This window comes from Oncorhynchus kisutch, unplaced genomic scaffold, assembly GCF_002021735.2.
Source record: "Oncorhynchus kisutch isolate 150728-3 unplaced genomic scaffold, Okis_V2 scaffold3826, whole genome shotgun sequence".
NCBI lineage: Eukaryota > Metazoa > Chordata > Actinopteri > Salmoniformes > Salmonidae > Oncorhynchus > Oncorhynchus kisutch.
In genome coordinates, this window is record NW_022265771.1 from 129092 (window position 1) to 190039 (window position 60948).

A 60948-nucleotide genomic window follows, 5' to 3' on the forward strand; every position below is an offset into this window, starting at 1 on the left:
AACTACATCTTTAATAATAAGAGCTTTGCAATAGCCTTTGACTTTCAATGATGCGCCTTCTCTAATGAACCATCAAAGTCACAACAGAAAAGTACAAAGAACTTTTATAGCCAAGATACACCCCTCTCAATTTACATGACGAACCACAGATCTTATGAACAGTTCACAAAGAGAGACTTTTACTTGAGAGAGAGGAGTATCCCATAGACAGATAGCATTCATTATTAATTATCGTTCAGTTTGGTCCCTAAGATGAGGTTCTAATCTCGTTCCTGGTACTTCATAGCACAAAAACATTACCTCATGTTATCTGTAATGCTCTTTAGGTTTTAACACCCAAAGACATTGTAAATCTCCTCTGTCAGTGCTCTATCATAGAGGCCCATCCTCAGTGGAACACACACAATAGTTAACAGAATACTCTATTCTGTCGAATAAAACAACCATTATAGTGCAATACAAGCATTATAACAATCTTGCAATTTTCCACAACAGTTTGTCTGAGGAAATTATGTACATCCATTCAATCAATTTATTTGAGATATCTGAGCAGGTACTTTGTCTAATTGCAATGAATTCATGTTTTGTTCTAAATGCTTATCTACCAGATCTATTGCAATGAGATCAGTGTTTGACTTGGACAGAATATTAACAGTATTGTGGAGCTCCTGCACCTAAAAATGATTACCAGCACCTATTTCAGTCCAAGTCCAGCACTGAAATAGATCATTTAACAAGAATAAATATTTTTTTTTTGAATAAAGTGCCAGAACTGTCAAGACAACTTTCTCTGTTTCTCAATGTTACTACAGGACAACTGGAATTAAGTCTGAGGCCGGTAACATCAATAGTGAGGACAAACCCAGCCTGCCTCTCTCCTTCCACACTGAGTCCAGACCTACAGTCACTGGGTCCTAAATGTGACAGTGGACCCCAGTTTGCACTGCAGGATCCAGAGATGACATCAGTGAAGCTGGAAGATTGCAGTCAAACAATGGAGCTGAATGTCAGCATTAAAGATGAAGAAGATAAGATTGAGAAATCTCTTTCTCAAGGTAAGAGAATACCAATATTGTGCAATGCTGTCATCAAGGCAAAGGGTGGCTATTTGAAGAATCTCAGTTATAATGTCTTTTTGTTTACTACATGATTCCATGTGTGTTATTTCATAGTTTTGAAGTCTTCACTATTATACAATGTAGAAAATAGTCAAAATAAAGAAAAACCATTGAATGAGTATGTGTTCTGAAACTTTTGACCTGTAGTGTATATCACACAACTGACTGGTTCTTCTGATGTTGTTCTCACAGGAGACCATGTTGAGACATTCTCTACATCCAGAGAGAAACAGCAGGAAGATCACAGAGCTAAGAGGTCTCACCACTGTCCACATTGTGAGGAGAATTTTTCAATTCTATCAAAGCTAAAATTACATGTAAAAATACACACAGGAGAGAATCTGTTTTCCTGTACTGACTGTGGGAAGAGATTCACAACCTCAAAGGCTCTGACAGTTCATCAGAGAGTGCACCGAGGAGAGAAGTCATACCCCTGCTCTGACTGTGGGGCGAGTTTCTCTCAACTGTGCACCTTAAAAAGACATGAACATATACATACAGGAGAGAAGCCTTACTCCTGCTCTGACTGTGGGGCGAGTTTCTCTCAACTGTACAACTTAAAAAGACATGAACGCATACATACAGGAGAGAAGACTTACTCCTGCTCTGACTGTGACAAATGCTTCAAAAGATCAACTGCTCTAAAGGTTCATCAGAGAACACACACAGGAGAAAAGCCTTACTCCTGCTCTGACTGTGAAAAATGCTTCAAAAGATCAACTGCTCTAAAGGTTCATCAGAGAACACACACAGGAGAAAAGCCTTACTCCTGCTCTGACTGTGGGAGGAGTTTCTCTAAACTGTACAACTTAAAAACACATGAACGTGTACATACAGGAGAGAAGCCTTACTCCTGCTTTTACTGTGAAAAAATCTTCAGAACATCATCTGATCAAAAAGTTCATCAGAGAACACACACAGGAGAGAAGCCTTACTCCTGTTCTGACTGTGGAAAGCGATACTCTCAACTGGGCCACTTAAAAACACATGAACATATACATACAGGAGAGAAGCCTTACTCCTGCTCTGACTGTGAAAAATGCTTAAAAACATCAGCTGAGCAAAAAGTTCATCAGAGAACACACACAGGAGAGAAGCCTTACTCCTGCTCTGACTGTGACAAATGCTTCAAAACATCAACAGATCGAAAAGTTCATCAGAGAACACACACAGGAGAGAAGCCTTACTCCTGCTCTGACTGTGAAAAATGCTTCAAAACATCAACAGATCGAAAAGTTCATCAGAGAACACACACAGGAGAGAAGCCTTACTCCTGCTCTGACTGTGAAAAATGCTTCAAAAGATCAACTGCTCTAAAAGTTCACCAGAGAAATCACACAGGAGATAAGCCTTACACCTGCTCTGACTGTGGAAAGAGTTTCTCTCAACTGGGCGACTTAAAAACACATGAACGTATACACACAGGAGAGAAGCCTTTCTCCTGCTCTGACTGTGAAAAATGCTTCAAAACATCAACTGAGCAAAAAGTTCATCAGAGAACACACACAGGAGAGAAGCCTTACTCCTGCTCTGGCTGTGGAAAGAGATTCTCTCAACTGGGCCACTTAAGAAGACATGAACTTATACATACAGGAGTGAAGCCTTACACCTGCTCTGACTGTGGAAAGAGTTTCTCTCAACTGGGTGACTTAAAAACACATGAACGTGTACATACAGGAGAGAAGCCTTACTCCTGCTTTTACTGTGAAAAAATCTTCAGAACATCAACTGAGCAAAACGTTCATCAGAGAACACACACAGGAGAGAAGCCTTACTCCTGCTCTGACTGTGGAAAGAGTTTCTCTAAACTGGGGGACTTAAAAACACATGAACGTATACATACAGGAGAGAAGCCTTACTCCTGCTCTGACTGTGGAAAGAGTTTCTCTAAACTGTACAACTTAAAAAGACATGAACGTATGCATACAGGAGTGAAGCTTTAATCCTGCTCTGATTGTGTAAAATGTTTCACAACATCAACTGACCTAAAAGTTTGTCAGAATTCACACTGGAGAGAAGCCTTACTCCTGCTCTTAATGTGGCAAGAGTTTCTCCCGATTGGAAAATACATAGTTGACCGAAGCCTTATCAAAGCACTGACTGTGAGAAGATATTCTACAGATTGGGCCATTTAAAAAGACACCAATGTGTACATAAAGGAGAGAAGCCTCATCAGTTCTCTCAGACCAGCTAAGATTAGACACTCCACTTCATTCTCATGTCATTAAATAATTGGCAACATTGAATTGGATCAAATGAAGCGTAGATCTCACTATTGTAAAAAAAAAACATTTAAGGACACCTGCTTTTTCCATGACAGACCAGGTTGGCTAAGGAATGTGAACACTGGAAAATTGGAAACATGCTGCCTGGTCTGATGAATCCCTGTTCCTGCTGTTTCATGCTGATGGGAGGACTGGGGTATGGAGGAAACCACGAGTACATACATCCAGTGGTGGAAAATGTACCTAACTGTCATACTGAGTGAAAGTAATGAAACCTTAATAGAAAATTACTCAAGTAAAAGTGAGTCACCCAGTAAAATACTACCTCAGTAAAAGTCTAAAAGCTTTTGGTTGTAAATATACTTAAGAATCAAAAGTATGAATAAATATAATAATTAAAATATACATTTATGTATTAAAATGTAATTGCTAAAATATACTCCATCAAAAGTAAAAGTATGAATAATTTCAAATTCCTTAAATTAAGCAAACCAGACTGTACAACTGTGTTGTGTTTTTTAATATTACAGATATCCAGGGGCTCACTCCAACACTCAGACATCACTTACGAACGAGACTTTTTTTTAAAACTGGTGCATTAAATATTTTTAAAGACTTTTGGAAGTGTGATACATAGAATAATGTCAAAAGTCTGGGTGTGAGAATGCTTTATAAAATCAAATAAACATTTTAAAAGCTGAAAAAATAGTGAGGTTATTTAGTGTCACGCCCTGGTCTTAGTATTTTGTGTTTATATATTTATTTGGTCAGGCCAGGGTGTGACATGGGTTTATTTTGTGTTGTGTTTTTGTATTGGGGTTGTGGCTGAGTAGGGGTGTCTAGCATAGTCTATGGCTGCCTGAGGCGGTTCTCAATCAGAGTCAGGTGATTCTCGTTGTCTCTGATTGGGAACCATATTTAGGTAGCCTGGGTTTCACTGTGTGTTTTGTGGGTGATTGTTCATGTCTCTGTGTGTGTTACCACAAGACAGACTGTATAGGTTTTCACGGTCCGTTTCTTGTTTTTGTATTTGTCGTGTTTATTCATTCATTAAACATGTATCGAACTAACCACGCTGCATTTTGGTCCGACTCTCCTTCGACGGAAGAATACCGTTACATTTTGTATCTACTTCATGGATGTGAAATAAACATATCTAAATTAAAGTCTTCAAGACTATTTACATAATCAACTGGGCATTACAACAGCCTGACCCTCTATATAGTCTACAAGACTATTTACATAATCAACTGGGCATTACAACAGCCTGACCCTCATTATAGTCTTGGGTATATATTGAGCTCTAACAAATGGTGTGTGGAAAAGGTCTGTTGAAATGAATACTGTAGTGATGTGAGAAAGGTAACACAAGCTTCCTCTCTGGTTCTATTCTCCAATAGTAACTGGGTCATGGGTAATGCTGTTTCTGGGCTTTGGTACCTTTTATAAAGCACTTATTTAATAAGAAAACACATGCACTTTATACTGATTAACATCTATTTGTATGCACTGTAGACATTACTGGTGCCTAACGAATGGGCTTGTCACCATGGTGATGTGTAGAGATGTAGTGACATGTTTTGAGTAGATAAATTCTTTAGAATTCCATGAATTAAACAAAGACATTCAGTAGATCAATACAGCTGCAGTAGTGTATCTGGTCTCAAAGCTGATGCTGAAAAACCATGTCAGTGCTGAGGTCAAATGTAATGCTCATTTACATTTCCTGTTTGTTTCAGCTTCATACAAACAGGAATTATTTCGCTTAAAACAGTTTTTAGTATTTAATGATAGAGAAGAGATTGAGAAGCACAAATTCATTCAAGTCTAACTTTATTTTATATTGTCAGATCAATTAAGTTCAATTGAGTAATTCAATCACATTCATAATAAAATACAATTGAATAAACATGTAGTCATTTCATAGCCTGTGCATCAATAGTAAAATGGTGTAGTAAAATGTATCTACGCAAACTAGTGGTGAAAACTGATCATCACACCATCTCTGATACATGTAGTGTCTATCAGCTCATTCTCACAGAAAGCTGAAAACAGCATTTCCTATCCACCCTCCATGCTAGAGAAACATGCTAGATAAACATGCTAGAAACCTGAGGGACAGTCTAGTAGGAGCAGATAAACATGCTACAAACCTGAGGGACAGTCTAGTAGGAGCAGATAAACATGCTAGAAACCTGAGGGACAGTCTAGTAGGAGCAGATAAACATGCTAGAAACCTGAGGGACAGTCTGGTAGGAACAGATAAACATGCTACTAACCTGAGGGACAGTCTAGTAGGAGCAGATAAACATGCTACTAACCTGAGGGACAGTCTAGTAGGAACAGATAAACATGCTACTAACCTGAGGGACAGTCTAGTAGGAACAGATAAACATGCTACTAACCTGAGGGACAGTCTAGTAGGAACAGATGAATATGTTCCTCCTCCACATTTCCTTTCCACCCTCCCCCCCAGATCATTGTGACAACTGTAATAGAATGACCGAGGGGGATTTCTTCCTTCAACCTCATACCGGAAAGAACATGTATGTCAGGGGTTGAATTTCCTGTAAAACAACATTTGTGGTATATTTCCTGGCCATGTGGTTATTATTTTGGAAGGTATAATACTCTGAATAGCTCCTCCCACAGATGAACAACTGGATTGAGATCTGGTGACTTGTCAGGCCACTGCAGTAAACTGAATTCACTGTCATGTTCTTGGAACCATTCCTGGACCAGCCTTGTGGTATAATTCTGCAAAAAAAAATCTATTTGCAGATGGATACACTGCTGCCATGAAGGAATGTACCTGATTGGCATTGATTCTTTAGATATCCTGTTGTATTCAAACATTGCTCCACTTTTATCAAGGGACCAAATATGTGCCATGAAAACACCCCACACCATCACCACCAGCCTGTAATGATGACACACAGCATGGATACATGTACTCATGGTTTCCTCCATACCCCAGTCCTCCATCAGCATGAAACAGCAGGAACAGGGATTCATCAGACCAGGCAATGTTGTTCATATTCATTCTCCAGCGTCCAGTCTTTTCATTCCTTAGCCCACTGCAACTGCAGTCTTGTTTTCTGCTGAAAGCTAATGGGGATCCATAATGATTCCATAATAAAAACTACATTAAGGATTATAGCTTTCACCTGGGTTCACCTGGTCAGTCTATGTCATGGAAAGAGCAGGCATCCTACCAGCTCATTCCCACAGGAAACTGCAGAGGGAAGCAGTACCACCCAGTCAACCATCAGACTCTATTGTGAGATGCCTCACAGAGGATATTCAATCCTAAGGGCAAATCCAAGGTCATCTCAATATCTTTACAGTAGAAACTAACGCACACTGATCAGTAAAGAGAGGCTAACATTCTATAACGCTCCCTTTCCTCTGTACAGTTCTCTCACAGTGAGAAACAATTGGATTACAATAGTGTTCTACACTTTCTTCATTTGATCCAATTCAACGTTGCCAATTATTTTATGAGATAATGAAGTGGAGTGTCCTATCTTAGCTGATTTGAGAGAACTGATGAGGCTTCTCTCCTTTATGTATACATTGGTGTCTTTTTAAATGGCCCAATCTGTAGAATCTCTTCTCACAGTCAGTGCAGTGATGAGGCTTCTCTCCTGTGTGTATACATTCATGTCGTTTTAAGTGGCACAGTAGAGAGCAACTTGATGCACAGTCAGAGCTGATGTAAGGATTCTCTCCTATGTGTGTTGTCATGACGTTGCCCTCTTTGGGTACAGCAAGCCCCATCCCCCTCTCCCTGTCTCCTACACCTTGGCTGCTGTGGTCAGAGAGAGGTCATAAATTCCTGGATGAGATTATCTCCTCATGGCCACAGTATAGAGAGAGAGGGAGTTTTCATAGAAGAGAACAAAGGAATTCTTCCACCTTACAGAACTTGAGGTCCGAAGAACATATATGTTCTGGAGAAGGTATAAAAGATCGGTGAAGAATCCAGCTACGAACTGGTCCGTTTTGTACAATTTGGTGAAACTCATGGGAGACAATATGGCCACATTACCATAACTCTGTTTATATAATAGCCTCAGATATGAGGTTTACATCTAATTGTTGTATAAGATGAATGAGTGAGGATGACACTGTTTGTAAAATTGTGTAATGTGATTTTGGACTGTTTAATGAAGGAAACTCCAATTCCCTTTTGAGTTTAACTAAATCAGAGGACTGCCCATGAGCACAGTTTTGACCTGGCGTCATGAGACAGCCTTTTTCTGCTCCCCCGAATAAAAACCCCACTTTGAGAATTTCTCAACAGACCATGTTTCCCTCAATTATGGGAGGACAAAGGTTGCAGACCAGCTTACCTCGATAAGAGGGCCAAGGTTTGAGTAGATGGCTGAATCTTTTAACCATACCACGTGGTTAAACTCTTAGACTATCGATACCGACAGAATAAGAACAAGTCTTTGATATTAATTACTAGTCTGCAGCTAGGAATTCAGTATCATTGAACGAGAAGACCGACAACCGCCGAAACATCTATCCATAACGACATGAATGAATGTCACTCTGAACTATCCATTCTAACCACGACAGAGAGGGCGGACAGACTCTCCAACATAAACAAACTTTTCAACAGAGATCCCAACAACACACTGAGTGTAAATATGTATATTGATTGCAATTGTTCCCGAATTAGTAAGCGTTCATGTGCAAAGGATTAGCATTTCAATTGTTATAATTATCAACTGTGTGTTGTCTTATCTCAGTCGAACCCACTTCCCTTTTGTACACCAAGCAGCGATAATGGTTTATCCCACTAGGGAAACTCCGTTTAATTTCCTTGTAACTATCAACTGTTTGTTTATGCATTTCTCTGAATTACTTAATTAGTAAATAAATGATTTAAGACAGTTGATGTCTGGATGACTCATAGTGAAGACTGGGTTTGTGCAGATAACCAACAATTTACGACGTTTGGAATGAGACTAATGTGAGGTAAAGTAAATAATTCAGTAATTCGAAGACTAATTGATCAAACATAAAATATCTGAAAATTATATTAGGAAAATTATAACTTTGTAATCTGAATATTTTCCTAGGTGCCCCGACTTCCTAGTTAATTACAGCTACATGATTAATCAGAGAATCTTTGATGAAAACTAAAAGTCCTCATTTAATGATAGTAAAGACACGACAACAGCTACAGCACTCACCAGTTTTCTTCCCAGAAGTCCATAGGTCATCCCTGTAGACTGCCCAAAACTAGTGCCTTACAGCTGTAGACTTATCATATAGTTATCAACTTAGGATAGTGCCTAAGCAACACACCAAGTAGGAAAGCCCTAGATATAACATTAGACAATGCCATGATAGGGTCATTTGGCCAAGACCTTGGACGTATATAGAATACAGTCCAATTAGATGATTAAGATGGCATAACTATATATTTTTTTGTTTATGCTTTCATTCATTTTGTTTCATTTTCTTCGGCACTTGGAAAGTGATAGAGCCATAAACAACTCCCCCATACAACCATCAGTTAGTGCCACAACGCCGCTCGTTTGGGAGGAAATGTAATTATATATTTCATGAGTGTGCGTGCGTGCGTGCATTGTTAACATTTGCCTAAGTTACTTCCCAGATCTTCCAGTCTGGACGACCAGACGACCGGTCCAGAACGGCGATCCCAATCCGGACATCCGCTGCCCAGCCATGAAGCGGACTTCTTCATTCGCAGAAACCCTACCCGGGTCGACCACCAGAGGGAGACCACAACCAGGACAACCCACGGTCATTTTTATGTTGGTTTGCAACGTGCAGGTTAATCGCAACATTGATCCCAACATGGGAGGACTGTCATGACGTTGGCCTGTGGTTAAGATTTATGACCCCCCCCCCCCCACCCCCAATAAATACCTTTCTCTCTTGACTCTACCGAAGGACTCTTGAAAAGCCTTTGTTCAACATAGAGAGTCGGGAACATCAAAAGGTGGGGGGAAAGGAACCATATTTCAGTAATCCAACCAGTTAAAAATATGCGTTGGTACTTCTTATGGCTGCAATCCCGTTAACGAAATCGATATGATAACAGCCAGTGAAAGTGCAGGGTGCCAAATTCAAAACAACAAATCTCATAATTAAAATTCCTCAAACATACATGTATTTTATACCGTTTTAAAGGTAATCTTGTTGTTAATCCCACCACAGTGTCCGATTTTCAAATATGCTTTACAGCGAAAGCACAACAAACGATTATGTTAGGTCACCACCAAGCCACAGAATAAGCACAGCCATTTTTCCAGCCAAAGATAGCAGTCACAAAAAGCAGAAATATAAAAAGCAGATCAAATGAAATCACTAACCTTTGATGATCTTCATCAGATGACACTCATATGATTTCATGTTACACAATACATGGATGTTTTGTTTGATAAAGTTCATAGTTATATCAAAAAACCTGAGTTTACATTGGCGCGTTACGTTCACTAGTTCCAAAAACATCCAGTGATTTTGCATAGCCACATAGATTCAACAGAAATACTCATAAATGTAGATGATAATACAAGTTATACACATGGAATTATAGATATACCTCTCCTTAATGCAACCAATGTGTCAGATTTTTTAAAAACTTTATGGAAAAAGCAAACCATGCTATAGTTTGATTTGTTCGATAATGTCCGTTATTTATGTCCAAATAGATCCTTTTGTTAGCTCGTTTGGTATACATATCCAAACGCTCCTTCAGGTCGAGGATTACTTCGGACAAAAACTTCCAAAAGTTCTATTACAGGTCGAAGAAACATTTCAAATTAAGTATAGAATCAATCATTATGATGTTTTATCATAAATCTTCAATAAAGTTCCAACCAGAGAATTCCTTTCTGTCTAGAGGACTAATGGAAGGTGGATATCATGTGAAATGCATGTGACCAGGAAATGGCTCTCTGCCAGTAACCTGACTCATTCCCCTCTTAATCAGTCCCACACCACAGTAGAAGCCTCATTCAACTTTCTAAAGACGGGTGACATCTAGTGGAAGCCCTAGGAAGTGCAACCTCATCCATATCTCACTGTGAATTCAATAGGGCCTGGGTTTAAAATCCCCCAACCTCAGATTTCTCACTTCCTGTTTGGATTTCTTCTCAGGTTTTTGCCTGTCATATGAGTTCTGTTATAAATCATAGACATCATTCAAACAGTTTTAGAAACTTCAGAGTGTTTTCTATCCAATACTAATAATAATATGCATATATTAGCAGCTGAGACTGAGGAGCAGGCTGTTTACTCTGGACACCTTTCATCCAAGCTACTCAATACTGCCCCTACAGCCATAAGAAGATAACCTCTATGGGAATGCTGTCCCTAAACTGGGACGGTTGTTGCTAACGTGTCCTAATGTGACTAGAATGACTGTATACAACAGCCAACTTTACGGGACAGACATGTCTTTATGTGGGCAAAAAGCTTAAATTCTTGTTAATCTAACTACAGTGTCCAATTTTCAGTTGCTATTACAGTACAAAAATACCATGCTATTGTTTGAGGAGAGTGCATAACAACAAATAATTATCACGGCAACTTGTTTAATAAATTCCTCTCTGAAGGTAAATAATGTACTTACATTCAGAATCTCGCTCTGATTCGTCGTCCTGATGGCCTCAGAAATAAAATGTAGCATAGTTTTGTTTGATCAAATCATTTTTAAATTAAAATGTAGGAACTGGGTTCTACAGTTTGAACCCCTGACGTCTCTGGCCCCACACCCGCCCCACCCAGCCATCTAGATGTGTGAAGGTTAGTGTATTTTCTGTAGGGATGCTAATTATCCATCGTCTGACATTCCTGGGAGTGTGTAAACGTAACATTTCTTTATTGCCATAGCATTTCTGTATGTTTTCTATAGTTATGTACTTGAAAATGTATCAATTGACCAATCTGGCACATTTGGGCGAAACTCCTGGCAGACTTGATACAAAATATTGTGTAGTAATGTAATTCTTCACTGGATCAGTCTGAAACTTTGCAAACACACTGCTACCATCTGGTGGTCAATCTAAATTCCACGTAGAATCCATCACTGGCCTTTCTCTTGCATTTCAAAGATAATGGAACAAAAAATGAATAGAAAAAGCATGTTTTTTTGTTTTGTATTATCTTTCACCAGATTTAATGTGTTATTCTCCTACATTAATTTCGCATTTCCAAAACCTTCAAAGTGTTTTCTTTCAAATGGTATCAATAATATGTATATCCTTGATTCAGGTCCTGAGCTAAAGGCAGTTATATTTGGGTATGTCATTTTAGGGGGGGGGGGGGGGGGTAAGTATGATCCTTGAGAGGTTTTAAGGGAAGTGTGAGCTGAGACAAAGACAACATCTTTTTAAAAAGATAAAGATAAAGCTTTAAAAAAATAATTCAAATCAAAAGCCTTTTCATGTGCAAAAGCTGAATCCTACTCATGACTCCAAGTGTTTTGTTTGGAGCTGACTTAGCTGTGGGTTTTGAATGTGGCACCTGGCCAAAAATAAAACGAATGCCATCAAAACACGCCTATCCGGGAGCCCAGGTAAGATGAATCAAATCCCCTCAATGCCGCTGCGCATACTGTCACAGACACTATAATGACACAGATACAAAGATGGCCGTGTACCATTGTTCAGAATCTGTGCTGTGAAGACAATGCTTTTTGTCTCCGTTTCTATTTATTACTACAGGTAGGTAATAGCACGTTTAAACTATTTAAAATCAAAAGAACATGTCATGATAGGTTACAAATCCGTCAAGGGATTGCCAGGTTTTTTATGTTCAATGTGTGAAAGAGCGGGAAGACTGAGGAACAAAGGGAGAAGCTATGCTATCGTAAATACAGTATCTTATGCATTCTAAATTACCGCCCATTTGAAAAAGGAGAATGCAATAAATATTTACTCTGAGCTGTGCTTCGGTAGGTTGGTCGTAGATCCTGGCCGTGTTGCCCAACAGAGATCTTCCTTGTCCACTGAAGGATGTCTCTGGTGGTGTTGTTTGTTATTTCAGATCCTTTGTCTGTCCTTTCCTAGCCCACGTTTACAGCAGCTTGGAGGTATCACTTCTGGAGAGAATAAGAGTTCAAAGTTCATACCAAGTTGCCATGCTATAAGCTCATGCTATATTCTGGCTGGTATTGTCAAAATTGAGCCTCCCGGGTGGCGCAGTGGTCTAAGGTGTGCCACCTGAGATTCTAGGTTCGAGCCCAGGCTCTGTTGCAGCTGGCCGCGACCAGGAGGCCCATGGGGCGGCGCACAATTGGCCCAGCATGGTCTGGGTTAGCCCGGCAGGGATATCCTTGTCTCATCATGCATCCCTGTATCGGGTTGGGTTGCAGTGCACGCTGATCAGGTCACCGGGTGTACGGTGTTTCCTCCGACACATTGCTTGGATGTGCGTTGTCAAATAAGTAGTGCGGCTAGGTTGGGTTGCGTTTCGGAGGACGCATGGCGTTCGACCTTTGCCTCTCCCGAGTCTGTACGGGAGTTGCAGCGATGAGACAAGACTAACTACTACCAATTGGATACCATGAAATTGAACTCGATGCCAATTGTGTTAGGTTCTTGCTGTTCAACTCAGGTCTTTAGGTGATCTGAACCCCTTTGACATCAGGAAGTTACATTATATAGTGGTAGCAGAGAGGGCATGTTTTATAGTTTACAACCAATGTCTCTTCACATGGGTGGGCCACTGAGTGGGCAGGGCTTTAACCTTATGAAAACCAAATTCTCTCATTTGGAAGCTAAAATTACATTGAATATTTTCAAAAATAATTTCTTATTTCAACATTTAAATTGCACAACAATTCCATGTGAATCTGATAACTATAATGTGTAGACTTTCCAAGATACAGTTTGTCATCCTATCATTAATAAGAATGTCTCAGATGACAACCGAACTGAGATCATATTCATTATGAACCCATTTTGAGATGCATTATTTTATTCTAGAATATAACACAAGAGCTTTGTGTGTGCAATAGTTTGAAGAGAAATAAATGGATTCATAAATACAATTTCGCGATCTAAATTACACTGATAAAAAAGGACGCTTAGATTATAACGGTATAATTCTTATTTTATTATAATTTTCATACTGATGTAAACCACACATACACTATATACACTTTATTTAGTTGTATAACACAGCACCAAATTAAAAATGAATTAAAATAACTCCATATTCATTGTATTATACAGTAAACTAGTGTTTTTCCAATGTCGTAGCTGGCGTAATATGTGCATGTTAGTCTTTGCCATGTTAATGACAATGGATTAGAGATCTACTAGTAGAATACATCTGAAAAGAAGTCTACCAGACATTTTTACAGACAATTTATATGTTAAATGCTTTGACATAGCGGTTATCAAAGTTTACTGTAATGTCACTAATTTATAAAAAATTTAAAAAACGATAAAGAACGTGGAGATAGACCATGTTGTTATTTAACACTTATGTACAATCTCTCTTTAATCAAATACAACAAAAAAACATTGTGCGTGTGTGTACTGTGCTTGCATGTCGTGACATTAAACACATTGTTTTAACTCAACACTGGCTAAACAGCCTCACTCTACCCATGATGTAGCTATCACCCCCATCTGTCCTCTGCAGCCTCACTCTACCCATGATGTAGCTATCACCCCCATCTGTCCTCTGCAGCCTCACTCTACCCATGATGTAGCTATCACCTCCATCTGTCCTCCGCAGCCTCACTCTACCCATGATGTAGCTATCACCTCCATCTGTCCTCCGCAGCCTCACTCTACCCATGATGTAGCTATCACCTCCATCTGTGCTCCATCTGTCCTCTGCAGCCTCACTCTACCCATGATGTAGCTATCACCTCCATCTGTCCTCCATAGCCTCACTCTACCCATGATGTAGCTATCACCTCCATCTGTCCTCTGCAGCCTCACTCTACCCATGATGTAGCTATCACCTCCATCTGTCCTCCATAGCCTCACTCTACCCATGATGTAGCTATCACCTCCACCTGTCCTCTGCAGCCTCACTCTACCCATGATGTTGCTATGGAGTCAGTAGAACCCATATTTGTTAAGCAAGTCAGCCATATCAGCTATGCTTTCTTTAAAAGGCAGTAGATGTGGCTGAATTAACTGTTTCAAGGTGCCGGTGGCATATGTGTAGCGTGTTAAAGATTCCCTCCATGGTGCTGAAAGAAACGCTCAAGCTTTACGCTGGACTAACTATTAATATAGATTTAGACTGTCTGCCTCTTCAGATCTAAATAGGGGTACAAGCTATACCGTGTGCCAATGAATGACCACTGAAACCATTGTAAAACATACTTTTTGTTAGCCAGGTCGGAAGAGTTTGTGCATATATTATATTTGTAACGTTTTTATTTCCCAGCTTTTTATTTTATTTTTTGAAACCTTTTTTCTCCCCAATTTCGTGGTATCCAATTATTGTAGTAGCTACTATCTTGTCGCATCGCTACAACTCCAGTACGGGCTCGGGAGTGACGAAGGTTGAAAGTCATGCGTCCTCTGATACACAACCCAACCAGCTGCACTGCTTCTTAACACAGCATTCCGGCATCCAACCCGGAAGCCAGCCGCACCAATGTGTCGGAGGATACACCGTGCACCTGGCAACCTTGGTTAGCGCGCACTGCGCCCGGCCCGCCACAGGAGTCGCTGGTGCGCGATGAGACAAGGACATCCCTACCGACCAAGCCCTCCCTAACCCGGACGACGCTAGGCCAATTGTGCGTCGCCCCACGGACCTCCCGGTCGCGGCCGGTTACGACAGAGCCTGGGCGCGAACCCAGGGACTCTGATGGCACAGCTGGCGCTGCAGTACAGCGCCCTTAACCACTGCGCCACCCGCGAGGCATTTCCCAGCAACGACGAAAGATCTCCTTGGCAAAACGTCAACATTAATGACAGATTTGTTTCCTTATCTTACTATTTTGTTTATCTGGATATTCTGGATAGGATCCCAGTCCTTAATAGAAGTGTGGGATCAACGTTCTGTGCATGTCACACCCCCTCCCATTGTACCCTATGTATGAATGCTGTGGCGCTTACTAACACAATAGGAAAGGTTCTGGTAGACGTGGGCCATCACAGGAGAGTTCACAGCTCTTTCACTCTGAACATTCATATCAATGACTCACCCTCAAATGGACCATCAATACCACAGTTCTACAATAATATTTACATAATCAACTCGGCATTACAACAGCGTGACCCTCATTATAGTCTTGGGTATATATTGAGCTCAAACACAGGGGTGTGGAAAAGGTCTGTTGAAATGAATACTGTAGTGGTGTGTGATCACTTTTTTTCTCCAAGGTGGCATAGCAGTTCAGACGTCTTTTGTCCTCGTCTTGTCGTGTCCTGTATATATATATATATATTTACAACTTTTTCACATACATTTTATTTTTATTTTCCATCAACTCATCTTCAAAACACTCTCCTGCAACCCGCCTCACCAATGTATATTTATAAAAAAGTATTATTTACCTCAGATCTGTAATCCTCCAAGAAGCTAGCCAGAAACTCCAGGAGGCTGGCCTGAAACTAGCCAGAAGCTAATCCAGAAGCTAGTTCAGAAGCTAGTTGGCTCCTTTACTGGCAAGTCGTTGGTGTTCAGCTAACCACGGTTTGTGGTCATCGGCTATCCTTTGGCTCGAAAGTCTATCGCCAGTTCTGTACGGCGCAGCGCGGCTCGGAGCGGAGCATACCGGACCAATTTTTCTCTCCATGTCCCTGGATTTCGACTGCTCTCTGGACATTCATGCCCGGATCTCACAGCTAGCTAGCTGCTATCCGTGTGACTATCGGCCTTCGTCGATTCCGGAGCAAACATCAATTGTTCCGGAGCTAGCAAGCTCCGTCAATCACTCCTGAGTTCCATCAATCGCACCTGGGCTGCAGTCGCCTATCCGGACCCGGTTTGCTGCCTTCGCGGAGCCCCACCGGGCCTTCACAACTGGACTGCCGACGTTATCTACCCGAAGGAGTTATTCGGCTGGCTCCTCCGTCGCGACGTTACCTGAACGCCCATCTGCGGCCTGCTAACCGTTAGCTGTCTTACCGGCTGCTATCTGAATAGACAATCGGACAATTTTATATATAGTTTTTTTTTATATATATTTTTTTATTTTAATTATTATTATTTTTTATTTATTATTATTATTATGTTTTCTTCTTGGGCCTCTATAACTATATCTATTGTTTTTATTTTTGTTGTTGTGTGTTTGGATTGATCCCCTCTACCACACGGAACCCCACTAATCTACTGACGGAGCGCAGGAGGTGGCTAACAACAGACCTCCATCCTATGCTAGCTTGCTACCGATGCCCTGGCTAGCTGTCTAAATCACCAACCAACCTCTCCACTCACCGGACCCTTTTGATCACTCGACTAAGCATGCCTCTCCTTAATGTCAATATGTCTTGTCCATTTCTGTTCTGGTTAGTGTTTATTGGCTTATTTCACTGTAGAGCCTCTAGTCCTGCTCACTATACCTTATCCAACCTATTAGTTCCACCACCCACACATGCAATGACATCTCCTGGTTTCAACGATGTTTCTAGAGACAATATCTCTCTCTTCATCACTCAATACCTAGGTTTACCTCCACTGTATTCACATCCTACCATACATTTGTCTGTACATTATACCTTGATGCTATTTTATCGCCCCCAGAAACCTCCTTTTACTCTATGTTCCAGACGTTCTAGACGACCAATTCTCATAGCTTTTAGCCGTACCCTTATTCTACTCCTCCTATGTTCCTCTGGCGATGTAGAGGTGAATCCAGGCCCTGCAGTGCCTAGCTCCACTCCTGTTCCCCAGGCGCTCTCTTTTGACGACTTCTGTAACCGTAATAGCCTTGGTTTCATGCATGTTAACATTAGAAGCCTCCTCCCTACGTTTGTTCTATTCACTGCTTTAGCACACTCTGCCAACCCGGATGTTCTAGCTGTGTCTGAATCCTGGCTTAGGAAGACCACCAAAAACTCAGACATTTTAATTCCAAACTACAACATTTTCAGACAAGATAGAACTGCCAAAGGGGGCGGTGTTGCAATCTACTGCAAAGATAGCCTGCAGAGTTCTGTCCTACTATCCAGGTCTGTACCCAAACAATTTGAACTTCTACTTTTAAAAATCCACCTCTCTAAAAACAAGTCTCTCACCGTTGCCGCCTGCTATAGACCACCCTCTGCCCCCAGCTGTGCTCTGGACACCATATGTGAACTGATTGCCCCCCATCTATCTTCAGAGTTCGTGCTGCTAGGCGACCTAAACTGGAACATGCTTAACACCCCAGCCATCCTACAATCTAAACTTGATGCCCTCAATCTCACACAAATAATCAATGAACCTACCAGGTACCTCCCCAAAACCTTAAACACGGGCACCCTCATAGATATCATCCTAACCAACTTCCCCTCTAAATACACCTCTGCTGTCTTCAACCAAGATCTCAGCGATCACTGCCTCATTGCCTGCATCCGTAATGGGTCAGCGGTCAAACGACCTCCACTCATCACTGTAAAACGCTCCCTGAAACACTTCTGCGAGCAGGCCTTTCTAATCGACCTGGCCGGGGTATCCTGGAAGGATATTGATCTCATCCCGTCAGTAGAGGATGCCTGGATATTTTAAAAAAATGCCTTCCTAACCATCTTAAATAAACATGCCCCATTTAAGAAATTTAGAACCAGGAACAGATATAGCCCTTGGTTCTCCCCAGACCTGACTGCCCTTAACCAACACAAAAACATCCTATGGCGTTCTGCATTAGCATCGAACAGCCCCCGTGATATGCAGCTGTTCAGGGAAGCTAGAAATCATTATACACAGGCAGTTAGAAAAGCCAAGGCTAGCTTTTTCAAGCAGAAATTTGCTTCCTGCAACACTAACTCAAAAAAGTTCTGGGACACTGTAAAGTCCATGGAGAATAAGAACACCTCCTCCCAGCTGCCCACTGCACTGAAGATAGGAAACACTGTCACCACTGATAAATCCACCATAATTGAGAATTTCAATAAGCATTTTTCTACGGCTGGCCATGCTTTCCACCTGGCTACTCCTACCCCGGACAACAGCACTGCACCCCCAACAGCAACTCGCCCAAGCCTTCCCCATTTCTCCTTCTCCCAAATCCATTCAGCTGATGTTCTGAAAGAGCTGCAAAATCTGGACCCCTACAAATCAGCCGGGCTAGACAATCTGGACCCTTTCTTTCTAAAATTATCTGTCGAAATTGTTGCCACCCCTATTACTAGCCTGTTCAACCTCTCTTTCGTGTCGTCTGAGATTCCCAAAGATTGGAAAGCAGCTGCGGTCATCCCCCTCTTCAAAGGGGGGGACACTCTTGACCCAAACTGCTACAGACCTATATCTATCCTACCGTGCCTTTCTAAGGTCTTCGAAAGCCAAGTCAACAAACAGATTACCGACCATTTCGAATCTCACCATACCTTCTCTGCTATGCAATCCGGTTTCAGAGCTGGTCATGGGTGCACCTCAGCCACGCTCAAGGTCCTAAACGATATCTTAACCGCCATCGATAAGAAACATTACTGTGCAGCCGTATTCATTGATCTGGCCAAAGCTTTCGACTCTGTCAATCACCATATCCTCATCTGCAGACTCGACAGCCTTGGTTTCTCAAATGATTGCCTCGCCTGGTTCACCAACTACTTCTCTGATAGAGTTCAGTGTGTCAAATCGGAGGGTCTGCTGTCCGGACCTCTGGCAGTCTCTATGGGGGTGCCACAGGGTTCAATTCTTGGACCGACTCTCTTCTCTGTATACATCAATGAGGTCGCTCTTGCTGCTGGTGAGTCCCTGATCCACCTCTACGCAGACGACACCATTCTGTATACTTCCGGCCCTTCTTTGGACACTGTGTTAACAACCCTCAGGGCAAGCTTCAATGCCATACAACTCTCCTTCCGTGGCCTCCAATTGCTCTTAAATACAAGTAAAACTAAATGCATGCTCTTCAACCGATCGCTACCTGCACCTACCCGCCTGTCCAACATCACTACTCTGGACGGCTCTGACTTAGAATACGTGGACAACTACAAATACTTAGGTGTCTGGTTAGACTGTAAACCCTCCTTCCAGACCCATATCAAACATCTCCAATCCAAAGTTAAATCTAGAATTGGCTTCCTATTTCGCAACAAAGCATCCTTCACTCATGCTGCCAAACATACCCTTGTAAAACTGACCATCCTACCAATCCTCGACTTTGGCGATGTCATTTACAAAATAGCCTCCAATACCCTACTCAACAAATTGGATGCAGTCTATCACAGTGCAATCCGTTTTATCACCAAAGCCCCATATACTACCCACCATTGCGACCTGTACGCTCTCGTTGGCTGGCCCTCGCTTCATACTCGTCGCCAAACCCACTGGCTCCATGTCATCTACAAGACCCTGCTAGGTAAAGTCCCCCCTTATCTCAGCTCGCTGGTCACCATAGCATCTCCCACCTGTAGCACACGCTCCAGCAGGTATATCTCTCTAGTCACCCCCAAAACCAATTCTTTCTTTGGCCGCCTCTCCTTCCAGTTCTCTGCTGCCAATGACTGGAACGAACTACAAAAATCTCTGAAACTGGAAACACTTATCTCCCTCACTAGCTTTAAGCACCAACTGTCAGAGCAGCTCACAGATTACTGCACCTGTACATAGCCCACCTATAATTTAGCCCAAACAACTACCTCTTTCCCAACTGTATTTAATTTTAATTTATTTATTTATTTTGCTCCTTTGCACCCCATTATTTTTTATTTCTACTTTGCACATTCTTCCATTGCAAAACTACCATTCCAGTATTTTACTTGCTATATTGTATTTACATTGCCATCATGGCCTTTTTTGCCTTTACCTCCCTTCTCACCTCATTTGCTCACATTGTATATAGACTTGTTTATACTGCATTATTGACTGTATGTTTGTTTTTACTCCATGTGTAACTCTGTGTCGTTTTATCTGTCGAACTGCTTTGCTTTATCTTGGCCAGGTCGCAATTGTAAATGAGAACTTGTTCTCAACTTGCCTACCTGGTTAAATAAAGGTAAAATAAAAAATAAAATAAAAAAAGGTAACACAAGCTTCCTCTCTGGTTCCATTCCCCCAATAGTAACTGGGTCATTATTGGATTGTGGTGGTAATGCTGTCCCTGGACATTGGTACCTTTTATAAAGCACTTATTTAATAAGAAAACACAAGCACTTTATACTGATTAACATCTATTTGTATGCACTGTAGACATTACTGGTGCCTAACGAATGGGCTTGTCACCATGGTGATGTGTAGAGATGTAGTGACATGTTTTGAGTAGATAAATTCTTTAGAATTCCATGAATTAAACAAAGACATTCAATAGATCAGTAAAACTGCAGTAGTGTATCTGGTCTCAAAGCTGATGCTGAAAAACCATGTCAGTGCTGAGGTCAAATGTAATGCTCCTTTACATTTCCTGTTCGTTTCAGCTTCATACAAACAGGAATTATTTAGCTTAAAACAGTTTCTAGTATTTAATGATACAGAAGAGAAGAAGAGATTTGAGCAGCACAAATTCATTCATTCAATTCTAACTTTATTGTCAGCTCAATTAAGTTCAATGGAGTTATCCAAACACATTCCTCATCAATGACTAAATAACACATTTAGCTTTAAACGACAATTGAATAAACATGTAGTCATTTTATAGTCTGTGCATCAATAAACAAAAGTCTATGTAGTAAAATATGTATTTACCCAAACTAATGGTGAAAAATGATCATCACACCATCTCGATCTGATACATGTTGTGTCTACCAGCTCATTCCCACAGAAAACTAGAGGGAAGCAGCACCACCCAGTCAACCATCAGACTCACTTGTTTCTAGTGAACAGCACCGATATGGAGAACCATTATCGATAGATTGATTTTTTTGAACTTTTTATTTGATTTATTAGGATCCCCATTACGACAAAGGAGAAAGCTAGTCTTACTGGGGTACAACATATAACAAAACACACCAAAACTGACAAGGTGCACACTGATCAGTAAAGAGAGGCTAACATTCTATAACACTCCCGTTCCTCTGCACAGTTCTCTCACAGTGAGGAACTATAGGATGACAATAGTGTTCTACACTTTCTTCATTTGATCCAATCCACTGTTACCACTTATTTTATGAGATGACAATTAAGTGATGGAGTGACTAATATTAGCTGTTCTGACAAAACTGCTTAGGTATGGTCTTCTCTCTGAACATGCCAGACAGCCCAGTGAATAAAACAAATACTGACAAAACTGGTGTCAAGCCATGCAAGTCTCAGTAGCATGAAGTAACATCTACCTTCTCATTGAAACAGCTCATCATGAAACAGTTCTACTGCAACTTTTCATACACAGTGGGAAGTCTGAACGAACAACAAACTTACAACCTGCTCTTACCATGAGAAACAGGTTTCCCAATCTTCTCCTCCTCTTCTTCATCTTTAATGTTGACATTCAGCCCCAGTGTTTGACTGCAGTCTTCCAGCTTCACTGATGCCATCTCTGGATCCTGCAGTGCAAACTGGGCTCCACTGTCACAATCAGGACCCAGTGACTGTAGGTTTGGACTCGGTGTAGAAGGAGAGAGGCAGGTTGGGTTTGTCCTCACTGTTGATGTTATCAGCCTCAGACTTAATTCAAGTCGGCCAGTAGTAATAAAGAGAAACGGACACAAAATCACACAATGGACACAAAATCACACAACGGAAGAGCACTTAATCTATAGTAGATTGACTAAATTCACATAAATGACTCAAAAACCATGTAGTACAAGGTGTTTTCTGCAGCACTATGTACTATTTTCCTGAACAACCGCGTCTTCACTGTATTATTTCACATCAAAAACCAAATGTATTTCCGATCATACCAAAGTAACATTTATAAAGATAGAAACAACTGAATGTGTCTGAATATTAGTACACATGTAGAAAACTTAGCACGTTCAGCTTCAAAAACAATAGTGCAACTGTAACAGTACTCTTCCTGCGTTGTGTACAATCAGTCATCGACACGGAACTCCAACATGTAGCACCAGTCATGAGATTTATTCTGATAGGAACAGCACAAAATTGCACGTCATGCAATGCACGTCTCGCCATCCAACTCTGCACTCACACACTGTAAAAAATATATGAACCCCCCCCACCAGACACAGTAAGTTGCTAGCTAATACTGGCGGGAATTCTCTACAACAAAATGCACAACAAATATTCTCCAAAAACAGCTGCATCTTATGTGTGATGTTCGAATAACATTTACAAACAATTTGATATAAATTGTACATTTAAATCATCACTTGAGAGTATAAAAATCACTTTTGATGTACAGTGCTTGGCAACCAACAACTTACCGCTGGTTTGGTGCTTGTTCACTGGGACGATTCTAACTGGAACATCCCCCCTCGTAAGCAAGCTACGCAAACCAACCAATAAGATGCCATGTTGAGTAGGTGAAGGCAAGACAAACTCAAAACAAAAAAAACCATTGGCTTAACAATAAAGTGGCAAGGGGAATCACCAATATAACCCTGTTACACAACGGTAAAATTGTCTCTCTCTGCTGCACCCTCACTGCCTGTACTGAAGTCCGTTGACGCAGAGTGGGCGCCGCCATTGTACCAGCTCGTGAATATTACACAAAACCAATAATGCAAAACGAGCTCGGAAATCTCAAATGAAAACTATGTACATCCACTCAAAAAAAAAAAAATCTCGAGCTATGCTACTTGTAAAATATTTTCACGTTCTTCAGTCGGTTTGACACAAAAAATACATCAAATCTTTACCAAACGTGATAATACCTTAACAGATTTGTTAACTAGTATGGTATGACATGTTCTTTTGCTATTAGAAAGTTTAAACTTGCTATTACACGTTTCAATGTATTACTAAAAGGTATGTAACGGACACAAAGGTTATCTTCTTGACGACACAGTTCTGGCGCTTGCCAGGAACTTCCTATTTCCTCCTTACAGCGCCACCAAAGATGCTTTATGACTAAACCAAGATATACCACTGCTTGTCGTTTCCAATGGGAACAAATTAGTCAGAGGACAGACAAAGGAGGTGGGCTGAGCCAAGCGCATTCTAGCATAATCTGCATATTTCCATTAGGAAAAGCCTACTCTGTGAAGTGCTCGTGGGCAATAACTCAATATACCTTTGCACTCCTTCTAAACAGCGCAATTTTTTTTACAACTTTACAAAACTTAGTCCACATTGTATTGAAAAACTGTATTGAGATCAAATGTTTAATTGATGAGTAAATGTGCAAAACGTCGGCCAAAATCCATATTGTTCTATATTGTTTTCGCTCCTCCCTTGTACTTGAGACAACCAGGTTTGGCAGTTCCTCACGAATTAGTGACCTCAATTGATCAAATTGAGGTCACTAATTCGTAAGGAACTGCCAAACCTGGTTGTCTCGGTTTCAATTGTAAGGAAAAAAAACAAAAACCTGCAGACACAGGAAGCAAAGGAGCAAAATAAATAAAATAAATACAGTAGGGAAAGAGGTAGTTGTTTGGGCTAAATTATAGGTGGGCTATGTACAGATGCAGTAATCATTGAGCTGTTCTGACAGTTGGTGCTTAAAGCTAGTGAGGGAGATAAGTGTTTCCAGTTTCAGAGATTTTTGTAGTTCATTCCAGTCATTGGCAGCAGAGAACTGGAAGGAGAGGCGGCCAAAGAAATAATTGGTTTTGGGTGGTGACCAGAGAGATATACCTGCTGGAGCGCGTGCTACAGGTGGGTAATGCTATGGTGACCAGCGAGCTGAGATAAGGGGAGACTTTACCTAGCAGGGTCTTGTAGATGACATGGAGTCAGTGGGTTTGGCGACGAGTATGAAGCGAGGGCCAGCCAACGAGAGCGTACAAGGTGCAATGGTGGGTAGTATATGGGGCTTTGGTGACAAAACAGATGGCACTGTGATAGACAGCATCCAATTTGTTGAGTAAGGTATTGGAGGCTATTTTGTAATTGACGTCGCTGAAGTCGAGGATTGGTAGGACGGTCAGTTTTACAAGGGTATGTTTGGCAGCATGAGTGAAGGATGCTTTGTTGCGAAACAGGAAGCCAATTCTAGATTTAACTTTGGATTGGAGATGTTTGATGTGGGTCTGGAAGGAGAGTTTACAGTAACCAGACACCTAGGTATTTGTAGTATTTGTATTTGTCCACGTATTCTAAGTCAGAGCCGTCCAGAGTAGTGATGTTGGACAGGCGGGCAGGTGCAGGCAGCGATTTAGTTTTACTTGTATTTAAGAGCAATTGGAGGCCACGAAAGGAGAGTTGTATGGCATTGAAGCTTGCCTGGAGGGTTGTTAACACAGTGTCCAAAGAAGGGCCAGAAATATACAGAATGGTGTCGTCTGCGTAGAGGTGGATCAGAGACTCAACAGCAGCAAGAGCGACATCATTGATGTATTCAGAGAAGAGAGTCGGTCCAAGAATTGAACCCTGTGGCCCTATAGAGACTGCCAGAGGTCCGGACAGCAGACCCTCCGATTTGACACACTGAACTCTATCAGAGAAGTAGTTGGTGAACCAGGCGAGGCAATCATTTGAGAAACCAAGGCTGTCGAGTCTGCCGATGAGGATGTAATGATTGACAGAGTCGAAAGTCTTGGCAGATCAATGAATAAGGCTGCACAGTAATGTTTCTTATCGATGGTGGTTAAGATATCGTTTAGGACCTTGAGCGTGACTGAGGTGCACCCATGACCAGCTCTGAAACCAGATTGCATAGCAGAGAAGGTATGGTGAGATTTGAAATAGTCGGTAATCTGTTGACTTGGCTTTCGAAGACCATAGAAAGGCAGGGTAGGATAGATATAGGTCTGTAGCAGTTTGTGTCTAGAGTGTCTCCCCCTTTGAAGAGGGGGATGACCGCAGCTGCTTTCCAATCTTTGGGAATCTCAGATGACACGAAAGAGAGGTTGAACAGGCTAGTAATAGGGGTGGCAACAATTTTGGATAACTCGCTCGTCGGTAGTCCAGTTGTGAAGGCCCGATGGGGCTCCGCGTTGGCAGTAAAACGGGTCCGGATAGGTGATTGTAGCCCAGGAGTGACTGATGGAACTCTTCAGCTGGCTAGCTCAGGAATAATTTGTTTGCTCCGGAATCAACGAAAGCCGATAGTCACACGGATAGTAGCTAGTTAGCTGCGAGATTCAGGTATAAATGTCCAGAGCTTGCGGTTGAAATCCGGGGACACGGAGAGAAAAATACGTCCGGCATGTTCCGGTCCGAGCCGCACAAAACTGGCGATAGATTTTCGAGCTAAAGGATAGCTGATGACCACAAACCGTGGTTAGCGGAATACTAACGATTAGCCAGTAAAGAAGCTGGCTAGCTTCTGGCTAGCTTCTGGCTAGCTTCTGGCTAGCTTCTGGCTAGCTTCTGGCTAGCTTCTGGCTAGCTTCTGGCTAGCTTCTGGCTAGCTTCTGGCTAGCTTCTGGCTAGCTTCTGGCTAGCTTCTGGCTAGCTTCTGGCTAGCTTCTGGCTAGCTTCTGTGGTGGATTACAGATCTGAGGTAAATAATTATTATTATTTATTTTAAAAATATATAAATTGGTGAAACGGGTTGCAGGAGAGTGTTTTGAAGATGAGTTTATGGAAAATAAAAAAATATATAAAAAAGGTATGCGAAGAAAGTTGTATATATATATATATATACGGGACACGACTGGACGAGGACAAAATACGTCTGACTGCTATGCCATCTTGGTGACAGATATAGTATGCCTCTCTCTATTTGTAAGTCATGGATATAATATGTATATTTCTGAAACAACAATTATTTTCTATTACCTCCTCTCTTAAGTGGCTTTCCAACTTCCAAGCCCTGGAACCTCAGTTGGCACACATCATGTCCGACCAGTTAGTTTCTGGCTACAGGCGACTTCTCGTCACCAGTTCTGATGTGGCTCGTGCTCTGTAATACGAACGTTCAATTTATCTTACACTTTCCAAAATAATAACCACATGGCCAGGAAATATACCACAAATGTTGTTTTACAGAAAATTAAACCCCTGACATACATTTTCTTTCCGGTATGATGGTGAAGGAAGAAATCCCCCTTGGTCATTCTATTACAGTTCTCACAATGATAGTCACCCCCAAAACCAATTCTTTCTTTGGCTGCCTCTCCTTCCAGTTCTCTGCTGCCAATGACTGGAACGAACTACAAAAATCTCTGAAACTGGAAACACTTATCTCCCTCACTAGCTTTAAGCACCAACTGTCAGAGCAGCTCACAGATTACTGCACCTGTACATAGCCCACCTATAATTTAGCCCAAACAACTACCTCTTTCCCAACTGTATTTCATTTTAATTTATTTATTTATTTTGCTCCTTTGCACCCCATTATTTTTTATTTCTACTTTGCACATTCTTCCATTGCAAAACTACCATTCCAGTATTTTACTTGCTATATTGTATTTACTTTGCCATCATGGCCTTTTTTGCCTTTACCTCCCTTCTCACCTCATTTGCTCACATTGTATATAGACTTGTTTATACTGCATTATTGACTGTATGTTTGTTTTTACTCCATGTGTAACTCTGTGTCGTTTTATCTGTCGAACTGCTTTGCTTTATCTTGGCCAGGTCGCAATTGTAAATGAGAACTTGTTCTCAACTTGCCTACCTGGTTAAATAAAGGTAAAATAAATAAATAAAAATAAATGATCTGACGGGAGGGTGGATAGGAAATGCTGAGTGGGAACATATTCATCTGCTCCTACCAGACTGTCCCTCTAGTTTCTAGCATGATTAAAAGAGACTCGAGATATTCTGAAAAGCCTGGCCCACAGAGGGATCCCAGTCCTAAATAGAAGTCAGAGATAAACCTGCTGGTTCTTCCCTGTGGATGCAACACCACCTCCCATTGTTACTGTGTTTCACGGAGGAGGTAGCGACCCCTTCTCATGTAATGGGGTTGGGTCATCCCAAGGATCCCGGAATGCACGGACGGTGTTAGTGGGGGAACAGGAAGTTCCGGACAGATGCACACAATGTTTCAGTATATAGAAAGCGCCAGAACGATGCAGTCAATAAGATAACCTTTGTGTCCGTTTCTATTTATTACTACAGGTATGTAATACCTGTAATACGTTTAAACATTCTAATATCGAAATAATGTCATTTTAGATAATATATCCGTCATTTTTGTGTGAAGCCGAGTGAAAAAAGTGATAACTATTTTACAAGTTACGTAGTTAGAGCAGTTGGTGTTTGTCTGAGTGGATGTACATAATTTCATCAAGGTAATTTCATCAAGAATCTATTTTACATTAGATTTCTGAATTCGTTTTACAAGTTATTGGTTTTGTGTCAAATTCACGAGCTGGTAAAATGGCGGACCCGGTCTGCGTCAACAGACTTCAGTGCAGGCTGTGTGTTTGCAGCAGAGGAAGAGACATTTTACGGTTGCACTACTGTTTTGAAGCTGAACGTAATGATTATCAGTTTTCTACACGTGTACTAATTTTCAGAGACATTCAGTTGTTTCTATCTTTGTCTATAAATGTTCCTATGGTGTGAACGGAAATACTATTGGATTTTGATTTAAATAAAACAGTGGAGACAAGGTTATTCAGGAAAATAGTACATAGTGCTGCCTAAAACATACTGCAACCTTGTACTAAATGGTTTTTGAGGCTTTTATGCATTTATGTGAATTCAGGGAATCTACTATAGATTAAGTGCATTTAAGTTGTGTAGTCTAATTTAAAGTGTAAACTTTGTCTAATGTGAATTAATTCATGAATTGTTGTCAATGCTTAGCTACCAGATCTATTGAAATGAGATCAGTGCTTGACTTGGTCAGGAGCTCATCAGAGCTGAGTACCGACACCTCTAATTTCTACTGTTTGAGCTCATGTTCCTCTTATAGAATATTAGTTCAACAGTATTGTGTAGCTCCTGAACCTAAATATAAACACTATTTTTAGAGAATAAAGAAAGGGCCAGAACTGTCAAGACAATAACTTTTTGTGTCCGTTTCTCTTTATTACTACAGACCGACTCAGATTAAGTCTGAGGCCGGTAACATCAATAGTGAGGACAAACCCAGCCTGCCTCTCTCCTTCCACACTGAGTCCAAACCTACAGTCACTGGGTCCTGATTGTGACAGTGGAGTCTAATTTGCACTGCAGGATCCAGAGATGGCATCAGTGAAGCTGGAAGGCTGCAGTCAAACACTGGAGCTGAATGTCAACATTAAAGATGAAGAAGAGGAGGAGAAGATTGGTAAGAGCAGGTTCTATCTATCTAGAAGTTATCTTCATAAATTAGACCTCCATAAGTTATGCCCCAGTCTATTGATAGGTTGACTTCTGTAATTCTGACATCACATCCCTGAACAACTGGGTTATCTGGAGTGATCAGAGAGTAGACTAAAGAAGTGAAGTAGACAAACTGCCAGTGTTTTAAAGCTCTATGGATTGAGTCTGTACTTACTAACCCTTGTGATAGTGAGTGGAGGATGATATGAAATGAGTCTGTAGTTTCTAACCCTTGTGATAGTGAGTGGAGGATGATATGAAATGAGTCTGTGTAGTTTCTAACCCTTGTGATAGTGAGTGGAGGATGATATGAAATGAGTCTGTGTAGTTACTAACCCTTGTGATAGTGAGTGGAGGATGATATGAAATGAGTCTGTGTAGTTACTAACCCTTGTGATAGTGAGTGGAGGATGATATGAAATTAGTCTGTGTAGTTAATAACCCTTGTGATAGTGAGTGGAGGATGATATGAAATGAGTCTGTGTAGTTATTAACCCTTGTAATAGTGAGAGGATGATATTAAATGAGTCTGTGTAGTTACTAACCCTTGTGACAGTGAGTGGAGGATTATATGTCTGTTATATTGTCTGTCTGAGTGGACTAATCCATTGCCTGTCTGAGTGGACTAGTCCATTGCCTGTCTGAGGGACTAGTCCATTGCCTGTCTGAGTGGACTCGTCCATTGCCTGTCTGAGTGGACTCGTCCATTGCCTGTCTGAGTGGACTCGTCCATTGCCTGCCTGGGTGGACTCGTCCATTGCCTGCCTGGGTGGACTCGTCCATTGCCTGCCTGGGTGGACTCGTCCATTGCCTGCCTGGGTGGACTCGTCCATTGCCTGCCTGGGTGGACTCGTCCATTGCCTGCCTGAGTGGACTCGTCCATTGCCTGCCTGAGTGGACTCGTCCATTGCCTGCCAGAGTGGACTCGTCCATTGCCTGCCAGAGTGGACTCGTCCATTGCCTGCCTGAGTGGACTCGTCCATTGCCTGCCTGAGTGGACTCGTCCATTGCCTGCCAGAGTGGACTCGTCCATTGCCTGCCTGAGTGGACTCGTCCATTGCCTGCCTGAGTGGACTCGTCCATTGCCTGCCTGAGTGGACTCGTCCATTGCCTGCCAGAGTGGACTCGTCCATTGCCTGCCAGAGTGGACTCGTCCATTGCCTGCCAGAGTGGACTCGTCCATTGCCTGCCAGAGTGGACTCGTCCATTGCCTGCCAGAGTGGACTCGTCCATTGCCTGCCAGAGTGGACTCGTCCATTGCCTGCCAGAGTGGACTCGTCCATTGCCTGCCAGAGTGGACTCGTCCATTGCCTGCCAGAGTGGACTCGTCCATTGCCTGCCAGAGTGGACTCGTCCATTGCCTGCCAGAGTGGACTCGTCCATTGCCTGCCAGAGTGGACTCGTCCATTGCCTGCCAGAGTGGACTCGTCCATTGCCTGCCAGAGTGGACTCGTCCATTGCCTGCCAGAGTGGACTCGTCCATTGCCTGCCAGAGTGGACTCGTCCATTGCCTGCCAGAGTGGACTCGTCCATTGCCTGCCAGAGTGGACTCGTCCATTGCCTGCCAGAGTGGACTCGTCCATTGCCTGCCAGAGTGGACTCGTCCATTGCCTGCCAGAGTGGACTCGTCCATTGCCTGCCAGAGTGGACTCGTCCATTGCCTGCCAGAGTGGACTCGTCCATTGCCTGCCAGAGTGGACTCGTCCATTGCCTGCCAGAGTGGACTCGTCCATTGCCTGCCAGAGTGGACTCGTCCATTGCCTGCCAGAGTGGACTCGTCCATTGCCTGCCAGAGTGGACTCGTCCATTGCCTGCCAGAGTGGACTCGTCCATTGCCTGCCAGAGTGGACTCGTCCATTGCCTGCCAGAGTGGACTAGTCTAGCGAAGTCTGTTTCTACATCCATTGAGAATGACAATAGTTCCTCAACGTAGCCAATTTGAAAATGTCCAACTTTCTCCCTTTTGATAACCACCAAAAATGTCATGCTCTGATCTGGTAGAAACGTCATAAAATAGGCCTACCTAATTACTTTTTATCACTTGCGCAAAATAGCCTACACCTGTGTCTGTCTGTCTGGAGCTCGCTGTCATGGGTAACGCTAAGGGCCCAAAATATTTTATACAATGTTGCAAGTTTGCTAGCACAGGCCAGACCAAATTAATAGTTGATACAATGTTTCAAGTTTCTTGCAGACAGGCCATGTGGAGCCAATTTGATTCATATGATATTTATTTCATCAGGATATTCTCTATCTGCAGACTGAGATTGTTTTTATTTGTTGGCTTTATGTAAGCTAGTTTTAACAATAGAAGTTACTTTTAGATTTGTATCATTTTGATATAATTTTGAATAACCACATGACATTGATTTGAGATATAAAGACTATTATAAATGATATGAAAATCATAACGCAGCAGCGGGAGGAGGAGAGTCGAGAACAGATTAATTTTATTCTGGATACGCTATATTGATCTCTGGATCCCTCATTTTGTGTGTCTTCATTTTTAAATCGCAGTGCTTAAAGCATCAGACAAGCTCAGTAGCCTCCATATAGTTGATTTTATTCAAACACATATATATGGAAATATACATGTTTTAAAATGTAAAAAATTGGACAAGGGAACGATTGGTCGAAAGAAAAGAATCGGTTGACCAGGATATATATTTATTTTGTCGGGACAGCCCTAATAGCTTTATTCCCTGTATTGTACAGCCTACTGTTATGAAGTCATATGTATACCACACCAACTGACTGGTTCTTCTGATGTTGTTCACACAGGAGACCATGTTGAGACATTCTCTACATCCGGAGAGCAACAGCAGGAAGATCACAGAGCTAAGAGGTCTCACCACTGCCCACATTGTGAGGAGATGTTCCCAATTCTATCAAAGCTAAAAATACACCTTAAATCACACACTGGAGAGAATCTGTATCCCTGTACTGACTGTGGGAAGAGATTCACTACATCAAGGTCTCTGACAGTTCATCAGAGAATACACACAGGAGAGAAGCCTTACTCCTGCTCTGACTGTGGAAAGAGTTTCTCTCGACTGGGCAACTTAAAAACACATGGATGTATACATACAGGAGTGAAACCTTACTCCTGCTCTGACTGTGGAAAGAGGTTCTCTCGACTGGGTGACTTAAAAACACATGAACTTATACATACTGGAGTGAAGCCTTACTCCTGCTCTGACTGTGGAAAGAGTTTCTCTCGACTGGGCCACTTAAAAACACATGCACGTATACATACAGGAGAGAGGCCTTACTCCTGCTCTGACTGTGGAAAGAGTTTCTCTCGACTGGGCAACTTAAAAACACATGAACGTATACATACAGGAGTGAAGCCTTACTCCTGCTCTGACTGTGGAAAGAGTTTCTCTCGACTGGGCGACTTAACAACACATGAACGTATACATACAGGAGTGAATTCTTACTCCTGCTCTGACTGTGGGAAGAGTTTCTCTCGACTGGGCCACTTAAAAACACATGAACGTATACATACAGGAGTGAAGCCATACCTCTGCTTTGACTGTGGAAAGAGTTTCTCTCTGCTGGAAAACTTAAAAAGACATGAACGTATACATACAGGAGTGAAGCCTTACCCCTGCTCTGATTGTGTAAAATGCTTCACAACATCAGCTGACCTAAAAGTTCATCAGAGAACACACACGGGAGAGAAGCCTTACTCCTGCTCTGATTGTGTAAAATGCTTCACAACATCAACTGACCTAAAAGTTCATAAGAGAACACACACCGGAGAGAAGCCTTACTCCTGCTCTGGCTGTGGAAAGAGTTTCTCTCGACTGGGCCAGTTAAAAAGACACCAAGTTAATCATAAAGGAGAGAAGCCTTATCACTGATCTGACTGTAGATGTATTTATTTTTTTATCAACAGCTGAGCTAAAAGGGTCATCAGAGAACACACAGAGGAGAGAAGCCTTACTTCTTCTCTTAATGTGGCAAGAGTTTCTCCCGATTGGGCAATGTAAAAACACACCAACAGATACACACTTGAGAGAAGCCTTATCACTGCACTGACTGTGAGAAGAGATTCTACAGATTGGTGTCTTTTTAAATGGCCCAATGTATACATAAAGGAGAGAAGTCTCATCAGTTTTCTCAGACCAGCTAAGATTAGTCACTCCACTTAATTCTCATCCCATAAAATAATTGGCAACTTTGAATTGGATCAAATGAAGAAAGCGTAGAACACTCTTGTAATCCTATTGTTTCTCACTGTGAGAACTGTGCAGAAAGAAGGGAGCATTCTAGAATAGTAGCCTCTCTTCTCTTTACTGATCAGTGTGCACCTTGTCAGGTTGTGTGTTTTGTTAGCTTCTACTGTAAAGATATTGAGACCTTGGATTGCAATTATGATTGAATATCCTCCGTGAGGCGTCTCACTATGGAGTCTGATGGTTGACTGGGTGGTGCTGCTTCCCTCTGTAGTTTTCTGTGGGAATAAGCTTGTATACACAACATATACTGAGTGCACAAAACATTAAGGACACCTGTTCTTTCCGTAACATAGACTGTTTCTGTACAGCACTTTGTGACATCAGCTGATGTAAAAAGGGCTTTATAAATACATTTGATAAATTTGATTGTTTGAAGTCCCGAGATCAACTTGCTGGTCCTCCCCTGTGGAAGCCAGACCCCCTCCCATTGTTACTGTGTGTATGAACACATTTTTAACAATGGCTTCCTAAAATGCTGTGGTGCTGATTAACACAATAGGAAAGGTTTTGGTAGATGTGGACCATCACAGGTGAGTTCCCAGCTCTTCCACTCTGAACAATGAGGCAGGGAAAGGGTAATGCAGCTTCCTCTCTGGTTCCATTCCCCAATAGTAAGTGGATCATACTTGAATTGTGGTAGTAATATTGTCCCTGGACTTTGGTACCATAGAAAACACTTTTAAATGATTTAAAAAAAAACAAATACATTTGTTTCATTTCACATTTATTTAAATATGAAAAATGTCCTTTAAACTGTATAACATTATTAGTATGTATTGTAGAACATACTGGGGGCTAATAGACATGTAGAAGTGTAGTGATATGTATTGAGTGGATACATAGACATTTAAATGATTTAGCATGCTATCAATTAAACAAACACATGTTCTGTATAGATAAACCATAGGCTGAGCAGTAGAATGTAGAATATTTATTTTTCATTAGCGGATCAATCAAGTTCCATGCAGTTATCCAAATACATTCTTCATCAAGGATGAACATAATACATCTAGTTTTAAAAGACAATGTAATTAACATATGTAGTAGTTTCAAAGTATGTATATCTATTAAGGGAATTTTTATCTATAATGACTAATTATGTACTAATCAGAATACAATTATGGTACTGTATATGTACTAATCAAAATACTAAATGTTACTGTATATGTATGAATTTTCTTATCTGATCCCAGTACTGAAGTGAATGTGGTCAAGAGTTTAGTAACCATGACAGTCTGTTCCTTTGTATAAATTAATGAACTGTCTAGAATGCTTATCTACACTGACTGACCTTGGCACTAGGCGAGGAGGGAAGGCTTGAGAACTATAGAGCCTTTCTACCAGTGTCAAGAAGAGATGGAACATTTAGAAAACACTGACGTCATTTTCAGTTTATAACCTGTGGTAAAATGTGTATGAAGGTAGTACTCTCTTGAATTAAAGGCTGTTACCTGACTTTTAAGACCGGGGCTCTGTCCATTCTTATAAAATAAGGGTCTTACAAACCCTTAATGCATCGACAGAGTGTTTAATTTTGATTGGGAATTAAAACAGAGGAATTTAGAATTCCATCAACAATATCATTAAACAAAAGTCGTTTAGGGAAAGGTGAAATTTACACAATTGTTACCCGGAGGAAAATGAGGGAGTGTCATGCTTTTTATATTTCAGTCAAGGGGAGGGTTTAGTATTTTTTTCAATTTAGTTCATTTTTCATAAATATAACTTTGCACTGTTCTTTTCCGAGCATGGTCTTGGTATAGCCTGGGCCTATAGTATAGTCTATGGAACATGTTGGAAGAGAGAAGAAACCTCTGGGAGGAGGGCCGGAGGGGTCCACCCCAACGACACTAACCACAGTCCTATCTCCCACAGTTCTCTGCTCACGCTGCTCTGGACTCATGCAGGGCCATGACAATACCAGTAAAAAGAACAGACCTAGGTCCTCTGAGAAATAGACTGATTGTTTATCTTAGAGGTGGTGAGTGGTGCAACGTATAACTATGTCAGTGTGTGACTTGTATGTTGTATTTGCAGCTGACGTATCGCGTAGGTTGAATAACTCTGGTTTGTGCTTTTACTAGTTGTCCATTTGCGTTTCTACTCTGTTCGTTCAACAACTGTTGGCATAATTATTAGGAAATGGAAGAAGTTCAAGATGACGGTCAATCACCCTCGGTCTGGGAATCCATGCAAGATCTCACCTCGTGGGGCATCAATGATCATGAGGAAGGTGAGGGTTCAGCCCAGAACCACACGGCAGGACCTGGTCAATGACCCGAAGAGAGCTGGGACCACAGTCTCAAAGAAAACAATTAGTAACACACTACGCCGTCATGGATTAAAATCCTGCAGCGCATGCAAGGTCCCGCTGCTGAAGCCAGCGCATGTCCAGGCCCGTCTGAAGTTTGCTCCGTAAGGAGCATCTCAAGGTTCTGGAGTAGCCTAGCCAGTCTCCAGACCTGAACCCAATAGAAAATCTTTGGAGGGACCTGAAAGTCTGTATTGCCCAGCGACAGCCCCGAAACCTGAAGGATCTGGAGAAGGTCTGTATGGAGGAGTGGGCCAAAATCCCTGCTGCAGTGTGTGCAAACCTGGTCAAGTACTACAGGAAACGTATGATCTCTGTAATTGCAAACAAAGGTTTCTGTATCAAATATTAAGTTCTGCTTTTCTGATGTATCAAATACTTATGTCATGCAATAAATTGCTAATTAATTACTTAAAAATCATACAATGTGATTTTCTGGATTCTTGTTTTAGATTCCGTTGCTCACAGTTGAAGTGTACCTATGATAAATTACAGACCTCTACATACTTTGTAAGTAGGAAACACTGCTGATTTTTCAGGTTATCAAATACTTGTTCTCCCCACTGTATCTTACAATACTCATCTCACATGTTTATATTGTATCTTATACCATTTATTGCATCTTGCCTATGCCGCTCGGTCATAGCTCATCCATATATTTATATGTACATATTCTTATTCCATCCCTTTAGATTTGTCTGTATTAAGTAGTTGTTTGTAATTGTTAGATTACTTGTTAGATATTACTGCATTTGGTGCAATGCTTAGCTTTACTTGTGCCGAATCTTACTTTCCAGCACAACAAGAGTCCCCTCCAACAAGAGTTACTATGTGACGTCTCACGTTCAACCTTAAAGCAATATTTTTTGCGATTAACCGGAACACGCGGAAAACACAAATACACCGTTGGTCTACTCGCACCAATGAAAACGTGAGACAGAGATAATTACTAGCTTGGTCAAGCCAATATCTACTCAAATTTTAATCGGCTGGCCCTATGTCCACGCTCAATAAATTAATTATGACCAAGTCTACTCGCTCCTGAATGCGATAGACAAAAATAACACTACATTGGGCCCAACTAGTATTTTTCTCAGAATGCCTGCATCGGCTGGTACATATGCCCCAGCTCATAGCATTCAGTAAATCCCCTACACACTGATGTGTGTCAGATATACAACAAGAGTCAATCTCGCTATACTAGTATCTGGGTGAAAAAGAAAAACCACACGCACGCCTCTCTCAACAATAATCCTGTTTGGTGTATGAGTAACTTGCTACACAATTCCTATGGACTGAATTCAACAGTGAGGCCTAGATTATCTTAGGTTTCTAGCACGGGGGGCATCAATATGGCCTGGTCAATATGGCCACGTTATCGTTAATGTGATGACATTCTATTTACTGAATAATTATGATTAAATTAATCCTGTAACAATTAACTCCGTAACCTGGAGCAGCCACAGGCAAATTTTGTTTAATGAGTTACCATTTCCAGAATATATCGATTTCATAGCAGTCACCAATTCATTCATTTCATCAGTCTCATTCTGAACTTGGCATAATTCGGAAATCTGCACAAACCCAGGTCTCACTAATAATTCCGTACCACACATTGAGTTGATTATTTATTAACAAGCTAAACGATAACATAAGATACATATACACAAACAGTCTAGGTTATTGGTTAGAACTTCATACAATGGCAACAGGTCCCTAGTGGACCAACACAAGATAAAGATTTACATAGAGAGAAAGAGCAAGAGAGAAATTCAACACTTGGATACATTTGTAAACTATGCTTAGTTTCAGCCCTAACAGCATAACTGCCCCTGTTATGGGTTAAAAGTGTAATGCATGTATTTATGTGTTGAAGGTCTCTGTTGGGTGTCTCTTCGTGGGTCGAGTTCCGCTTAGTGGGAAAGGTTTGGCCAACGCCTTGTTCATTCGTCTTCAGGTGCAAGTCTCCGATTCTCCAAACTGTCACAATGTCCTTTCTCATAGTTGTCAGTTTCCTTGCACTCGTTCTGTGAGAGTGGGCTTCTGAGGAGGCTAATCAGCCGTGTCGATGCTCCCGGCGTGGGTAAGAGGGCCATGTAGACAACCGGTGACTTGAAAAGAATAGCCAGATGGTTCTGCTTAAATTCAACTTCCTTGATACAGTACTAAGAATAGCTACTCCACCATAAACTTGATTGTTCAGAGATTTACTTTGTCTTCAACCTCGTGTTGCGTTTTGGGGTCACGACTAGTCGTAGACCTCGGCTGCAGTGCATGTTCAACTTAGTCTGATATGTAAATTCTTAACTCATGTTTTATACCCTAGAGTAGAAAGGGGCGTTTCCATCTTTATGACACACTCTCTGGTGTAGCTAGTTACAAGGTATTAGGATTTTCTGTGATCTCGTTTGGACAACTAAAATCAGCCTTATCATCACCAAAACATTCTCTTTCATCTGGATATTTTCTACACAAAGTATGTAAACATCACATATACATTATGAAAACTCTTAAAGTTAATGTTTTTGTAATAACATCCTCAACTTTTAATAACATAAAATGTACATTCATTTTCATATTCCATCCATCATTGTTTCCACCATTTGGCTGATCAAATATACATGTCCATTTATTTGATGCTCTGTAGTTTTGGGCTGTAAACTCTTCCTAAGGCACACAGACATTCCAGTCTCACACATTAGAGAACAGAATAGAGTTGGGCTGTTGCATTATAATTTAAGATGGGCGTGAGGTCATAAACCCCCCCATCAATACCTCTATTGAGGTACCGGGATCCACTGTAACCTGATCCTCACAGGACCGTCATGTCGGTCCCCATCTGGTGGGTTCAACTTGGAAGGATCCTGCATTTTGCAACCCACCATAAGAATGACCATCGGACGTCAACAATTATATATACACAGTGTGGGCCATTTGTTTGTGAGAATGTGAATGGGATCAAATTTGGTTTATATATAGACACCATATCATTTAAAACAGTTTGTTTAATTTAAAATTATACACAAGAAAAGATGTTGCCCAGAACAAATTATTGTACAAACATTAACTTCAACAGTTACTCAACAGTTCCTGAGCACTCGGTAGCAGGTTCTCATCAAGAATCTCTCTGTACTTTGCTAATTTCCTCGATCCTGACTAGTCTCCCAGTCCCTGCCGTTGAAAAACATACCCACAGCAATGATGTTCAGACATCTTGTGGCATTCAAATGTTGCTCCACTTTTATCAAGGTGGCCCAATGTGTGCCCTGAAAACACACCCCACACCACCAGCCTGCAATGCTGACACATGGCATGGATGCATGGTTCTCCTTAGCCTAGTCTTCCCATCAGCATGACACAGCAGGAACTGGGATTATCTAGACCAGTGGATCCCAAAATGTTTATAGTCCCGGACCCCTTCAAACATTCAACCTCGAGCTGCGTACCCCCTCTAGCACCAGGGTCAGCGCACTCAAATATTGTAAGCCACACACACACACACACACACAATAGGATACATTTATTAAACATAAGAAATGAGTGTGAGTTGTCGTCACAACCCGGCGTGTTGGAAGTGACAAAGAGCTCTTATAGGACCAGAACACAAATAATAATACATTATGTTCTTTATTTAACCATTTTACATATAAAACCTTACTTGTTAATTGAAAATGGTGAATACCTCACCACAGGTTAATGAGAAGGTTGTGCTTGAGAGGATGCACATAGCAATGTTGGGTTGTATTGGAGAGTCTGTCTTAAATCATTTTCCACACACAGTCTGTACCTGTATTTAGTTTTTATGCTAGTCAGGGCCGAGAATTCACTCTCACATAAGTACGTGGTCGCAAAGGGCATCAGAGTCTTAACAGCGCAATTTTCCAAGGAAGGATACTCGGAGCGCATCCAAATCCAGAAATCTGGCAGTGGCTTCTAATTCCATTTCCACAGATCCGCTTTTTGTCATTTTGATGAGGCTCTCTTGATCAGATATTGGTAAGTGGACTGGAGGCGGGGCATAGAAGGGATAACGAATCCAGCTGTTTGTGTCATCAGTTTCGCGAAAGTACCTGTGTAATTGCGCACCCAATTCACTCAGATGTTTCGCAAGATCACATTATGTCTCCCTGTCATGGCTTTCGCGCCATCAGTACAGATACCAACACTTGACCACCAAAATCCATTTGATGTCACAAAGCTGTCCAGTACTTTAAAAAGATATCCTGTTGTCCTGGTTTCCAGTAGTTTGCAAAAGAGGATGTCTTCCTTAATTGACCCCCCAAAAACGTAACGGACATATACCAGGAGCTGTGCCAGGCCCGCCATGTCTGTTGACTCATCCAGCTGTAATCCATAGAATTCACTGGCTTGTATATACGAAGCAGTAATTGTATCAAAACATCTCGCCATGTCACCGATGCGGTATAGTTTTTTTGGGCCTTTCCTCCAGCCATATCCACAGAAGCAGGAAGAATGAAGTCCTCCACAATAGTATGGTGCTTGCCTGTCCTTGCCACTCGGAAGCTCACCGTATAAGACGCTTCTAGCCCCTTCTTATTAATGGCATCTGTTGCTTTAATAGGTGTCTTACTACTCGAAAGTTGTCTTAATTCTTGCTCAAAAAACTCCTGTGGCTTATTTTTCAATTTGGCATGCTTTTTTCAAAATGTCTGCGCAAGAGTGAAGGTTTCAGTTGTGAGCTATAAACACACTTTGGCTGAGGAAAGGCACTATTCCCAATATAAGTGAACCCCAAATCAATGTAGGTTTCATCATATTTGCACCTCTTCGATGGTCCAACATCCCGGTCTGTTGTTCGGTGCTTTCCCAGGTAAAGGGGCAGTAGCTCTTCGGCTGCATCAGATTCACAACTGTCAGCAAAATTGCAAAATTGACAAGATGCTCACTGATCATTCCATAACGCTCCCTGTTCTCTCCATTTGATCCAATTCAACATTGCAAATTATTTTATGAGAAGAATTAAGTGGAGTGACTAATCATAGCTGGTCGTAGCTACTCTCCTTTATGTATACCTTGGTGTCTTTTTAAGTGGCCCAGTTGAGAGAAACTCTTTCTACAGTCAGAGCAGGAGTAAGGCTTCTCTCCTGTGTGTATACGTTTATGATTTTTTAGGTTGCACGGTTGAGAGAAACTCGCCCCACAGTCAGAGCAGGAGTAAGGCTTCTCTCCTGTGTGTATACGTTCATGTTGTTTTAAGTTTCCAAGTTGAGAGAACCTCGCCCCACAGTCAGAGCAGAAGTAAGGCTTCTCTCCTGTGTGTGTTCTCTGATGAACTTTAAGCTCAGATGATGTTGTGAAGCATTTTCCACAGTCAGAGCAGGAGTAAGACTTCTCTCCTGTGTGTATACGTTCATGCTGTTTCAGGTGGCTCGATTGAGAGAAACTCTTCCTACAGTCAGAGCAGGAGTAAGGCTTCTCTCCTGTGTGTATACGTTCATGCTGTTTTAGGTGGCTCAGTTGAGAGAAACTCGCCCTACAATCAGAGCAGGAGTATGGCTTCTCTCCTGTGTGTGTTCTCTGATGAACTTTTAGCTCACCTGATGTTGTGAAGCATTTTATACAATTAAAGCAGGAGTAAGGCTTCTCTCCTGTATGTATACGTTCATGTATTTTTAGATCGCCCAGTCGAGAGAAACTCTTTCCACAATCAGAGCAGGAGTAAGGCTTATCTCCTGTATGTATATGCTCATGTGTTTTAAAGTGGCCCCGTCGAGAAAAACTCTTTCCACAATCAGAGCAGGAGTAAGGCTTCTCGCCTGTGTGTACACGTTCATGTTGTTTTAAGTTTCCCAGTTGAGAGAAACTCGCCCTACAGTCAGAGCAAAAGTAAGGCTTCTCTCCTGTGTGTGTTCTCTGATGAACTTTTAGTTCAGATGATGTTGTGAAGCATTTTACGCAGTCAGAGCAGGAGTACGGCTTCTTTCCTGTGTGTATACGTTCATGCTGTTTTAGGTGGCTCAGTTGAGAGAACCTCGCCCTACAGTCAGAGCAAAAGTATGGCTTCTCTCCTGTGTGTGTTCTCCGGTGAATTTTTAGCTCACCTGATGTGTTGAAGCATTTTACACAATTAGAGCAGGAGTAAGGCTTCTCTCCTGTATGTATACGTTCGTGTGTTTTTAGGTCGCCCTGTCGAGAGAAACTCTTTCCACAGTCAGAGCAGAAGTAAGGCTTTTCTCCTGTGTGTACTCTCTGATGAACTGTCATAGCCTTTGATGTTGTGAAATTCTTCCCACAGTCAGTGCAGAAATACAGATTACCTCCTTTGTGTATTTTTAGGTGTATTTTGAACTTTGATAGAATTGGGAAAATCTTCTCACAATGTGGGCAGTGGTGAGACCTCTTAGCTCTGTGATCTTCCTGCTGTTGCTCTATAGATGTAGAGAATGTCTCAACATGGTCTCCTGTGTGAACATCAGAAGAACCAGTCAGTTGGTGTGATATACAGTACCAGTCAAAAGTTGACACACCTACTCATTCAAGGGTTTCTTTATTTTTGCTATTTTCTACAACATCAAAACTATGAAATAACCGAAGAATTGTTAAACGAATCAAAATATCTTGTAGTTTGCCTTCACAGCTTTGCACACTCTTGGCATCTCAACTACCTTCACCTGGAATGCTTTTCCAACAGTTTGAAGGACTTCCCACATATGCTGAGCAAATTGTTGGCTGCTTTTCCTTCACTCTGCAATCCAACTCATCCCAAACCATCTCAATTGGGTTACGGTCTGGTGATTGTGGAGGCCAGGTCATCTGATGCAGCACTTCATCACTCTCCTTCTTGGTCAAATAGCCCTTACATAGCCTGGAGGTGTGTTGTGTCATTGTCCTGTTGAAAAACAAATGAGTCCCACTAAGCCCAAACCGATGGAATGTTGTCTCACTGCAGAATGCTGTGGTAGCCATGCTGGTTACATGTGCCTTGAATTCTAAATAAATCAGACAGTGTCACCAGCAAAGCACCGCCACAACATCACACCTCCTCCATGCTTCACGGTAGGAAATACACATGCGGAGATCATCCAGTCACCTACTCTGCGTCTCACAAAGACACGGCGGATGGAAGCAAAAATCTGAAAGTTGGACTCATCAGACCAAAGGACAGATTTCCACAGGTCTAGTGTCCATTGCTCGTGTTTCTTGGCCCAAGTACGTATTTTCTTATTGGTGTGCTTTAGTAGTGGTTTCTTTGCAGCAATCCGACCATGAAGGCCTGATTCACACAGTGTCTTCTGAGTAGTTGATTTGTCTGTTACTTGAACTCTGTAGCATTTATTTGAGCTGCAATTTGAGGCTGGTAACTCTAATGAACTTATCCCCTGCAGCAGAGGTAACTCTGGGTCTTCCCTTTCCTGTGGTGGTCCTCATGAAAGCCATGGAACCAAGTTTCATCATAGCGCTTGATGGTTTTTGCGACTGCACTTGAAGAAACTGTCAAAGTTCTTGAAATGTTCTGTCATTTCTCTTTGCTTATTTGAGCTGGTCTTGCCATAATATGGACTTGGTCTTTTACCAAACAGGGCTCTCTTCTCTATACCCCCCCTACCTTGTCACAACACAACTGATTGGCTCAAACGCATTAAGGTAAGATATTCCACAAATTAACTTAAGGCACTTCTGTTAATTTAAATGCATTCCGGGTGACTACCTCATGAAGCTGGTTGAGAGAATGCCAAGAGTGCAAAGCTGTCATCAAGGCAAAGGGTGGCTACTTTGAAGAATCTCAAATCTATTTTGATTTGTTTAACACTTTTTTTTGTTTACTACATGATTCCATGTGTGTTATTTCATAGTTTTGATGTCTTCGCTATTATTCTACAATGTAGAAAGAAAGAAAAACCTTTGAATGAGTAGGTGTATCCAATCTTTTGACTGGTACTGTACATGTCAATCAAATTTATTTGACAATGCCCTTAAAACATCAGCCGTTGAAAAAGTGCTTTACAGAAATCCAGCCTAAAATCACAAAAGAGCAGATGCAGAAGCACAGTGGTTATGAAACACTCCCTAGAAAGCAGGAACCTTGGAAGAAACGTAGAGGAACCAGGCTCAAAGGGGTGGCCAGTCCTCTTCTATCTGTACCGGGTGACATATGTATTCATATCAGTAGGCTGGTACTGTATGTATTCATATCAGTAGGCTGTACAATACAGGGGAATAAAACTATTCTAAAAGTGGGTAAGAGATGAAAGCTAAAAAGGGGAGTGTCATCCTCTACTCACTATAACAAGGGTTAGTAACTACACAGACTCATTTCATATCATCCTCCTCTCACTATCACAAGGGTTAGTAACTACACAGACTCATTTCATAGAACTTTACAACACTGGCAGTTTGTCTACTTCACTTCTTTAGACTACTCTCTGATCACTGCAGACAGTCCAATGAATAAAACAAATGTTGGCAATACTGGTGTCAAACCATGCAAGTGTCAGTAGCATGAAATAACATCTACCTTCTCATTGAAACAGTTCATCATGAAACAGTTCTACTGCAACTTTTCATACACAGTGGGAAGTTGGAATGAACAACACACTTAGATAGAACCTGTGCTTACCATGAGAAACAGATGTCCCAATCTTCTCTTCCACTTCATCTTTAATGTTGGCATTCAGCTCCAGTGTTTGACTGCAGTCTTCCAGCTTCACTGATGCCATCTCTGGATCCTGCAGTGCAAACTGGTCTCGACTGTCACAATCAGGACCCTGTGACTGTAGGTTTGGACTCAGTGTGGAAGGAGAGAGGCAGGCTGCGTCTGTCCTCACTGCTGAAATTAACGGCCTCTGGCTTGATCTGAGTCGGCCTGTAGTAACAATGAGAAACAGACAAGTTATTGTCTTGACAGTTCCAGAACTTTCTTTATTCTCCAAAAATATATTGTTTTTTCTTGTTCAATTATCTAATTCAGTGCTTGACTCCCTGACCAAGGCCCTTCTCTCCCGATATCTCAGTTTGGCCGGGCGGCCAGATCTATAATAAGTATTGGTGGTTCCAAACTTTTTAAGAATGATGGAGGCCTTTTGATCATATCCTTGGACTAAAATGATTGCACATGATGTTCGGCTTTCACACGGACATCTTGTGCAAAGGGCCTTTGGGTAACGAAGCACATATTCAACGGCATCCCTTTTCCTTACATAGGCTGTTCATTTCTGATCTTTGATATTTTATTGGTTTGTAACTGTATCATGGTATACCACGTTAATATTATATGTGAGGGCCACTTTGTTACTTGGTAGCTACTAGCAAAAGAGCCTGTGTTGTGGATCATCTACAACTATTTTGGACTGTCCATACTGTAATATTAGTCTCAGGCTTCACTAACTTGCATTACTGTTTTAGGTAGAGCTATTCTTTCCTACTTTTCAAAAATGAATAGGATGTGATATTTCACATATCATCTTGCCAGATATGCCTTTTGTTGTGATATTTCACATATCATCTTGCCAGATATGCATTTTGTTTTCATATTTCACATATCTTTTGTTGTGATATTTCACATATCATCTTGCCAGATATGCCTTTTGTTGTGATATTTCACATATCATCTTGCCAGATATGCATTTTGTTTTCATATTTCACATATCTTTTGTGATATTTCACATATCATCTTGCCAGATATGCCTTTTGTTGTGATATTTCACATATCATCTTGCCAGATATGCATTTTGTTTTCATATTTCACATATCTTTTGTGATATTTCACATATCATCTTGCCAGATATGCCTTTTGTTGTGATATTTCACATATCATCTTGCCAGATATGCATTTTGTTTTCATATTTCACATATCATCTTGCCAGATATGCATTTTGTTTTCATATTTCACATATCATCTTGCCAGATACGCCTTTTGTTGTGTTATTTCACATATCATCTTGCCAGATATGCCTTTTGTTGTGATATTTCACATATCTTTTGTTGTGATATTTCACATATCATCTTGCTAGATATGCCTTTTGTTTTGCTCGTGAGGAGTAATGGCCGAGAGAAGGCAGGAGACACTTTGTTTTGTTTAGCGTCGTTAGGTTAGACTGCTCCCTTTAATGGATCAGTCGTCCACCAGGCTACGATTAGGGGGAGGTGGGAGGGGAAGAGTTGGGAGTCTCGGTTAGGGAGACAGTGGAATGGGGTTCAGTGTTCTACTGTTAGGATAGATTTATGGTTTGTTTGTTCCAACAGATCTTTACACATTTTTCTCACTACAAAATATTAATGCGGTCCTTGTGGTTACTAAACATATTTTAGATGTGTTTTTATGCTATAGCTTATTCCATGTTTACATCTTTGGTTAAATGACTTCTAATGCAAAACTGAAATGTACTCCGTAGAATGTCAGTGGAGTTTGTAAACCATCTAAGCTTAAAAACAGGTCATTACTGGTCTTACAACTTCATCTATTGTGTTTCTACAAGAAACTCACTTGTTGAAGGACGAGATACTTCAAGTACGCAGGAGATGGTTTCCTGTTTCTCCTCTCATTCTCATGGTGTTATCGTTTTAATTCACAAATCTGTTCCGTTTCAAGTGGATAATATTATAACTGATACATCTGGTAGATATATTTTGACACGGGAAACTTTTTTGAATGAGCATATTAATCTAGTTAATGTTTATGGTCCTGATGATGATGATAATCCCAAATTAAGCCCCACAAATTTGACCCCAATACCCCAGAAATGTGTGTTAAATGTAACACGCATTTAGTGGGAATGTGCTGAGATAAACATTTGAGCTCAGTACTGTGCTATATCTCTGAGATGACCTCTACCACAATACCACTAATCCCAAAACTATACCGCCTAAATCTTTACCCAGAGAATATCTCTTTACATAGGAGAGAAAAGACAATGGTTGACCTCTTTGAGCTCAGTACTGTGCTATATCTCTGAGATGACCTCTACCACAATACCACTAATCCCAAAACTATACCGCCTAAATCTTTACCCAGAGAATATCTCTTTACATAGGAGAGAAAAGACAATGGTTGACCTCTGTCTATTTACAAGCTAGACATTCAATTGCTCTCCACTGGATGCATGTCAGTTCCCCCTCACTTGGTCATTGGTTAAAATAATGAATGTCAAGTCTGACTCTTGATGAATATACTTATATAGTGAAAAGAAGAGTTTCATAATATTTGGGATCAGTGTTGTGAGTTTTTACAAACCGGTGATTCTAGAAGCATTGGAACTGTAAATCCTCTATTTTTATTGGCTGTAGTTCTTAGAGGTCTCTGCATTATCTGCATATTACACTTTTTATTTGGAAATGTTTTAGTACCCTTCCCCAGATCTGTGCCTCAACATAATCCTTTCATAGAGCTCTACGGACAATTCCTTCGACCTCATGGCTTGGTTTTTACTCTGACATGCACTGTCAAATGTGGGACCTTGTATACAGGTGTGTTCCTTTCTGAATCTTGTCCAATCAATGTAATTCACCACAGGTGGAATCTCAATCAAGTTGTAGAAACATGTCAAGGATGATCAATGGAAACAGGATGCACCTGAGTTTAAGGTGGAGTCTCATCGCAAAGGGCCTGAATACTGATGTAAATAAAGGTATTTCTGTTTTGAATTTTTAAAACATTTACAAACATTTCTATAAACCTGTGTTTCCTTTGAGGTACATTGATGACCTTTTTTCATTCAATTTTAGAATAAGGCTGTAACGTAACAAAATGTGGAAATAGTCAAGGGGTCTGAATACTTTCCGAATGCACGGTATGTATACATAGAAGAAAGCTGTGCAAAACAAAAGTGGAATAAAACTATTCTAAAAGTGGGTAAGATGGGGCGTGTCATCCTCCACTCACTATCGCAAGAGTTAGTAACTACACACACACACATTTCATAGAACTTTAAAACCCTACTTCACTAAATAATTGATCACTCCAGATAGACCAGTGAATAAAACAAATGATGGCAATACTGGTGTCAAACCATGCAAGTGTCAGTAGCATGAAATAACATCTACCTTCTCATTGAAACAGTTCATCATGAAACAGTTCTACAGCATCTTTTCATGCACAGTGGGAAGTTGGAACGAACAACAAACTTAGTTAGATATGTAACAGTATAACTTTAGTCCGTCCCCTCGCCCCGACCCGGGCTCGAACCAGGGACCCTCTGCACACATCAACAACAGTCACCCACGAAGCATTGTTACCCATCACTCCACAAAAGCCGCGGCCCTTGCAGAGCAAGGGGAACCACTACTTCAAGGTCTCAGAGCAAGTGACGTCACCGTTTGAAACACTATTAGCGCGCACCATAGCTAACTAGCTAGCCATTTCACATTGGTTACACATAGAACCTGCTCTTACCATGACTAACAGATTTCCCAATCGTCTCCTCCTCTTCTTCATCTTTAATGTTGACATTCAGCTCCAGTGTTTGACTGCAGTCTTCCAGCTTCACTGATGCCATCTCTGGATCCTGCAGAGCAAACTGGGCTCCACTGTCACAATCAGGACTGGGTGACTGTAGGTTTGGACTCAGTGTGGAAGGAGAGAGGCAGGCTGGGTTTGTCCTCACTGTTGATGTTACCGGCCTCAGACTTAATCTGAGTCGGCCTGTAGTAATAAAGACAAACGGACCCAAAAGTTATTGTCTTGGCAGTTCTGGCACTTAATTTATTCTCAAAAAATATTGTTTATATTTAGGTGCAGGAGCGCTACAATACTGTTGAGCTAATATTCTGTAAGAGGAACATGAGCTCAAACAGAAATTTGAGGTGCTGGTACTCCGCTCTGGTGAGCTCCTGTCCAAGTCAAGCACTGATCCGATTTCAATAGATCTGATTCCCATTAGACAATGTATACACTTTAAAATCAGGCTACACAACTTAAGTACACTTAATGTATAGTAGATGTCCTGAATTCACAAATGCATAAATGACTCAAAAACCATTTAGTACAAGGTTACCGTTTGTTTTAGGCAGTACTATTTTCCTGAATAACTTTGTCTTCACTGTATTATTTAAATCAAAACAAATAGTATTACCCTTTCACACCATAGTAACATTTATAGATAAAGATAGAAACAACTGAATATTACTACAGATGTAGAAAACTGATGATCATTACATTCAGCTTCAAAACAGTGGTGGAACCGTGAAATTGTCTCTCTGCCTGGACTTTACATGTGTTGTCATTGTATTCACAGTAATGTCCCTGTATTGATGTGTAATAATGTTATTATTGTTGCAATAAAAAAATTCAAGTCCGTTGACGCAAACCGAATGGCGCCGCCATTTTACCAGCTCGTGAATTTTACATAAAAAAACAACAACTTGCAACACGAATTCAGAAATCTCAGAAGTAAATAGATTATTTATGAAATGACTCAGACAAACCCTAAAGGCTCTAAATATGTAACTTAGTTATGTGCTTCACTCGGTTTGACACAAAAATTACACATCAAACCTTTACCGAACGTGATAATACCTTAACGGATTTATTACCTAAAATGTTATGACATTCTTTTGATATTAGAACGTTTAAACGTGCTATTACATACCTGTAGTAATAAATAGAAAAGGACACTTAGCTTATCTTCTTGACTGCATCGTTCTGGTGCTTTCTTTATACTGAATAATGGTGGGCGCCTGCCTGGAACTTCCTGTTCCCCCGCTAAAACCGTCCGTGCATTCCCAGATCCTTGGGATTGCCAACTCCTCAGCTATTAGCTGTCCTAAAAGTCGCTAAATGACGTTATCGTCCAATTTGCATAATTGACAATGTGCATGTAATTGTGATGGACGCTGTAGGAGAGAGGAATAACTTTGTGGGAAAGACAAAAAAGTGAGTAAAAACACCCTAAATATGTTTAGAACTACAAATGAGCTGCAGAGAGGCACACACAGCGAATAAGAACCAGATATATGAGGCCATTACTCTTCCTTCAGCACTTCAAGCTGCAGAGTGGCATCACACAGCGAATAAGAACCAGATATATGAGGCCATACTCCTTCTTCAGCACTTTATGGACCCCATTGTTAATCCCCGTCATAACAGAGGCATTGTCAGTCCCTATCCTTCTCTTTTTTAAGACAACACTTCTCGAGGAAAGCCACAACAGCACGGGCTACAGATTTGGCATCTCCTCCCTCCAATTTAACAAGCCCCAGAAATGGTGATACAATTGTCTGCTTGGTGTCACTAAAGTACCCATACACAACCCCCAGGTACTTAGAAACACTTACATCCGTAGACTCATCGAGGAGGAGGCTGAAACGCTGCTCACCCACATCGGCAACCAACTTTTCCAGAAAGTATGGCGCTAGAACACCATTAATAATTTCTGTACACTTTGACATGTGCATTTTGAAGTGGGTAGCAGCAGTGGAGTCTGAGAAAGCAGCTCTACATGCTTCTCCAATGTGATCACATGCCTGCATGGAACATTGTTCAGCGATAGCTAATGCCATGATGTCCTCAGCCTTTTTTGCAGAGTAAATTTGTTAACCATAAATTGCAGCTTGTTTTGGGTGGAACTGTTACAAGGCTTTGCCTTTTGAGTTGTCATGTGTTTTTTTACATCACTAAGTTTGGCATAGAAATCAGCCTTACAATACAGGCAGTATGCCCGTCCGTGTATTATCTCCAATAGACAGCTTCAACCAGCCTTTGAATTCAGGGTTTGATTCCCACTCCTTTCTGTATTTTGAGTGTACAGTTTAGACAGAGACATGATGAGCTAGCCAGCTAGATGTTTATCTTACGTCACAGAGAGGCACACACACAGTGGGACAAGGTGAGTAAGTGACTGAGTGAGTCAAATGCAGTGATTTATTTTTGTGCAGTGATTTATTTTAGACAAAGAATATTTCACATTTACATCACGCCCTGAATGTAAGCCAGGGCGGGATCAGCCAGCTTCCCGCATGCGCGACTGCTGCGCGAGGACTGGGCTGCAAGTGAGTGCTTTGGGACGGGGGTGGGGCCCACTAAGAACAATACATGCTTTCACGTCAGAGTCTCCAATAACACCAGAAAAAGTCACTAGATTTGTCACTAGTCAATTTTTTGAAAATGTGTCGCTAGAGGGGTCTGAATACTCGCTAAATATAGCGAAAATGTCACTAAATTGGCAACCCAGCTTGGGAAGACCTAGAGTTGATCAAGATGTTGATTGTGTAATGCTATTTCTAAAATATGGTGAAGCATTTTTTTTTTTTTTACCTTTATTTAATTAGGCAAGTCAGTTAAGAATAAATTCTTATTTTCAATGACGGCCTAGGAACAGTGGGTTAACTGCCTGTTCAGGGGCAGAACGACAGATTTGTACCTTGTAAGCTCGGGGATTTGAACTTGCAACCTTTCGGTCCAACGCTCTAACCACTAGGCTACCCTGCCGCCCCGGCTAAAGCATAGCAAAATAAATACAACAGAATTTGAGAAAATGTCACGTTGGGCAGACCGTTATAGATAGGTTAAAAGGTCATTAAGGTCACATGATCACCTCATTCAAAATTGCCAAGCTCCTAAACCATTCTTCTCAAAAAGGGACCACACAAATTACCACCATGCAAATTAATAATTGGTTTTAGTAGACAAAATAGGAATCTAGCCTATTAAAACAGACAGAGCAGGTCATTTTGATTATACGACCTTAGTGACCCTTTAAGCAATGGGAGGGTGTAGTAAAGGCTTTTCTTATGCACAACGCAACTCAGCGTGCCTGGATACAGACTGTAAACATGTATTGTGTGGTTACGGCACTACACAACCCAGAGGACTTTGCTTTTAAGGCTATGACACTCACAGCCATGATAAATGTCATCATAACACATGGGCTCTCATGTATTATTGCTTAAATATACCATGGCTGTTAGCCAATCAGCTTTCCAATCAGCTTTCAGGGCCCACCCAGTTATTAATACAAAATATACTACAGAATAATTACATGTTTGTAGGTACCATTGACAACAGAGTACACAGTTGTGTTTCCTAATCCCCGCATTGCGTGATGGTCGTTGAAGTTGAACAAGGACATCAGGCCATTGGTAAAGAGCCTGAAAGTCAAGCACACATAAGATGTTCTTTGTGAATTGAACACTTTCAAACTGCTGAGGAGAGAAGGCTCTTGGATTTACTGTCTTTGTTGCAGACAGTTTGTATCACTAACGATACCTTTAAAATTACTTACTGGATCCATTCTAAAGATATGACATACCTGTCCATGACCTTGTTGGCACCGTCCTTTGTGTTCTTACCACCAATGTTGCTTAACCTTAATCTGTGTCAAGAGACTGTTTGAAACCCTGGAAGTTATGCAGTAACCTCTATCTCAGTAGGACTAATAAAAAATTAAAAAATAATTCTACAGGCATTGCTTGTAAGAGTGGAATTAACCAATTGTATCGCTTTAGGTAGTGTGAAAGATGTTGACTAAATCTACAGTGTAAATGAAATGTCAAAAATAAATGTCAATTTCACCATCAGATTCTGTGCATCCGCACTTCGGCGCTGCTTCTCTAGTTGCTCAAAGTCTTGCTCCGTCTCCATCTCTTGACATGGAACTCAGAGTCTTGGGGCTCTGATCTCCCAACACGTTTCACCTCCAATATCTCTACCAATTTAGTTAGGACACACTTCTGAAATGAGAACATTGTGTTGACATTGTTGTCACACACAAGAGGATCCTGACAGACAAGTTGATTGCAAATAAAAGTGAAATTTTACTTGCAATAATACATATAGTTCAACATTTCAATAATAGTATATATTCTACTAGATCGGTGTTTAACTTTAACACAAGTTTACATTTTGTAGTACATTTTGTCATTCTACAAAATAGTTGCCTTTTGAATTAGTACATCACTTATACATAACATATCAGAGAGAATCAAAAAAGGCACACATTTCGTGGAACAATCCACTTACTGACATTATTCATGGGAAACAGCTCTGGTCTTAGCGGAGGGAATGGGAGGGTGAGAGCTTCGATGCTCTTGGCTCCGTTGGGCCTGGCAAGTAGAAGCCCTGGATGAATCTTACAAATTCAAAGCCAACTCAGTGTCAACCCAGAGGTAAACAGCAAAAAGAAATAGTGCTTGATTTTTGTAAACCTACACACTACAATACATATTTTAAGGATAGTTTTAATCTTCAGTTATCAAGACTGAACAAGATGTGTATAATTTCTGCTCATTGTAAAGAAACTAGCACTGATGAGCAAACTTTAGTTACTACATAACTTCTCTCACCTTGTCTGGTAGAGTAACAGGGGGGATTTGGAAAATGTCAGTGCTCCCTGCTCTGGAGGTGGGACTGGCTAGTAGAAGCCCTGGATGATTCAGTAACATTCAAACCCAATGAATAAACATCCCTTAGTAGTTGACAGGTTACCTGATTATGATTTCTGGACTTGTCTGGCAAGTTGTACTCTTGACCCACCGTGTGTGAAGTGAGACGGGGAAGGAGAGCATCTAAACGGCCAGCTGAATCCCTGGATTGCCCTGAAACACAAATAAAAATCAAATTTGGGTGTAATCAGGACAACTTAAAAAGCAAGGCTTTGGATAGGAAAATGTATATGTACTGTATATCATGTGTGAATAATGATCCTGATAGGCAGTGATGCCTGATACAATAAAGAAAATCCCATCTATGCTACCCTGTGAAAGGTTTGACATTTCCCACTGACTCTCCGGTTTCTCTTACCACGTCTAGGCGTGTCCACATTAAATTCATCCTGAGCTGGGGTAGAGGGAGAACAAGACTGGCTTTTCTGCCTTTTTTGGGCCTGCCCAGGTGAACTTCTGGATAGTCCTGCAACAAACATTTAAGCACATGACATACAGTAAATCATGCATGCAATGTTATTAGATGCACATCAAAACCCATAATTTATACATAAAATATCAGAGGGAATCAAAAGACACACATTTTGTGGAACAATCCACTTCCTGGCATTATTCAAGGGAAACAGCTCTGGTCTTGATCAGTTGTGGATGTATAATTATAATCTTCACTCTTTTCATTTTCTGAAAAAAAGTTAAAAGGTAAATAGTAAACAAACTGTAGTAATGAATACACTGAGAGCAAGTTTGAACTACATTTTGACAGGCTTCTTAGCTAGTTAATTTTGGTCAAAGCATTTGACACATTCTCCTCTTAATTGTAACATATTAATGCCCTCTCTCCTGTGAGCTAACGTTCTTAGCTAGCTAGATATTAGTTAGCAAACCAACCAGCTTCACGGTAGGTACCCAGAGAGTAACGTTGATGTTGGACTCTAGCTAGTTAATACATTAAAAAAATGTCTGCCAAAAAACAATGACAATGACCCGTTACCAGAAAACATAGCTAACCGTAGTTAGCTAAACCGATAGAGTAAGCTAGCTGACTGTTTATACAACCATAAAATATGTTAGCCCTGCTTTCTCGCCTTACTATCTAACGTTAGCTAACGTAAACTCACCCCATTCCGTACAAATGTGCGCAACCGCAACATTCAAACGAGGCTACAAAGAAAACTAATGGGACAGTGTTGACTTCAAAATCGGGGGTTTGAACTAGGTTTCTATTCAAGCGTTGATCGACATGTTAATGGCTCTATAGTATTGGAGAAAAGTTGAAAAAACGGACCCTCCGTCATGTCGTAACGTACAGTACCGCATAAAGCAACTATTTCTGTCTTACAATATCTCTCCACCAGGTGTAGCACTTATCTTTTCTTTAAAAACAATAAATGGACAGTGACGGGGTAAGGGGGGATACCTAGTCATTTTTTGCGTCATCATTGCATGAGATCATCATTCTCAAAGCCGCTGTTTACTTCTATAAGATCACTTTAGCACCGCCCTAAAAACCCGATTCAAATTTGACAGAAAACTTCAAATAGGTATGTAATGACACATTATATAAACTCTTTATAGTATTTTATTTACATTTTAGAGGTGATAAGTTGGACAGATCGAGTGAAAAAAAAGCAATTTTCCCACAGGACATCTCTCCTTCTCACTATCACGCATTAGTTTCGCTTCACCAACCCGCAATTTTTAAAAAGATCCAACGGGGCTCATTGCCTGCTTGAATTATGCAGAAACGGGGAGCGTTTAGGCCATGCAATTGATTCATTTGGAAAGTGGAGAAATTGTGCTTACAATGGTATTGGCATTACAGTTGATCTGAAAGTATTACGTTTTTGGGGCTAAAATAAGGGCAATTGTACGGACCAAGGCGATGTACGAGTTTACGTTAGCTAGTTAAGTTAGCATGCAAGTTTCCAGGCAGAGAGTTAGCCTAGAGAAAATAATAGTTTGGACATCAACAGAAACTGATAGTTAATATAACAACCCTATCAAATTAGAAACGTTTTCAGAAATGTTGATGCTTACAATTATCCTCGTGTCGTTGTGTTGCCGTCCTGATGAACAAATGTCGGGTGAATGACTTGCTCTTTCGGCTTCTCCCAGTTTTGAGACATGACGGTTATAAATTGTAATAAATTCCGTTGTGAAATTGTAAACTAATGATTTAAAATTACAGGTAATTTTCAGTCATTCTGTCTATATCAGAACAAACAAGCTATTCGATGTTATTTTAAATCAATATATTTCATTACATTGTGTATCTAAAAAAATAATCAAACTTATACCATATGCAATATTGTATAGTTATATTCGTGTATCTCAGGCATTTCTATGAGTACAAGCTGATCAGGCTGATCTTCGGCTCTTTTGCAGTGCAGGTGTTAGTCCGTAGCGGGGTGTGTCTTGTTTTTTTGTAAAATATGGCGAAGCGGAGGTGCTTGTTCGAGTCTGATATCTCCCAGTTGAGTAAAGTTGGTAAGAATGAATGGAAGACGGGGACAACGAAAAATTTAGCAAAAATACCAAAAGTTGTAAACTAACAAAGGGTTCTTTTGGAGTGCGATTCATCAACAATTATGTCTTTTTGGGAGATAATTTGAGGCCAGGAAGATGGTAACGGAGGCATTAGGAAAGGTAGAGTCAGTCAGAGTGACCAGTAATGGTTTTGTTTTGAGTTCATGCGGCTCAGAAGAGCAGAAGGAGAGAGCATTGTTTTTCGGAGCAGGGCACGGATAAAAGGTGTTATATCTGGAGTTTCGTTGGGAGAGTTAAGAGTTTCTGCCTACTCATGTGAATCTGCGATATGTAAGATACGCAGTGAGAGCTATTGTGAATAAACCACTGCAGTTATGACATTGATAAAATAATGGCCATGTTTCAAGTGTGTGCCGACGGAATATTTTTGGTATTTATTATGATCCCCATTAAACGCTGCAAAAGTATCAGAATTCTTCACTTCTCTCATTGACTTGTCAAACCCGGGCTTGGTCTGCTTCGCAATCGTTCTCTGAAGTCTCGCGTTGTTACGTCTCTGGGTTTAAAAACTGGTAGTGAGGAACGGGAAGTTCTGCGCGGGCGCACATCATTCTTCGGAATAAAGGATACGCCAGAATTGTGCACTAGAGACGACAACTTCTGTGTCCGTTTCAAATATATTACTACTGGTATGTAACAGCACGTTATAATATTGAAATAACATGTCATAACAGGCTAGGTAACAAATACGTCAAGTTTTGATAAAGGTTTTATGTGCTATTTTTATGTCAAACCGCGTGAGTGAACGTGATCACTTTTTTTACAAGTCACGTAGAGACTTTGGGTTAGTCTGAGTGGATCTTTATCATTTCGTCAAGGTCATTTCATAAAGGATAATTTATTTATTTATTTCTGGGTTCGTTTTACATGTCCTTTTTGGTTTTGTGTAAAATTCACGAGCTGGTAAAATGGCGGATTCCACTCCGTCTGCATCGACGTACTTCAGTGTAGGCACTGAGGGTGCAACAGAGAGAGAATTTTGTGGTTGCACTACTGTTTTGGAGCTAAATGTAATGATTATCAGTTTTCTACATGTGTACTAATATTGAGACATTCAGTTGTTTCTGTCTATCTGTAAATGTTACTATGGTGTGAATGGAAATACTATTGGTTTTTGATTGGAGTAATACAGTGAAGACGAGGTTATTCAGGAAAATAGTACATAGTGCTGCCTACAACATACTGCAACCTTGTACTACATGTTTTTTTGAGTCATTTATGCATTTGTGTATAGGGGATATCTACTATAGATTAAGTGCATTTACAGTTGTGTAGCTTAATTTTAAAGTGTATAATTTGTCTAATATTTATTAATGTTTTGTCAATGCTTAGTTACCAGATCTATTGAAATGAGATCAGTGCTCGACTTGGACAGGAGCTCATCAGAGCTGAGTACCAGCACCTCAAATTTCTACTGTTTGAGCTCATGTTCCTCTTATAGAATATTAACAGTATTGTGGAGCTGCTGCACCTAAATATAAACAGTACCGGCACCTATTCCAGTCCTAGTCAAGCACTGAATTAGATAATTGAACAGGAAAAAATATAATATATTTTTAGAGAATAAAGAATGTGCCAGAACTGTCAAGGCTAACTTTTGTGTCTGTTTCTCATTGTTATTACAGGACGACTAGAATTAAGTCTGAGGCCGGTAACATCAACAGTGAGGACAAACCCAGCCTGTCTCTCTCTCATTCCACACTGAGTCCAAACCTACAGTCACTGGGTCCTGATTGTGACAGTGGAACCAGTGGAACTGCAGGATCCAGACATGGCATCAGTGAAGCTGGAAGACTGCAGTCAAACACTGGAGCTGAATGCCAACATTAAAGATGACGAAGAGGAGGAGAAGATTGGGAAATCTGTTTCTCATGGTAAGATCAGGTTCTATCTAAGTTTGTGTTTTACAAACTGCCAGTGTTTTAAAGTCCTATGAAATGAGTCTGTGTAGTATCTAACCCTTGTGATAGTGAGTAGAGGATGACACGCCCCTTTTTAGCTTTCAAGTCTTATCCACTTTTAGAGTTGTTTTATTCCCCTTCTGTGTTGTACTGATATGAATACATATGTCGCCCGGTAACCTCTTTGAGCCTGTTTCCTCTCTACATTTCTTCTAAGATTCCTGCTTTTTAGGGAGTTTTTCGTGGCCACTGTGCTGCTACATCTACATTGCTTGCTCTTAGGGGATTTTAGGCTGGGTTTCAATAAAGCACTTTGACAACTGCTGATGTAAAAAGGGCTTCATAATATACATTTGATTGACATGTATATCACACCAACTGACTGGTTCTTCTGATGTTGTTCACACAGGAGACCACGTTGAGACATTCTCTACATCCAGAGAGCAACAGCAGGAAGATCACAGAGCTAACAGGTCTCCCCACTGCCCACATTGTGAGGAGATTTTCCCAATTCTATCAAAGCTAAAAATACACCAAAAAATACATACAGGACAGAATCCGTATTCCTGTACTGACTGTGGGAAGAGATTCACAACATCAGGGAATCTAACGGTTCATCAGAGAGTGCACACTGGAGAGAAGCCTTACTCCTGCTCTGACTGTGGGGCGAGTTTCTCTCGACTGGGCCACTTAAAAACACATGAACATATACATACAGGAGTGAAGCCTTACCCCTGCTCTGACTGTGTAAAATGCTTCACAACATCAGCTGAGCTAAAAGTTCATCAGAGAACACACACAGGAGAGAAGCCTTTCTTCTGCTCTGACTGTGGAAAGAGTTTCTCTCAACTTTCCCACTTAAAAACACATGAACGTATACATACAGGATTGAAGCCTTACTCCTGCTCTGACTGTGTAAAATGCTTCACAACATCAGCTGAGCTAAAAGTTCATCAGAGAACACACACAGGAGAGAAGCCTTTCTTCTGCACTGACTGTGGAAATAGTTACTCTGCACTGTGCAACTTAAAAACACATGAACGTATACATACAGGAGTGAAGCCTTACTCCTGCTCTGACTGTGGAAAGAGTTTCTCTCAACTGGACATCTTAAAAACACATGAAAGTTTACATACAGGAGTGAAGCCTTACCCCTGCTCTGACTGTGTAAAATGCTTCACAACATCAGCTGAGCTAAAAGTTCATCAGAGAACACACACAGGAGAGAAGCCTTTCTTCTGCACTGACTGTGGAAATAGTTACTCTGCACTGTGCAACTTAAAAACACATGAACGTATACATACAGGAGTGAAGCCTTACTCCTGCTCTGACTGTGGAAAGAGTTTCTCTCGACTGGACATCTTAAAAACACATGAAAGTTTACATACAGGAGTGAAGCCTTACTCCTGCTCTGACTGTGTAAAATGCTTCACAACAACAGCTGAGCTAAAAGTTCACCAGAGAACACACACCGGAGAGAAACTTTACTCCTGCTCTGACTGTGGAAAGAGTTTCCCTCTACTGAGAACCTTAAAAACACATGAACATGTACATATGGTAGTGAAGCCATATTCCTGCTCTAATTGTGGAAAGACTTTTTCTCAACTGGGACACTTAAAAACACATGAACGTATACATACAGGGGAGAAGCCCTACTCCTGCTGTGACTGTGTAAAATGCTTCAAAACATCAGCTGAGCTAAAAGCTCTTCAGAGAACACACACATCAGAGAAGCCTTGCTCCTGCTCTGACTGTGGGAAGAGTTTTTCTCGACTGGACCTCTTAAAAACACATGAACGTAGACATACAGGAGTGAAGCCTTACTCCTGCTCTGACTGTGTAAAATGTTTCACAACATCAGCTGAGCTAAAAGTTCATCAGAGAACACACACAGGAGAGAAGCCATACTCCTGCTTTGACTGTGGAAAGATTTTCTCTCAACTGGGCCACTTAAAAACACATGAACGTATACATACAGGAGTGAAGCCTTACTCCTGCTCAGACTGTATAAAATACTTCACAACATCAGCTGAGCTAAAAGTTAATCAGAGAACACACACAGGAGAGAAGCCATACTCCTGCTCTGGCTGTGGAAAGAGGTTCTCTCGACTGGACTACTTAAAAACACATGAACGTATACACACAGGAGAGAAGCCTTACTCCTGCTCTGACTGTTGAAAGAGTTTCTCTGGAATGTGTCAGTTAAAAAGACACCAAGGTAAACAGAGAGAAGCCTTAGCACTGATCTGACTGTAGAAAATTGTTTAAAACAACAGCTGACCTAAAAAGTCATCAGTGAACAGACACAGGAGAGAAGCCTTAATTCTGCTCTTAATGTAGCAAGAGTAACTCAAGTGAAAGTCACCAAGTAAAATACTACTTGAGTTAAAGTCTAAGTATTTGGTTGTAAATAGACTTAAGTATCAAAAGTAAAAGAATGAATAATTAAAAATTCCTTAAATGATCCTCTCTGTCAGGGGTGGGCATTTCTAGTCCTCGATGGCCTGATTGGTGTCACAGTTTTGCCCCAGCCCCAGCTAACACACCTGACTCCAATTATCCCATAATCATGATCTTCAGTTTAGAATGTAATTTGATTCATCTGTTGTGTTTGGTGTCACACTTTTCTCCATCCCTAGCAATCAGGCCCGAGGACTGGAGTTGCCCACCCCTGCACAACGGGATGGTTGTTGCTAACGTGCGCTAATGTGACTAGAATGACATTGTATACAACAGACGACTTTCTGGGACATAGACATTTCTTTATATCGACAGAAAGCTCAAATTCTTGTTAATCTAACTGCAGTGTTCAATTAACAGCTATGAAAGTGAAAAAATATCAGGAGGAGGAGAGTGCACAACAACAAAAAATATCTAAACATCATTGCCAATCAGATGCGTCCCTTCATGGCAGCACTGTATGCATCTGCAAATAGACTTTTTCAACAGGATTATGCCTTGTGCCACACGGCTTGTCCAGTAATGGTTCCAAGTACATTACAGTGAATTCAGCTGAATTGTGCATCTGTGGGAGGAGAAGGAACGAGCTATTCAGAGTAGATCCACTCCCAGCCAACTTGACAGAATTGTAGGAAGCATTGGAGTCCACATGGACCAGCATCCCTGTGGAACGTTCTCAACACCTTGGACAGTCTATGTCCTGATGCATTGAGGCTGTTCTGAGGATAAAGGGGGGTGCTACTCACTATTAGGAAGGTGTTCCTGATGTTTGTGCACTCAGTGTATATCAGATAAAGATGGTGTGATCAGTTTTTAGCTTTAGTTTGGGTGGATTATTTTATATTACTAAACAACTTTTGTTTAATGATTAACAAGCTATGAATCGAGTACTTGTGTTTAATAAATTGTATTTTAATACTAGATTTATTATTTTTGTCATTGATGATGAATGTATTTGAATAACTATTGAAGTTAATTGATCTGGCGGCAGGTAGCCTAGCGGTTAAGAGTGTTGGGCCAGTAACTAAAGGTTGCTGGTTTGAATCCCGAGTTGACTTGGTGAAAAATCTGTCAATGTGCCCTTAAGCAAGGCAATTAACCCTTATTTGTCCTATAAGTTGCTCTGGATAAGAGCATCCGCTAACTGACAATAATGTAATGTTTGTACATGCATGTTTTTCTCTCTTGTGTATAATTAAATGAAATAAACTGTTTGAAGTGACATACTGTATATACCATACACAACATTACCACTTTGTTTACCCTGGTCAGAGGGACAGGACCATAGTAAACTAGACTATGTAGCTGCTGCTGTTAGTAGCCTACAGTTTCCATGTAATACAGCATGTCAGATCGCTAATGATTAGGTGTATAGACTGCTACATTTTTGCCTGTGTCTGTCGGGAGTGATGTGTTATCAGGCTAAGTAACTAC

At 41.0% G+C, this 60948-nt stretch overlaps 4 protein-coding genes and 1 long non-coding RNA gene across 5 annotated transcripts; 3 read left to right on the forward strand and 2 right to left on the reverse strand.

Moving 5' to 3' along the window:
- The first annotated feature begins 789 nt into the window (after window positions 1–789).
- LOC109877475 (oocyte zinc finger protein XlCOF7.1-like) lies at window positions 790–3702 on the forward strand. Its single transcript, XM_031821048.1, has 2 exons — window positions 790–1055; window positions 1311–3702. The coding sequence occupies exons 1-2, from the start codon at window positions 959–961 to the stop codon at window positions 3059–3061; spliced, it is 1848 nt and encodes a 615-aa protein (XP_031676908.1). The 5' UTR covers window positions 790–958; the 3' UTR covers window positions 3062–3702.
- A 17471-nt stretch (window positions 3703–21173) lies between these two features.
- On the reverse strand, window positions 21174–26605 carry LOC116371911 (uncharacterized). Its single transcript, XR_004209067.1, has 3 exons — window positions 26468–26605; window positions 26237–26360; window positions 21174–22054 (listed from the first exon to the last, which is right to left on the reverse strand). It is a non-coding gene; the product is annotated as an uncharacterized LOC116371911 (long non-coding RNA).
- A 4496-nt stretch (window positions 26606–31101) lies between these two features.
- On the forward strand, window positions 31102–34414 carry LOC116371909 (gastrula zinc finger protein XlCGF17.1-like). Its single transcript, XM_031821051.1, has 2 exons — window positions 31102–32041; window positions 32210–34414. The coding sequence occupies exons 1-2, from the start codon at window positions 31591–31593 to the stop codon at window positions 32581–32583; spliced, it is 825 nt and encodes a 274-aa protein (XP_031676911.1). The 5' UTR covers window positions 31102–31590; the 3' UTR covers window positions 32584–34414.
- A 2473-nt stretch (window positions 34415–36887) lies between these two features.
- LOC116371907 (zinc finger protein 271-like) lies at window positions 36888–53397 on the reverse strand. Its single transcript, XM_031821049.1, has 11 exons — window positions 53188–53397; window positions 52965–53072; window positions 52698–52759; window positions 52508–52587; window positions 52189–52293; window positions 51738–51895; window positions 51219–51313; window positions 48817–49060; window positions 47622–47870; window positions 43851–44096; window positions 36888–41694 (listed from the first exon to the last, which is right to left on the reverse strand). The coding sequence occupies exons 9-11, from the start codon at window positions 47722–47724 to the stop codon at window positions 40286–40288; spliced, it is 1758 nt and encodes a 585-aa protein (XP_031676909.1). The 5' UTR covers window positions 47725–47870; window positions 48817–49060; window positions 51219–51313; window positions 51738–51895; window positions 52189–52293; window positions 52508–52587; window positions 52698–52759; window positions 52965–53072; window positions 53188–53397; the 3' UTR covers window positions 36888–40285.
- Window positions 53398–55628: 2231 nt separating this feature from the next.
- On the forward strand, window positions 55629–60736 carry LOC109877001 (gastrula zinc finger protein XlCGF26.1-like). Its single transcript, XM_031821055.1, has 3 exons — window positions 55629–55782; window positions 56779–57027; window positions 57464–60736. Exons 2-3 carry the CDS (start codon window positions 56925–56927, stop codon window positions 59230–59232), a joined length of 1872 nt encoding a protein of 623 aa, XP_031676915.1. The 5' UTR covers window positions 55629–55782; window positions 56779–56924; the 3' UTR covers window positions 59233–60736.
- Window positions 60737–60948: the final 212 nt, after the last annotated feature.

Bases quoted from the DNA above. Each gene is read 5' to 3' on its own strand.
- LOC109877475 (XM_031821048.1), top strand. From the start codon at position 959: ATGACATCAGTGAAGCTGGAAGATTGCAGTCAAACAATGGAGCTGAAT. The intron at 1,056-1,310 runs GTAAGAGAATAC...TTGTTCTCACAG, and splicing joins TGAGAAATCTCTTTCTCAAG to GAGACCATGTTGAGACATTC.
- LOC116371909 (XM_031821051.1), top strand. From the start codon at position 31,591: ATGTTCCCAATTCTATCAAAGCTAAAAATACACCTTAAATCACACACT. The intron at 32,042-32,209 runs ATGAACGTATAC...ACTTAAAAACAC, and splicing joins ACTGGGCAACTTAAAAACAC to ATGAACGTATACATACAGGA.
- LOC116371907 (XM_031821049.1), bottom strand. From the start codon at position 47,724: ATGGCATCAGTGAAGCTGGAAGACTGCAGTCAAACACTGGAGCTGAAT. The intron at 44,097-47,621 runs GTAAGAGCAGGT...TTGTTACTACAG, and splicing joins TGGGAAATCTGTTAGTCATG to GCCGACTCAGATCAAGCCAG. The intron at 41,695-43,850 runs GTAAGCACAGGT...ATGTTCACACAG, and splicing joins TGGGACATCTGTTTCTCATG to GAGACCATGTTGAGACATTC.
- LOC109877001 (XM_031821055.1), top strand. From the start codon at position 56,925: ATGGCATCAGTGAAGCTGGAAGACTGCAGTCAAACACTGGAGCTGAAT. The intron at 57,028-57,463 runs GTAAGATCAGGT...TTGTTCACACAG, and splicing joins TGGGAAATCTGTTTCTCATG to GAGACCACGTTGAGACATTC.